The sequence below is a fragment of the Sprattus sprattus genome (assembly GCF_963457725.1).
Source record: "Sprattus sprattus genome assembly, chromosome: 2".
In the NCBI taxonomy this organism is placed as follows: domain Eukaryota; kingdom Metazoa; phylum Chordata; class Actinopteri; order Clupeiformes; family Clupeidae; genus Sprattus; species Sprattus sprattus.
Genome location: NC_137921.1, coordinates 46491396 through 46563173, shown reverse-complemented (window position 1 = coordinate 46563173; position 71778 = coordinate 46491396). Strand labels below are relative to the sequence as shown.

Here is a 71778-nt window from a genome sequence, read left to right as displayed (position 1 = left end):
GGAGAGCTGACCAAAACGTTGGCCATCACTGCTGTCTCTAGGTGGACAAATTGATTCCACCCACAGCCACCATTTCTATGGGGAAGAGACATCATTGATTGGCCATTTTATTTGGTGACTATACAGCTCTTACCTTTTGGCCAATCAGTACCACCTAGAGGTCCAGGAGGAATATTATTGCTGACACCAGTGGTAAGATACGCATCAAAGAAATAGACTACACAAATGCACACGTGCATTGATGGCCTATTATACCAATCAATGAATAAAGTATTGCAAGCATGTTATGTTATGTTATTTAATGATACCTGGTTTAGCTGTTGTATGTGTGCATAAGTGTGCTAATAATTTATAATAAAATGGGATTTGAAAGAGTACCTTAAAGTGGCATTATGCAGTAATTGTACTTCAGGGTTAGGGTTAGGATAAGCAGTTTTACATTAAAATAACAGCTTAAAAAAATTGGGGCGCTACAATGGAGAATCGCTTTCGTGCCATTGCCATAACAGGGTCCGTAGGATTATTACTGCGTTATGCAGGTTTGCCTGAAGCCGCCCGGTTTCTACTGTCTGCTGAACTAGTAAGCAGCTTATTTGCCATCTTGCTTTTGCTTGTGTTGCACTTGCTTGATGTTTGACTGTGTTAGGACAGTTGTTGACTAACTAGTCATAGTGACAAAGTAAGCAAATTTCAAGAGGTTTCGCTAGTTTTAGCAATTCGTTAGCGATTAGCAATTATTTTGTTATGCTGCTTTAAAAAATATAAAGACAAAGTCTTTAAAAAAACGTTTTTTTATGATTTACAGATAGACACAGGTTTATTTTAAAATAAGAAACACGCTCAGAAACATAAAACAGAGACCCGCCCCTTTCGATGTCATCTGCGAGTCCTACTACTGATAAACAGCAGTAAAGAATATGTTGACATTGATTTTGCAAATTAACCCTCATACCCTCACGGTGTACCCCCTCGCACATTGTTTTCCATGGGGTTAAAAATATCACAGAAATAGGTCATCATCAGTGTCCTCTTGCAATTAGCAAAAAAGGCGTGAAATTGAGAACAACAGCTGTGCCACTGCTTATGTGAGTGATGCGCCTGGCACAGGGAAGGGGACACAGCAATAAATAACCTAATTTCACCAAAGTCTCCCACCACTCTGCCCTCCCTGTCTGCACTGCACCCAAACCAGTTGTAGTCTCTGCGTATTTCAAGGATGTGAAGGGGCCCCGTTTTGCTCCAAGAATGTTGTATGTGACACAGAAAGCAGCAGTCTGTTCTGTACATAAGGGGTCACCTCCCGCAAGTGGATTTACAGCTAATTGACACGTTTCAGTACAGATGCCTGCTTATGTGTTTTAAAGGGCCGTCTGGGATACATACACACACTATATAATTTACATACCCTAAAATTCCCTCTGTACATGAGAGCACTGGGGGGATTTTTTCAGGCTAATTGACCAAGAACTGCTCAGTCTGGTGACAGCGTGGAGCGGCTATTCACCAATTTATGCTGCCCCAAAATAATGCACATTTTAAAGAGGTGATTTTGGACAGGGTTCATGAAAAAGCCTGCTAATGAGATGCATTTGGGCCACACTTTATTCAGTGCAGCTGAAAGGGCTAGTGTGCTGCTTAGTCACAGCCATAGTAGCCTGTTGTTTAATTGTTGGCACTTCACCCTCGGATCGTATTTTTCAACAGAGCGGGACTTGAGTTTCAGTGTGTCGATCATGTTTGGAGATCATTTCTTCGACACAGGAGACCGGAGTCCCAACATGTCGATCATGTTTGGAGTGTAAGCAATTTGATCGTTTTCGCCCCCGCAAGTGGTGGTGTTGGCAGGATCCATGTGGAAAACAGGATGCCTTTACTCTCCTATTTTATTTTTACCCTCTCATGATGGGGAACGCATAGCTTCTCCTGGAAATAGAGGGGCTTTCAGAGCTTTCAGAGCTTCTCACGGACGGAGGAAAATATGAATAATAAGAAAATACACAAACATCATACAGTGCTGGCACCTTTTGCCATGGCACCTTTGCCCTCCCCCCCCCCCCCCACACACACACAACCACAACCACACGCACACACACAGACAGGAACACACACACACTGTCTGAAAGGATTGCACGCAGCCTCTCAGAAGAGTCATGAAAGAAGAAAGGGCCACAAACAAACTCAAAATGAGGGATAAATTAGATTCAGATGGAAAGTGGTGTTGGGTTGTTGCGATAAGGCCAAGCCCGCATCTTATTTTCCACTCGGAGAACAACAGCAGGATGCTCAGGTCAGACGGAGGCTGTGGCCCAGGAGATGCCATTTGGTCTCATCCGTCAGGCCTCCGCATAATTATTTTTGGGCTTACGTCGATTGAATATCTGATTCAGCTAATGAATTCAGGAGGATTAATTTCCCTGCAACAATGCATCAATTGTTTCCAGTAAAAGGGAATCTGGTTGTGGCAGGGGCCGGTATGATGGTTTGTGTTTTTTGCAGTTTTTTCCCCCTACTCCCTTCCTTTATGTCTAGTAAACTGATCGTGGTCTTGTGCGTAGTAATGCTCGCGGTGGAAGGGATTCATTGATCGGCAGTCCCCTGCACGTCCCAGAGATACCCGAGACAGCGCTGACTGATATCAGTGTGGGGCGGAGGCTGAGGGCCCCTTGTCTTTCAGGGGAGCAATTTATTGCGGCCAGGTTGGAGGAACTCTCGATTTGCAAAGTGAGTTTTATGCGCCGCCATTGGGATGGGCTGGGCTGCGGGCCTGGAGCCCGAAACCTCAGCGGTCGAGGGTGGCGTGGTCCGTGTCAGTCTCAATTTGCCTTTGAGCGCTGGGGCCTCATCAGCCATGACAGGGGCACTGGTGGGGAGACAGAGGAGCATAACCCTTGATAATTAAAGGGTAGGAGGGTCAACCAGCACCATGTAACACGGTATCGTCACAGGCTTTCATCAGGGTTATGAATCTGTCCAAATAATATGTATTACAAGTAGTGATGTACACAAAAATATAATTTAGTGGATGATGATGGAAAATGTATTATTAACAAGTTGAAGTTTATTAACATAAAGCTTTGGGAGGTCTCAGTATATTAAAAAAACTCAAAGGCAATCACATAGGGTATGCAAATCAGTCTTAGTATGCCAGTTTTGAGGACATGCTTCAATAAAATATCTCTAGTTCTAGTTAAACTTTGTACCCGTTGTACATATGTGGAATCTTCTATACCTTAGGCAGAACTTTGTGCATTGCTTTTAATTGAAATATTTATAATATTATGCATAACAACAAGGAAGGATCTTCATACCACACATGTTGGGCACCAAGGGATTATTTCAGAAGAACAGACGACAAAAAAGCTTCACACACATTTCGGCCAAGTCTTCACCGAAGAGTGTGAAACGTAGGAGTGTGAGATTGGCACAAATCTGTTTCTCTCTCTCTCTCTCTCTCACTTTCACTCTGTCTTTAACTGAACCAAAAGCTGTCGTCACTCTACAGTGCTGATCTGAGTCGTGCGTCTCTTTACCCATCCCCAAAAAACTCCCTCCTCAGATGGATTCGTAGGGCCCTCCATCTCACTGGGGAAGCGCTGGTACCATTTAGAACTCTGGGTGTGAGGCCACACACAATCTAATAGAAACCAGAGGGTGCCTGCCGGAGACGAGGAGAAAGAGAAGAGTTCCTGTGGCCTTTGGCAGGCCGATTCCCATCTCATCTTTAATAGAAATTGAAGCAGGGATGGAGGAAAGTAAGAAGTAGAAGTGGAAAAAAATCCAAATCTGATCTCTTTTTTGAATCTTCCAGAGAGATGAGCTCTGGGTATAAAGGAGAGAAAGAGAAAAAAAAAAACATTGGAAAGACCAGAGAAGTATTTGCAAGATTTCTCCCGCTCTAATTAAGGGCCAGCAGAATTAATAAGGGAAAGCTGGGAAGCTCCAGGGGCAGAGCCCCTCCTTGGGGGAGGATCTGAGCATCGCCTGCCTCTAGCATTCAGGCCTCCTGCTATCAACGCACGCCTACAAACTAGATTCTACAAGACAAAAAAAAAACCTAACAGTGACTCATGTGAGAAGTGTAATAGTTAGCAAACGAGTGGCCTTTGTGTTTGCAAATGCATTTGTTTGGCTAGGTTCTGATGTAATTCCAACAATTATAAACAAATAGGGCTTCTGGAGAAGAATTAGAACGCATCACTGACTGTTGAAGTTGGAGGGGAGTGTTGGGGTGTTCACACCAGTACTGTAATAATAATGGTGCTGTCAGTCTGACTTAAGAGAAGCACTGACCTTCAACGCTGGTGGCTGTAAGGCATCCAGAGGACTTCTAAGAGTCGGAGAATGTTTTAATGGCACACCCAAACCGCCTGTTACCTCATCAGAACGACACTAGGAGGAAAAAGCATCGAGCTCCGAATGGCACATGGTCAGTGGGTGATGAAGCCAGCTCTGGTAAAATGACCAGGATTCTGTGTGTTTGTGTGTGTGTGTGTGTGTGTGTGTGTGTGTGTGTGTGTGTGTGTGTGTGTGTGTGTGTGTGTGTGTTTGTTACATACAGTAAGGAACTACTCCTGCTAGTTACCTGCAATGAGTGAATTTGGCCAGTCAGACAGAGCTGAGTCAACCATGGATGAGAGGGGGAGAGAGAGAGAGGAGAGAGAAAAGAGAGTTTTTTTTTTTTTTTAGAACAGATCATTAAGTTTAATGAGCGAGAGACCTTGCAGGGACGCATGCCACACCACAATGAAACCGTAATCCCTCATTTTGAAGAGAGGCCACAACGCCCCTGAAAACAACATGGTTGCCAGAAACTTCCAGTCCTGGTCATTTAAAAAAAAAAAAAAACTACCTAGTTCTGCAAGCTTTCTCTCTCCCCCTCTCTGGCAATATGGTCTCTTTTTCCTCCTTCATTTATTCTCGTTTCCTCCCTACAGGCAAGTCACAAATTCCCGCCCCGCTTTCATTTATTTTCACTGCCTGATTTTCACATTGCGGAGTTCATAAAAGTCGTATGGGACTAGACAATGTTTTGGCTCCGAGCTCTTCCCTTTGGAAAGGCACCGCGTTCTCTGGCTTGCCCAGCCAAGTCGCTGACAGCGAGGTGCCAGATTAGGTCCTTGAGCGGAGAGTTTGCTAGCTTCGGCTCATTAGCCCAATCCAAACAGACGCGCTCTGTGCCATCCCATTCTGCGCGCTAGCTAGCTCCTCTGTCCACGCATGATAGAACTCCAAAAACCTGTCTGGGGCCCAGCGATTGAAAAATGGATACCTTAATGATCAAGAACAAGGGCTTCAAGGTAAGGATGCAGGCCAAAAAGCATGCAAACACATGCACACACACACACACACACACACACACACACACACACACACAAGCATGCAAACACACGCGCACACACATGTTTGTAAAGGCGGCAGTGTGTGTTATTTTCCGTGGCCTTCTCAGCCCAGGAAAATTACAAGCAAAGGGGTTTTCATGACCAGGAGCAGGAGATTTTTGCTTTATCCATCTCTCCATGTTAGTATTCCTCACAAGTCCATTTTCCCCCTTTTTTTTCTTTCTTTTTGATGGTCTGCGACGGTGCGTCAGCCGTTTGCTGGCACAGGGAACTCTACACCAAAACAAACAGCAGTCAGGTTACCGGACATCGATCTTCAGTCATTAGGCATGTAATGCGTGGCGCCACTGGATCACAGAGCGAGGGTTTATGAGGGAAACCCAACCTGGCCCCAGTGAGACAGCACCCCTTGACTCCACTCCACTCCACAGACAGATTGATTCTGGTCACAGCAGTGTTGTGTCACTGAAATCATGGCAAATCATAGCAGTGGCCCTTCCAAGGATACAATGCAGGGGAAAGTTTTTATCCATTTTCCAAATTGTTCATACATGTTTTGCAGCCTTTTTACATGGCCTCCTGAGTAGCTGTTTCGCTTTTCATTTGGTCTTCTGACAAATATCTCAGAAACGATTGCAAAGGCAACTCTGGTTATTATGTGTGCAGAACTAATAATTCAAATATCCCGGGTCATCATAAACATAACTCCTTTAAAGACTAACTGTAATTAAGTAATCATACTAAGATGCTTCCTTACTCTGTTCAAATACCAAATAACTATGTATAACTAAGCACAGACAACAATGCATGTCCAGTGACAATAGTATTATTCTCCATCCAGAATATAAAGCAGCATTCCGGCTGTGTCTTTCAGACAGAGCTGATTACCTGCAATGGTTCCCCTCCTAGACAGCTCGCCACTCTCTCCAAAAGGACAGGTGGAATCGCATGTGTCCAGCTGTCTACAAGAAATCACAAAGCGGGAGGGAGAAAAGCTCTCTTCTGCCATTACAGTGCTCAATTTGATGTTATTTTATCTTTCTGTCACTCTGTCTCTACTCTCTACTCCCTCTCTCTCTCTCTTCCTTTATACCTCTCTCAATCTCTCTCTTGACCAAAAGTGAAGCACTGTTTGACCCTTGGGCTAATCAACACAGCTTTCATCTGTCACACAGACGAGTGAGGCCTTGCCCAGAAAGAGTGAAAGAGAAAAAAAGGGAGGTGTAGTTCTGGGCATTGTCTCTGTCTAAAACGCAGTAATGGCTTCTCATGTCATGTGTTTCTCACTCAGCACTTGACAGCAGTCTGGTTCTCGCACTTTTCTTTTTCTTTTGCGCGTCCATTAGTGGATTGGAGAGCTGAAGGCATGCAGGCAGGACTCCACTCTCCAGTCATTTCACTCAGGGAGAAAAAAAAGAAACAAATCAGTGGAATTCAGACGACCATCTCTGCATGCGCTCCATATTCTCTCCAGGACTTCCGTGTATGCCACTCCATGTGGGACGAATAAAAGTGTTTTATGCACTTAGGTGGGTGTAGGAGGGAGAGAAAGCCGAGTGTGAATACAATTCCTATTTGAATTTGTTTTCCCTATCTGCAACATTGAAGAGCTTAATTCATTTCATATGCTATGGATGAATGTTTACATCAGGAATTCTGCACATTACTTCATGTAATCCACATTGCTACTTTAGAAAACAGCACATATTGATGTTCAATTACATCATAATCGGTATATATACCACATTCATTTGGGACATTTTTCGGCTGTACCTCATGAATACCCACCCATTTTATCGTACCCATGACCCTTTGTAAGTCCATGCCCAGCGATCAGGCCTGCCGTCAGGGCGGGTCAAATGGCAAAGGGGGGCCCTTGTAAAGGTCTATGTATAAAATAAATAGTGTATAGGAGAGGAGAGCTTTTTTGCCATGTGCAAATGGAACCAGCGTATTGCCAATCAGCAACTTGTGTGCAGGGAGGGGGTCCTTTGGAGATCGTGTTGTCCCCGGGCACGAACAAGACACACCGCGGGCCTGCCAGCGATTCACTACTCACAGCCAGCAGCTCAAGACCTAAAAACCTTGTGCCTGGCGAGACAAGGAGGGACATTTTTTTTTAATTAAGTCAAAAATTCTGAAATTGTAACGTATTCTATAAATACAAGCTCTGCCTTATCCTGTCCTTGCCTAAATTATTCCACAGGCCTTCTCCCAGAGGAGATGAGGTGAGCGAGGAGCCCGTGATCCAACTCTGCATTAGCGGGGCCACTTCATTGACAGTGGCTACTCGGGAAGGAGGAACTTGCTGGGGCAGTTTGCCGAGGCACTAATAGATGGAGATGACTTCCAGGCAGTCCACCCCCTTTCTCTCGCTCTCTCTCTCTTTCTCTCACTATCTCTCTCTTTCTCCTTCTCTCGCTTCCTCACTCCAAAAATCCAACCTCACCGCACAGCTTCTCCACAACTGGAATACTGATGATTAAGTCCACTTCTGGCCGTGAGAGTAGATTAAGTAGTGTATGACTGCATGGAGGAGGAAGAGGAGTGTGTGTGAGTGTGTGTGTGTGTGAGATAGCGTGTGTGTGTGTGTGTGTGTGTGTGTGTTAGGGGGTGCGAGGTATGAGGGGGTATGGGCAAAGCAGACAGCCTTGGAGAGGGGAGCCGCAATGAGATAATGATGTACCTGTCCTCAGCAATAACACTAATCATGTCTCACCTCCAGGCCATGGCTTTATAGGGTCAGAACAAATCCCTCTGCCATACATTAAGTCCCACCCCATTGTTTTAATGACTTTTTTTTCTCCCCAAAACACGCTGAGGGAGCACGAATACTCCACACTTTTTGGACTCACATGTTTTTCCTCTGCGCTCGCTCCTCATTGTCCCCCTGCATCTCCTCTTCCAAACCCTTTTTGGCCATCTGGTGAGAAAGGCACCGGCTTACACACACACACACACACACACACACACACACACACACACACACACACACACACACACACACACACACACACACACACACACACACACACACGCACACATACACACACACACACACACACACACACACACACACACATACCCACAAACACAGGACCCAACAAACACCTCTCTCTGTCTCTGTCTCTTCCCAAACCCCCTTCACCCCCCGATGACATATTATGGGCCTTTGGCCGACGGGGGCAAACAGTTATGCTCTGGTTGTGTAATTTCAACCCCCCGTCTGTCTCCTCAGCCCTTTTCCGTGAGTCTGAAATTACAGCCTCCCACACACGCAAAAACACACCTCTCCTTCCACGCTCTCCGCGCAAGCACGTCGGCAAATTAATGAAGCCGAAGCCAGACCCAGGCCAAATGTATAGGGGCACTCTTAACGAACATCTGCATCGAGGCGAAGGGTTCGGGGGCGGTGTGGGTCTCCAGTGGGAATAAGTCATAAAGGGGCCCATACAGTTATATTTATGTCCCCCCCCCCCCCCATTAGTGCAGCTTTAAATAATAAAGTAAAATAAATAGCATCCATTAAACTGATCACATTGTGCTAACTGAAATTGTGTTGATTATGCTAATGGTACATGAAATTAAGAAAAAGACCTTGATGCCAGTGGATTTAATTAATGAGCTTGGGGATAGGAGAAGCAGTGAGATGTAATTCACTGTGTATGTATGTGTGTGTGTGTGTGTGTGTGTGTGTGTGTGTGTGTGTGTGTGTGTGTGTGTGTGTGTGTGTGTCTCATTTGCTGTACTGTGGGTCCGAGTGGCGCGCTGATTGCATGAGTTATGCGCACAGATGTGCGGCGCACAGCATGTCCCTCCATTAGAAATGAACACCTCGTTATATAAACCAGCTAATTAAACATAATGCAGCTCCACGATGACTCATTAATGCGCAGCTCTCCTCTTGTTTCACCCTAACCTTGTTCTAGAAGAGACACAGAGACATTGTGTGTGTGTGTATGTGTGTGTGTGTGTGTGTGTGTGTGTGTGTGTGTGTGTGTTCGTGATGTGATGGAGAAAGTGGTAGCCCTGGACACACAACCCTGAAATAATTCCAAGGTCAAAGACATATTTTGGTTTCTGATTTCCTTTCTTTCTAACTGTCTTAAAGTCACGTTGAACATTATTCCAAGTGAAATGCTGCACGCCAAAACTGGCCACCTGTGGCCAATAAGATGCACTCTAGTGGAGAACATAAGACCAATCAGGGGGGATTTGGGAGAACAAAACCAGCAAACAGGACACACAGACAGAGGGACTGCAAGCTGATAAAATGAAATGAAGAGCAACAACAAATTTAGGCCACCCCTTTGAGGTACAATCACCCGACAACCCCAATGCCAACCCCAATATACACACACAACACACACACACACACACACACACACACACACACACACACACACACACACACACTCACACTCACACTCACACTCACACTCACACTCACACACACACACACACACACACACACACACACACACACACACACACACACACTCACACACACACACACACACACACACACACACACACACACACACACACACACACACACACACACACACACACACACACACACAACCCCCACCCACCCCTCCACTGGTAAGCCTCAATAATTCAGTGCTAATTAAAAAGACTCCCTTACACACAAGCGCTTTGAGCGAGGAGGACCCATCAATCCCAGCAGTGTGGACCCAGGCACTTGGCACAGCAGCTGGGGGGTGCCAAGCATGGAGAAAGGGCAGAGGAGGGAGGGATACCAACCCTCTCTGCTCCCCAAAAAAACACTCACCCTTTGGGCAAAGTCTCCTGGCACACACTCTCCTCTCACCAACCAGGCCACCATGTTTCCCCTGATTTGATGGGCTGCATTACCCTCCACCGCCCCCCAACCCCAACAAATCTGACTTTGCCAAGTCTAAGCTTGTCACTCTTTCATCTCTTTTCTACCCCTTCCCCCTTCTGTTTCTTCTATTCTTCACAGATCCACCCCTCCAGAGAGTGCAGGGGTCCAGTGCAGTGAAGCCCCCTCTGGAATAACACAGAACCCAATTCGATGTTTATGCTGTGTCTGTTTTACATATACATGTATGTTTAACCTATGATTCATGGGCTTCATTACTGTCCAACACCCGGGCCTAATACAAATATAGCCGCCCCACCTCGCTATCCACTACACATGTCACAGTAATTACAGCCGCATGATACGCCATGTTCAAATAAATAATCACTTCCCCCGACTTCCATTTCATGGGAAAATATTCCTCCAACCGACCGCTTCGCTCCTTGTTTTTTGCTTCACTCCCCTACTGTGAATCTACTCAGACAGTGGAAGGGGGAATGTTCTGGAAAGGGCTCTCTGTTTGTGGCATATTCAGACTCCAAGAGGCAGAGAGGCAGTCAGAGTGAGAGAAAGAAGAAGGGAGGAGAGATAAAGACAGAGTGAAAAAAGAAGAGAGTGGAGAGAGGGAAAGAGCGGAGAGAAAAATAAGAGAAAGAGCTTCTTTTTTTTTTGCAGCGTCGCTGAGAGTCTCGAAAGCTCTGACAGTGCTTTGACATGCGCAGCGTTAATTACTGTAATGGCGGTGCATCCTCATTAAGTCACTGTTTAGGTGGCCCACGGCCTGTCGCAGCCCAGCCCACTCGCCAGACCGGGCGCCACAGCCTTTCGTCGCCCTCCCTCCCTCGCTCTCTCTCCTACTCTCTCTCTTTAGCAACAGCCTCGTTAGTGCAGACAGCTGTTCCTCCAAGCCAAAGACGAGCCATCACACTCACACACACACACACACACACACACACACACACACACACACACACACACACACACACACACACACACACACACACACACACACACACACACACACACACACACACACGCACACACACACAAACACATACACACACACACAAACACAAACACAAACTGCAATGAGTAGGAGACCAAACAGGGGGCATGGGGGGTGGGGGGTGGTAGAGAAGGGCCATGCAAGTGCATGGCTCCACCGCAGGAGCTTGGCTTTTGTCATCAGAAATAGCAGCGGGCCACAAGGCAGGGAAATGTCAATGAGTAATCAGCGAGGGAGGGGGAGGAGAGGGGTATCCCCAGGACACAACGTTCTGAAGCACCCGCCATACAACCCCCCAACCCCCCCACACCCCATGCACACACACACACCACTCCTTGTTGTCCCTGGGCCAGAGCTGTCCCAGTGCTGGATCCATCGTTGTTATGACTGTTAGGCCAGTACACTGGGAAGTCTCCCAAAAGAACCATTCAGCCTCCATAAGACACACATCCAAGGCTATCGTCCTGTGAGAAACACTTACTGCACTGTCTGTTACACATGAATCCATTCCTCACCTGTGTGGGCACCCATCTACACACTATGCTGACACTAAAATAGATTAGCAACTACACTAATCAGCCTTCACCCTCCTGCCACAGAGTTAGTTTTGCACTCTTTATTCAAAGGAAACAGGTAGAGTGGGATAGAACCCATTAATGAACAGCTCTCCAACTCCCAAGATCATAGAAGAATGTGTGCATGCTGGAAATGGAGCTTCGGTCAATGTGGAGGATGTGAAGTTTCATCTATGGTACATTTTTTCTGAGAGGGCCCTGCCAGCTCCTGGTCCTGCCTTGTCCTGGAGCCGCAGTGGATTAAGCAAAGGGACGACTGGGCCACTAAAAGCACAGCTCCAAAGCTCTGTAAACAAAAGATGGCAAAGAGAGAACGCAGAGTAAAAGGATGGGTGCTTCTCTGCCAGTGTTGGCATGTGTGTGTGTGTGTGTGTGTGTATGGCGGGGGGGGGGGGGGTATGTGTGTGTAAGAGAGAGTAAGAGAGAGGGGGGGGGACCTCCCCCATCTCCAGTTTCCAAAAGAACCCTCGGGCATCAGGAGTCACAGAGTGTGCCCACTTATACCCCCCATGGAGCACAGAAAGGCCAGGGCTGGCAAGGGAGATGCCAGTGCACACACACACACACACACACTTACACACACGCACACACACACACACACACACACACACACACACACACACAGAGTGAGAGAGAGAGAGAGAGAGAGAGAGAGAGAGAGAGAGAGAGGCATCACCTCCTGCAAATGCCACTGTACAGCATTCCATATTCATACAATTCATTCCCCATGGTAGATGGATAAGGCAGTGAGAGAATTACAGCATATTACATTTTATGGATCCGATATAATAATCTAAACACTCACATCTAGCAATAGGCTCTCACACGGGAACACGATTTTGCAAATTATTAGGAAGCAAAACTTCCTCCTCTGACGCCCGCCCCCATGGATTTCACACGCTTTTACAGGCTGAAATGTCTGTTCAATTAGGAGTTTGTTAAAAGGGATTAACACCATCTCCTGCGCCTGACAATATTTAAATTGCCAGTTTATCCGTGTCAAAAGAGAGAAAGAATTGGGATGGCAGCGGTTACAATAAATGGAAATTAGAACGTCTACTTAGGGTACATCCCATTTCGCCTGAATGTGTTAACTATAAAAGCTTTCATTTCGCTATCATCCTCTAGATCTAGCTCCTATTGGTACGCTTTATTGGCTCCCTCAAGGTTGCTGCCAAAGAAAGCCTTTGAAAAACAAATTCCTGGGAATAAAAGGGTAAAGAAAAAGAAGATTAATTTATCATTAAGGCACACCCTAATTGAAGTCAATTCTGACCAAAATTCAATTCAATCTCTGCTCATTAAATTGAATGTGCCTCTGCCTTTTCTCTAGGCACTGCTTTCAGCTTGTGGAGGAGAACAAGGGACTAACTTCAAAATTATTAAACTGAAGGGAGTTTATTTGGCCTTAACACACCAGAGCCGCTTTGATTTTGCCACGGACTGGGAGGGGAGCAGCTGGGAGGGGGGGCATCAAATTGAAAGCAAGCCTCAGAAACAAAGTACACTGAAGGAAACGTGAGCTTAATAAAATCTATTAATGAAATTCTCGCAAACAATGGCCCCGTCGAAGTAATCTACAAACGCGCGCAACTTCGTTTGCATAATTGACAACTCACATTGCCCACTCCGCACCAGCAAACCCCTCCGGTCTCCCGCGCAATGTTCCCCTTTTCCTCTCCCTCTCGGCATTCTCCGGTAAAATGAATAATGAAGATAATAAAATATGTTGCTAAAATTGGGCACAATAACAGCAAAAATTTCATCAAGGCCCACGCGTTCTGATTAATCTGCTCTTGCAAATCAGTGCGGGGAGAGGGAGAAAGGAGGAGGGGGAGAGAGGGAAGCAGGAGGGGTGTGTAGGGGGTTGGGTGAGCGTGATTAACAACGCCGGAGACTGCTGCTGTGCCGGGCAACCTGCCCCGCTCTGTGTTGGAGGCTTGGGGGTTTGCGGCGAGCGCTCGCACCCCTTTGGCGCAGCTGCTGCTGCCGTTCGGAGTTGTCTGGCGGAATTGCCGCCTGGAGCAGCGCGAGCAACTTTTTTTTTTTTTTTTTTTTTTTACTTCCCTTCCCTAATTTGTATTGTCATTAACCCCTTGCGCCCCGGCCTGTGGCTTGAAGCCTCATTAGCTGCATGCGTTCATTATTCCATCTCTCTTCTCCTTCTCTCGCTACCAAACTCATTGAATGTGGAACTCTGTTTTTAAAAAAAAAAAACTGTTTTAAAGGAATATTCACTGAAAGCTAAGTTTCTTTAGTTTGGATGTCCACAGAATTGAGGCCCTGGTCCTCCTTACTCATTTTGGTATTTGAATTCTAACTATTAGGGTGATATGGAAAAATAGACGGACGACTCAACGGGTATGATCTAATTTAGTGACAAAATGATGGCATATCCCTCAATTTTTCTTCAACAGCTTTTTACAGTTGTGTGACTGTTTTGCTATTAATACAATCAGGAGGATTCTACTAATTTATTAACTCCACCACCAGCTTATGCTGTTGTACCTTGGCTTGCTTTATTTTCACAAATACTGTCACCAGTCCCAGCCAAAAGGCCTGCAATAGAGGAGCTTCACCTTACACAAATGGACAGATTCCATCATCTTCCTGATAAACAAAAGGCGAAAAAGAGAATGTGTCAGGGATGAAAAGAAACAGATGAAGCCACGTCAGATGATCTGTATGAGCCAGAGCGTGTGTGTGGGGGTGGTGGTGGTGGTGGTGAAATGACTCTCATTATAACATGTGCCTTTGGGGCAACTTGTCAGAGACTCCACACAGCCCCAACCCCTCTGCTCTTCTCTCCCTCCCTCTCTCCCTCTCTCCTTTTTTCATGTTGAAATGCTGTGAGGGTCCATTCGAGAGTAAGGGTATTTAAAAATAAAATAAAGAAATAATAATGTGCACAATGTTACCATATCAGAGAGCTTGTGCAAACGGGCACATTCCTGACATTTCATTCGATGAGCAAACAGAGTGCGGTAGCAGTAGGGGCCACAGGCTACACCCAGCGCCAGCGCATTAAAGTGGCGGCGTGTGTGTTAGTGTGTGCGCGTGAGCTCTCCGTTTTCCCTGGGAGAGATTTCTCATTAATGGGCCCACTCTCAATCAACATCCGCCATCTCTGTGATCATTTGGATAATAGTGGCCTTCATCTTTTAATGTTTACCCAGCTCTGAAAAGCAGGCATCGTCTAGATTTATACTCTGGCTGTTATCCCCCCTAATTGCGTTTGTATTTAATAGTCAATTAACTTGATTAAATTCATATTTGAAAAAATAAAAAATAAAAGACCAGGAGGAAGCGGGAGAGGAGGAGGAGGAGGAGGAGGAGGAGAAGAAAAAAAAAGAGAGATTCAACTTTGGTGACCAGAAAATAGGGATGGGCGGGGCTTGTGTTCTCTAAAGCCAATGAAAAAGCAGGGAGATGGAGACTGAACAGTGGAACAGTGCACATAAGTTAGAACCCTCATCTGTGCATAACTTGGTTTGAGGATGTGACTGTGAGACAACCAAAGACAGGGCCTTTTTCATTTAGTAGAGATGTGCAGCAAAAGCTAATGGCAGTCTAATTTACTTACTGCACCACACAACAATTGGCTTTTGCAGATTGTAAATATAGCTGCTTGTTTGTAATATGCACACGGTATGCACTGCGTAGATACTCGGATGCATTATAAATGAGTCTATTCTTATAAACAGTGGGTCACGTACAGGTTGTTACGGTACTATCTCGGTCCAAGTGCCCTCAGGGGAAAAAGAAGCAAATCTAAAAGACTAAATAGATATTGCACAAAGGTAATTACTGTAATCTAGTTCATGTTTTTAGGTCAGTCATTATCAGTTCCAAACAGTTGGGAGAGGAGGATATACACGCCCCCTTCACAAAACAGAAAAAGACAACGAATGAGAAAATAACAACAGATGGGCCATGGGAAAACTCTGTATGTGAGAGTTCTCAGTTGCCATTCGCCCAAGCTGGGCATCCACACGTACTGTGGAAAAGGGCGAGTCACTCTCTCGTTCTCTCTCTCTTCCCCCCTCTTCCCCTTTTCTCACACACTTTCTCTATCTCATTCTGCCCACTGATGGCAGTCTGCAGTTTGTCGAGACAAACTGGATGATCGTATCGTTGCCATGGATCCTCTACATCACCTACATGGGAGATATTAATAAAGATAGGACGGTGACAATTACACTCGCCTTTATCAAATTAAAGATGAAACAAATAGGTTCAGAGGGAGAAAAATGAACCTTCAGCCACATGAAACATATTCATAACGATAAGAGCCATGTCATGCTTATCAAGTCAAAGATAAAGGCCTGTGCTGGAATGTGTTCAGATAACGGAACAGAGGGATTGTAAGAAGCAGTTAAGTGAGGCAGGTGAAGTTTGAGAAACACCTAACTGTTGGTGCACAGCATCGCCAAGACAAAATGGTGTATTTTATGGAGCTGACTTAATAGACGTCATCCTTGTCCTCAGCAGAGCAAGCGGGATTTTTTTTCTTTAAGAAGAAGAAGGTAACTAACAGTCAACTTCCTACTTGCCCTTTTCAGCCTTAGGGCCTGAGTCCACTTGAAATAATGCATCTTAACTTAAAACAAACTTACATTATAAGACATACGACTGCCTTGCCCAATATACATAATTTAGGTTAATTAATTAAATGAGGTGTGGGGTTTGAGACTGTGTAGGAGAGCATCAGGAGAAAGGTAATCTCACACTCTATCTCTCTCCTTCCCTATCTCAGACATTCACACTTTGGTCCTAATCAGGGCCACATTCACTTCCATCATTTAAATATTAGCATCGTCCCCTCCCAACAGCTGTGAAGGCTGCCACTCTCTCCCACTGCAAAGCCCCTTGCATGAATGACACGTCCTCTTATTTAACCAAGATATTCCTCCCTCCCAACCCGCCCGGAAGCACCCTCGAAATATCACCCGTGACTTAATATTCCCGCGAGCAACCAACACTGATGCCTATCCCACCCCCCAACTCCACCCCTCCTCGCAAAAGTCCACACAATTAGCGGCCTGCGCATACCCGGAGCCATTAATTTGATTTTAACCTCCTCCGTCCAATTAGCAAAATGTAGGTTGGAGAAGAAATGGCAGACGCCTGGGCAAATTAATTATGTGTCCACCAAGCTGTTTGCCAGTGAGCACACAGAGCAGGGCTGCCATTGGAGGGCACGTTGTGAGCACCATATGGCTCATGTGAGAGGAGGACATCATGTGGTTGGTGTGTGTGTGTGTGTGTGTGTGTGTGTGTGTGTATGGGGGGCAGTTAAGGGGGTACAGGAGCAAATACACACACTTATATATATATATATATACGTGCACACACACACACACACACACACACACACACACACATTTACATACAAACGCACCCCTCACATTCCCAAGCACATGCCCAACCTTTGTGCCTTCTGTTAGAGTAAGAAGCCCTATACATTTAGTGGAATGAGGAATTTCTCTGTCTGTGAATCCTTTACTTATTATCATTACAACCTTTTTGGTTGTGTCTCCAGGAGAAATGTTTTGAAATACTCAATCTGTGTTTTCATCACAATGTTTTGATACTCTCAATAGGTTTAATTAATCTGCCGTGTTGAGGAACTGCGATAAAGTGGAGGGACAAAACATTTCAAACAGATCGTACCAAAATGCAGAATGAGAGTAAGGTGCTTCAGGGTCAGGTCAAGGCAGTCCTGCTAAAGTGGGCTCAGTGCTGTGATACGCATCTGCTTTATAATATCTCCCTCTAGAGGTCATGAGGAATAATTCTTTCCCCTCTGTTGGAGCACATCACTATCGCTTGACCCCAGTGTCACTGCGTAACGGTTAAAACATCAGTCAGCATTCATCAGACTTGATCCAGCAACAACTCTAATTGTATATCCTCTCGGACAGCAAGCTCATTGTGCTACCTGTACCATCTTGACATCAACTGATGCTTTTTTCCCCCCAGTGAGTAGCAGTGACAGTGTTTTATATGCAAACGGCCTCTCACAGCCCTCCCCTGCATCCATAAACATGCAGCATATCGTCCCCCAAGCCCTGTGTTCCTTCCTGACCTTGTGCTTTAGTCATGTACTCTCGCCCTCCGTGATCCGTGAGCTGGGCCGCAGCCGGTCACATGTGACGTCGCTCATGCATAGGAGGATGAGCTGGGCTGCAGCAGATGCGGTGGCAGCGCGGCACAGCAGGAGTGGCGTGGTGGTGGTGGCCGTGTCTCCCCGGCCTCGCCACGAGCACCTTATCCCTAAACACATGTTTGAGAAAGTCAAGTCATCTGCAGATCGGCACAACAAGGTCAAAGATTGGTCAAAAAGAAAGATAGGTGGAGAGAGATAGAGAGAGAGATATAGAAAACAACATTTATTATTGCACTTAATAACCGAAACTTGCAACATTTAAAGCATGACTAACTAACCGTCACAGTTAGTGTGGGGCTAAGATTCAATTAATAATGTAGCATCTTATATTATTATTTACAAACACAGGTTAGAGATTACATTTCATAACATACAGCATTCTTATAACTGTATTACATACTATATTCCAGTATTGCCTGTATAATTATACTGAGACACTAATACTGTTTCGGTATGGATCAACTGATAAAATAAAGGATAGTTTCCAAACTTCAAAAAACACCCATTTTACTGTAATAATCCAGTTCCATCAGTATCCCAAAAACTACTTAGTACAATGATAAATATTTCATGCTGAAAAAAACAGATGAGTCAAAAACTGAACAGTTATTGTGGCTCATATGAGAGCAATTAATCATCTTAGAAAATGGTACACTGTGTTGACAGAGAGACAGGCCGAGAGACCTTGAAAAAGTGACATGCTTCAGCTCAGTTAAAAGCGTGATACTGATAAATCAATGTTACATTACTCTGCAGTTTGATAATGGAGTATTGACTTTTTATAAGTGTGGACAGAACCACTTAATTGAAGACATTTCATCAGCCATATGTCATCAACTATACAGCACTTGCTTTGATTCTTCCAAACACCAGATGACTTAGTGGTCATTTCATGAAGGACTAGCAGAACGGTTTTAACTTTCCATCTGTGCTCCTGTTGGGTATATTTACCAAACACACAGGGAGCAGACTCTCCTAGATACTCACCCTCACCTGTTCGGTGACACTTGACTCTGGCCAGGACCTTATCAATACTCCATGACTCAAGACAGTCATTGTTGAATCGATATGGGCAGCTTTAATTGAAATGGAGACTGTGAAAACCGAGCAGGTGTTGACAGATCAACCGTGCTTTAGCCGGGCCTTATTTATGAATATTTCAGCTGAAAGTAGAGCTGTTTAGCCACACAGGTGTAATTGTTTTTGCTTTCTTTTAGTTATTCATTTTTTTTCACCGAATGAATGAACAAGCCGAACAAGCTGCAGCGAGGTCATCCACATACGCGTTTAATGACTCCTTGCATGTTTGTTGATGGGGAGATTAAGGCATTCCACATGTAGATATGTTAAAGAGTGTGAATGTGAAGCAGAGAACACAACACCTTCGGGACGAGTTCAGGTTCATGTGGAATGAATACGAATTTGGAATGCTAAAAGCCCCATTTTCAGAGGACTTTTTAAGACGCTGTTTAGTGCTGTTTGGGGCTGTGTTCGTGAGTCAGGGCTGGCAGACCTACAGACTGAGCAACACATGTGGAACTCTGTGAACCCCAAAGTGTACATTAATTCAGTAATTTAGCTATTCTGTGTGAAATGCATTTGAGCGTAGAACTATTGCATAATTATAAGCTAACTGTGCAAACACAAGACAGTCTTTTAAGCTTCGTCCTCAAAAACATTCAGCACTATTTTTTATAAAATTAATACAATATATTTCTGTCTTTGTATGTAATATACAGTAGTCTTTGTTCATTGACAAACAGTTAAACACATTAAAAGAAAGAGAATGATATATTTGCATCTGATTACTAAGCGTCCTCTGTCTGCTATATTAGGCCTGAGAACAGACGCTTCCCAAAGAGAGGCTCAGCTGAAATGTCAGAAAGACATCTGTTTTGGATATTCTCAACCAGGCATGAGTATTGGTCTAGCACTATATTTAGGTCTCAGGTGTCATCCAATCTAGTTTAAAACCACTCTTAAGTCCTTGTTCAGAGAGACACCCTGTGCAGCACAGACATGTGTTCATCTGCCTCTCTGCTTATGATGAAGACTTGAGAGTATGAAGAAGAAATAATGTAAGAAATGCAGAGTAAGAATGTCTGACTACACAGTAGAAATTAAAAAAACAAAGGGGATGTGACTTATTTTACAGTTAAACATTACAAGTCTTTCTAAAATCCAAGTTCAGTCAAGGGCTCTCCATGCCACCTCGTGGATACAAATGTTTTGATATGGGATCTGCCTGCTTTGCTCCCACACTAACTGCACACTTCAGCGAAAATTATGAAACCAGCTGGGCAACACTATGCACATCTTACAGTCAACAGTGCTTGGTTACCGATCAGTATGTGTAGGCATATGTCTGTCCCCTGTTAGACTTACCATTGAGGCCTGTGTTTCTCAGTGTAGCTTTTTCTCACCAACACTGTCCTGCTTCCCACTGCACAGCTTGACCTAAGCAACTTAAACACACAACCCAAACCAGGGTCCTCACACCTGGCAGTATTTCCAAATGTCTGTGAAAAGAATGAATGCAATACAGTTCTTCAGCTGGTGAACAAAGTGAACAACTGAAGTATAAGACAAGCTCTGTCTCCCTCTTCTGGTAGGGACCACTAACAGCACACATTGACACACTTTCAGACATGCATCAACTATAAACATTCTGGCCATGTGAACGTCAATTAAGGCCAGAGCAAAAAGGCATTCTTTAAGCTGGGGTCAGTTGTAGAACAATTTGTACCAGGAATATTTAAGTGGGAATATAAGCAGGACAAATGGAGTAAAAGAGAAAGCTCTGTGCTTTCTCAATTAAACTTCATTTGTGAGAAACAAAATGTCTGTCAGATAAAAGCCAAAGTTTTGGAATTCATCTTTCTTTTCTGTTTTTTTTTTTTTAACCTTTTCCCAAATATATCCACTCTTTTACTGTGGTAACCCATGTTTAAGCACCTGTTTAAGACAACAACAAGATACGTGGAACGTGGAATAATGAAAGCTGTGATTGAACCATTACAATAATATTACATTTGGTATATAACTAATGAAAAACATGGTCCCTGATTGACTTTGTTCAGTTTCACTTTGCACAGTGGTAGTGAAGTGTTTCATTGCATCCATTGTCTGTTCTTTCTGACTGGCATTGCATCTTTCTGTATTGTGTTGTATTGTATTAACAAACAATCTCAGAATAGCCAGTATCAAAATCCACATTCACAATTACCATTTCAAATGAACCTGACAAATAACAAACTTGCCATGAAAAGACCAAAAACAGCACAGTTGGCATGATAATCGCTAGCTAGCATACTTACTTATGTATCTTGGCAATATATTTGGTGATGTGCTGCAAAAGCTGCTCTTACATATTTACAGGGTTTCTGACCTGGAGCACAAGATGGAGAGGGTGGCTGGTAGGAATGACAGGTGTTATTACAGGTGTCTATTATCTGATGTAAAAAAAACTATCTATCACAACAAAATTCTAAAATTCTTAAAATGTTTAAAATCTGTATATTGTGCCTTTCATTTCTGTGAGTATACTGTATCTAATCCCTCAGTACATAAAGAATTTACATGAGACACAGCCATAAACTCCAAAGTCCCAGAAGAGCTAAACAATTCAAGTGTTCTTGTTGATTTACATACATGTTCTGATTGCAGTGTTACTGACAACAAATAAAATGCGTGTGGACCTCAAATGATCATGTTATTCTGAAGAATTTATGAAAGAAGATGTGGAATGGTCCACCATTTCTGCACAACCTATGCTTGCTATTTTTCTTACAGGTATTTCTATATATTATGTTGTTGCTTTAGGCAAACAAGCATTTATCATATTTCATCTGATCTAATTGTTTGTTTATTTGACTCTTTAAGGGGACAACATTTTGTGTATGGACCTTTTAGGCATTTTTGCCCTGCCACCAGAAGGTGGTGCCATTATACTTTCAAATGTAGGAGTTTTTCTCCAACAGAAAAGTCCTTTGTTCTTCCTACCTCAAACAGGATGTCTATCCCACATGAAGGCCCACCTCTCTGAACTCTAAAAGCCAACATTTCAGCTCTGGCTGCTTGTGAGAAACATCAATACCCCATCAATCACTGTCACTTCAGGACCATAAATGGCATTGGCCCCCAGTCTCCATCCCATAACCTGGGGTCACTGCTGGAAACAAAAACATACAGCTGGCTAATTATTAGCTTTCGAAAGACTGCCTAAAAGCTGTAGTTAGCCATTGGCGTTGGTAAGCAGGTGAGTGAGTGCGCTATCTACAGGTGTGTGGGGTGGCGTGAGATAATCTCCCCTCAGGCGGACATTCTGAAGGGGTGAGTCAGACAGCCAGGCTTCCCCCCTGGGTCTCTGCGTCACCGCTGGCAACTGTGGAAAGAAGAGGAGAGTCCGATGGCCACTACCAAAGGCATTCGCCTTGGATAGAATCATTTTAGGTGATGGTGTTTCTCTCTCTCTCGCTTTTTTTTTTTTTAAAATGCTGTGATAATCTATGAAATTGTTTCCTCAGGGAGGCCATGACAGTATCACAGCTGTACTTGTTCGGTTCAAAATCCCTGTTGACTACGCACTCATGACCTAGAGACCCTGATGATCACCTTCATCAAAAGTACAGTGACCCTTGGGGGATTCTTACAGGATTTGAAAAAGTTTTCCCATTTCACTTTGGGAATGTTGCTTAAACTTTGACCTTTCCTAAAGAGAGCAGGAATGCAGTCATATACCAAATATGGCAATACGGTTCTTGTTTCATAAAAGACACTGATGGCCTTTCAGACTGAACTTCAATATTGCACTATTTAGCTATCTAGATTTGTGTAACCTACCAAATGAAAAAGCCTTGGGAGATTATCACCTCTGATACAACAACATGCAGTCTGGCACAGGAAGCTTGATTGTTACCACAGGAAATGTGCGCCTGTGGCTCCTGAGCGCTGTGTGTTGCGGTGGAGAAAACCAACAATGGTGGTTACCGTGGTTTCACACAAAGAGGTTTTCACTTCCACGGTGCACACCAAAATCCCTCCCTCAGACTGATCAGTTTTGGTCAACGCACATTCCATGTTCAAATTCCAACCGTTTGTGGGCCAAACACTGAGACAGTTCTAGGAGTTAACCATTTCTTACCTCTATAGTTCATCAATGACTTCGGCATTGTTTGAAGCCTAACCATGCTGAAGTTTGTATAGACATTAGGGGGAAAAGTAAACAGGAAAAAGTGACTGTGGTGACAGTGTGACCTGTCGGAAAACGGACCTTCGTGTCAAGAGGGAACTGAGGCGGGCGGCTGACCTGAAGTACACTGACCTTTAAGTAAAAGCCTTTGTTACTGAGTGCAAACACAGGAGCACAAAGGCCAAAGCAACATCCACTCCAATTCCAAACAGCCACTTGTTCACTCTAACTCTTGGCCAAAGGACCATATGCATTCTGTTATCAAACACAAATAGGGGTATGCATTACTAAAGTAATATCACAACCATGCATTACTAAAGTAATAACTGACTAAATGGAATAATATCGTGGCTGGAAATTGTATGTAGCTGAACAGAAAGCATATATTTTTAAAGACACATTCGATTTGCCCATTTTTATAAAGGAAAGATCACATTTCCCTTGGAGTGCATGCCACACTCCGAAATGGTGACTTAACAAACCATGGACATCACATTCGTCCTAGGGCTTGGGACAATATGGAGTGTCTGCCTTGTCCTTAATCTGCAACAGCAGAACTGAGCCTTATCAACGTCTGACTCACGTTTCCAGCAGCGACCAGCCGGCCTGCTTAGGCCTCCAAAAATAAACACCCTCGGGAGTGGACAGAGAGCCTCGGTCCACTGATAGCTCATTAAGAGAGGGGCCCTGTCTACTTTGAGTCACTAGCTAATTTCCTTATACTCCACCACAGGGAAGGAGATCATGCAAACTAGGCAGACCTCAAAGCCAGCCTGGCTATGGCTAAAATGATTCATATCTCGAGGTTGGGAGACATTTTTGTCTTTTTGTTAGGGTGCTATGTATTAAATTGTAGCTGAAAACAAGGAAGCATCTAGGAGTGGTGCATTATATGCATTCAATTTTAAATATCACTGTTAAGATGAATGGGCTTCATTGTGCTTGTGAGAAAGGAAAACAAATGCCCGTTCAAATGAATAACGTGTCAAATAGGTCAACAGTGTCTTTAAATCTTTCATTAGTCGTGTGGATGGCCAGCCTTTAGAGATGGTTAAAAGTGGGGTTTGATTTACACAAAGTATCAAATTACCCTTAGCAATTCATGAGTGGGGTCAAGGCCCCCGCCCCCTTGGTGGTCCAGGAGATTGCTCTACTAAAACACAAAGGTCAAAAAAGTCTCCCAGCTATAAATTTCCTATTGACATGAATGCCGACAATGTTACTATACTTTACAGGCTACTGTACGCGTAGTCTGTAGCCTATGTATAGAAAAGAGAAAAAGCATACTAATGCAAACAACATGATTTTATACTTTGTTAAACTCATAGTCTGCAACCTCATTAAAACATATTTAGGGTCTTACCCACATGTCGCGCACACAATCATCTCAAAGTTGCAGTTGTAAAAGTTATGACAGAATATGACATATTCAAAACAGACTATTGTATTCTACTCACCGTTATGATGTATTGTTATTTGTATTGTTCATATAAAAATAATAATAATTATTATTACTTTATGTAACCTGTTTTCCTAATTCCACTGGCCTACATTTCAGTTTTTCTACCACACGATGTGAACTGAATAAACAACACATATGAACCCTATATTTGGCACCATACGCTCACTGCTCCTCCTGGGAAAGTGTCTGCCGCATGCTTGCATAGGGTTTATGATCACATGACTGAAAGTGGATGAATTGACTCTTGCTGAGAGAAAGAGCTTTCCAGAGCTGGGCGCTGCGTGTCTCGGGCGGAGTTCCCCGCGAAGACATTTATATCACCAGCCCTCCTTACGAAAGCCTTGCTTGTGGACTGTTTGGAAAATAACTTTTATCTTAACGAGGGTTTGGTCTTTATTGTTTAATGTGTTTACATTACTTTTATAAAAAGGGATTACTGTGAAAGTATTGTCATGGAAAATCTCAGGATTCCCAGCTGAGCCATGGACACGTCGCAGGAGAGCTGATGGTTCCGTTTTTATCACTAAAAGAGGAGCTTAAAGGACTAGTTGGAGAGAAGTTGCAAAGCTGCCACTCTCCTTTGTGACTCACCTCCCATCCACTCTCCCGAGTTTGATTCAAAGTTAGAAGGCAAGATGGCGGCCGATTCCGTGCAGGTAAGAAAGCTAATTCCTTGAAATAAACAGAGTTTAACTGTTTTTAACACAGACATTCGTGCGGACAGAAGTTATATGAAGCTTATCTGACGGCTGCGTCAGAGGTTTTGTGAATATTTGTGCGCTATTTTAGAGACGGGATAACCGATACTTCCAGCGCGCAGTTGGGAAGGGTTAACTGGGACGGGGGGATATCTACTTGGGCCTAGGAAATAACCAAACAGCGACCAACTGTTGCTTCACCGCGTTTACGCGAACAGGCGGAAGAATATAGGGCCTATAGTCTACAATTTACATCTGTACCCAAAGTTAAACATGTTTTGTTTTAGCGATTGATCCTGTTTTTAAATAACCAAACTGAAATTGAACTCGCTTGGTTAGCTCTTCTGATGTTACAAAAACAAAACGTAAAGCTTTCGTGCCTAGGTTTGACTGAATGGTATTTCTGTGTTAGTTTGCTACTTGTAGTGTTGCAGAAAAATTAGTTTTTTTAGTATTGGTGTAAAAATGAACGCATCCAGTGTACTCCGTTTACTTCTTGGGTTGTTTTTGACAGGGCTGTCATGTCACCACGTTTCATGAACGAGGCGATACTTTGTTACTAGCTGAGATTGTTTTCCCCTCTTACTCATGTCGAGGAAACGTATTTGGTAACATTTCAAAAGATATTGATTGTGGTTGTCAAACTTCGCCGATACATCGTTCATATGCGTGTTGTTTTGCTTTGTTGTAAATCAACTGGGCGTTGGTATATTTTTCACCCTCTCTGTCAAAGTGATAATTTACATTACATCTGTTCACATAACGTTGCTTATGGAAATGTAGGGCGGAGATGTGTTCAGTGACGCTTTAGTTGTGTACATATTTTGACCTTGGCGAGAGGAAATCGATGGTCAAGTGGCGTTTCCCTACTTTGCTAGGGCAAACTCCTACTGGAATTGGCTAGCAGTGTACCCCCTGCATTCGCACTATATTCCTGTTGAATTGGCCTGATATTTCACATTTTTATGAAGGATAAATGCACCTATTGTATCATGTTATGTTATAATATAACATTGTAGATGTAGTCACGAAATAGCCTGTTTTCCATTTTATTTTGCAAGAGAGAAGAGGCATTTTCCAACTACTCAGAATTCTAACAACATGTAAGGAAGCAGTCTCATATTTTTTTTCCAAGACATAAACTGCCCCATAACATTTTTCAAATCATCCATGTTGTGTAGTCTAAAACTGGCATAAGGTCTACCGCTACACCTGCGCTGGAGTTGTAAACACACATTCAGATAAAGTCCACTACTATTCACACACTAGCACCCAGTTTTGAGTGGGGAGGTTATTAGAGCAGGGGCAAGCATTTCAAACCAGAAGGTGCTATTAGTATTTTGTATCACTCATTTGGTAGTAACTGGTGCTTCTGGTGTATTCCATTTCATATTGGGCTCAAACATTGACTTGCCCTTTTTTGTATAGTTGAACTTGTTTGTTGTCACTCTAGCTATTATGGCTTGATGTGATTTCTGCTCATCTAATCACAGTGCACAGCATGACATTTTCAAATTGTGGCCTTCCCTCTCTTCATTCACAACTCATATCTGGTATTTTTTGTTTTCGATTTATGGTGTAGATCAAACAGTTGGTGCGGGGGGGTGGGGGGGTGGAGGGGGACTTTAAGAGGCACAAAAAACCTCCTCTCCTTTTAGAAACTGGTTAACTCCAGCCAAAATAGCAACAGAACCGGTCATTAGCAAATTACATGAAATGCTTCTATACAGCGATGAATTCGAAAGCTTGTGTCATTTCATTGACTGGTGAGGAGTAATTGCTGTGTTGCAGTGGGTCCCCCACCCCCTACCCCCTTCATTCTAATTACAGTGTCATGTTGGGGATAGTCCAGACCCCGGCACGTTAGCTGATACTCTTAGCGGAGGACACAGGGTTTGTGTATGCCTTCTTCCCCCTGGTGCTCTTTTCAGCAGTGGTCCTTTATCTGCGGTGGGATCACCTGGGTTACTTACAGAGCATGGTTCATTGACTTAAGGTGGCCAGACCCTGAGGGTGGGAAGCAGGCTGGTGTGGGATGGTTTGCGCTGGGAGGCAATACGAGTTCAAGGACAAGGAAATGGCTTGTTAGCTTCTTAGAAATTACATGGCCAGTCACTGACATGGGAAGGCTGACCATTTGTGCTGGATTTGTTGAGGTTCAAGAAGCTCTGGATTAACACTAGCTGAATCAACATGGCTGAAAGAATGTTGGCTAAAAGGACTGGTACAAAATCATTCATTCATTTGTGATCATCTATCATTTTGGGCCAGCTTGGCCTCATGTGGAGGCTCACCTCTGCCTTACACTTCTTTTTCGATTGGGTTTCTTTTCTGCACTTTCCCCCCCTTATTATCATTTAGAAAAAATAGAGTTCATTTCAAGGCAGGAAAGCTGATCAACAGCTCACTGCCTAAACCTGACCCTATTTTTTAGAACTACGAGGCTGCATCTTTTTTTGGGCTACTACAGTTCAATGACGTACTACCCCTGAGAGGGGAAATGATTGTCCCCAGATGGCTGATGTAGTCGTCTTAATCCCATGCTTGTGGAACACATACTTAAGGGCGTCACATCATGCACTCAGTGCTCGTTTGGGGCAGGAGGGGCCTACTTTGTTGATACTGCATGCGATGCAAATTATGGCACTTGTAGTACTTTTATCTGTATGTATGAAGGAAAAAGTCTTGTAAAGAGTGTAGGGCTTTAACCCCTGAAGTTCATTCATGCTGTGCTCTTTGCTGTTAGCAGCTCATGTGTACTGTGTTTCAGTTCACTTGTGTTCAGGGTTGTCACCAAACAGAAACAGCTACTTAAGGCAGCAATATGTTTTTGTCTAGAAGTAGCGAGCTCCCTAGCCAAAAAACAACAGACTTGCCAAGCAAACAACACCAACACAGTTGGCACTGATAAAAGCTGATATATTTTGGCAGTATATTCGTTGACCTAGTGCTGTAAAAACTGTTCTTACATGGATCACAAAACTCCACAGTAAATAGCCTAGGCGGTTAGTATGAACCTCAGGTGTGTGTTTCTCTCCTTGATATGTTGATATGTTGTTTTGTTTGCTTGCCTTGTCTTGTCCTGTTTGGTTGCTTTGTAAAGCGTCTTTGAGTATTTAGAAAAGCGCTATAGAAAACTGAATTATTATTATTATTATTTGATATGACCATGTGCCATCAAAATTTTGAGCAGTAAGAAATGTGCATAATTTCTTCCCGGTACACAAACTATATGGCATCTGGTATTAAAACATGAAACTGAATTGTCCTACAATGCAACATCATAATCTCTCTTTCTCTCTGTGTAATAGCTATCTGGCTGATTTTCTGTCACCACCACAGACATTTGTCACCGTGTCACATTCACTTCGTCACCAGAGTACTACTAGGTGAAGGTCTGCTCTTGAGGGTAGCCGTCCTCTGGCAGGCTGTGGGTTTTATGGGAGTACGTGGCCACCTGTTATCCCTTGTGTGGGAATTAGCCGGTTATGCAATCTCTGCTCTATCCGCTCCACTCTGCTCCTGGATCTGCATGCTGTCCAGGCCTTGTTGCTGGGTGGAGTTGACAGGACTTTTGGGGTGTCTGGTTTGGGAGGGAAGCCCTGGCTAACACTACCAAGGCTTTTCCCCCCCCGCCCTCATCTGTGCTCGGCTCTCTCTACAGAGGAGTGTGAGTCATAATTGTCTCAGCTTGCTAAGAGTGCTAGCTAACTGCTCCTGAGGTAGTGAATGTATGTTTGTAGGCATTGTTATCTGTCTCCAGGGACCTGTTGAGTCACATTTGACTTTTAAGGCAAGACTAACATTCTGAATGAATGAAGTAGGATGCAGATTAGTGTGAGTGGGATTTACATTAGCTTGAAACTGCAGTAAGATGCCTCTTGTGGAGGTTTCCTGTTTGCAAATATAAATCAGACTATATGGACATTTTGGTCAAATATTTGAGTACACAGGAGAGATGCATTGTTTTCTAGGCAGCTAATTAGCAATGGCTAAGAGCAAAGAGTTTCAACTTTCAAAAAGTTGTTGATTTAGAGCTTTAAACTGTGTGTCACTCTCCTTTGAGGCTTATACAATGCCTCTTTCCACCTCCCTCCCTGTGAGTTTACTTGCACAACATAGTACACCTTCCATTCCCGAATCAGGAAAGTGATGAGATGGGAGAAGGCTTAAGACGCCCTGCAGAGCTTGACGTACACAACACACAATGTTCAGGCACATGGACGGACACTCGGCACACACTTGCAGAGCTTACAAATGTGCAACATTTCCTCAGTACAACTGTTGTGAAAGTAATAGCATGGCAACAGCAGGACCAGGGTTGCTAAGAGGTTGAGTAAAAAAAAGCATTGTGTGAGTGTGAACAGTTACAGAAATAAATATCCCCTGGATCTTCAACAGCTCAAATGGCAGCCTTTCAAAAACTCCCAAGGTAACATACTTGTTTTCGAAAATTCCCTGCACTTGCGGCTTCAAGTCTCAACCAACTCCACCCAAATCATTTGTCTAACCCTCACCGAACAGGAGCATCACTTGGGATTTTCAGCCAGAAATCGAATTTGTTTATGTCAGATAATTGGATGAAGCTGAAAACCAGGTACTGCTATATGTCTGAGCTCTTTGGCTGGTTTTATTTTAGGAGTTTTGAAACCTGCCAGGTTCTCTCATCACCAATGTCCTTAACCAGGCCACGAGCCAGAACAGGGGCTTAGCAGGATTTGTGCTCTCTGAACTCTTGTGGTCATTCTGACATTCATGGAACAGCCACTGAGCACAACCGATACACACATTTTCACGAGAGGTCTGGGACATGGTGGTTTGTATGGGACTCTGCAGACTCATAGTGAGAGAGTGATCCTAAATCTGACCTTCCGGAAGCCTAGGAGGCGGTTGACTCTTTTAAAGAAGAGCTGGAAAACGACAGAAAATGCGCGACTCTGTTTGTGCAGCTGGAGTGGTGGACGTGTTGGTAAGCAATCTGACGTATACGCCTTTGTGTTCATGCTCTGCCGACATGCCCTGGGCCCATTGTTTATGTTTTAAAATAGTTTGGTCTTGGAAGTGGAAGTTTCTATTGTATGGGATTGTATGTTCCAAAACTCCTGGTCAGATTTGGAACGTGTATGGAATACTTATAGAACTATTTCCAACTTCGTGTCCCCTATCTTATACGTAATTACAACATTCAGAACCTCTGAAATGCTACACTTGGCATGTCCATGTTGTCTGAACACCTAGTATTTCTGAACACATAACAAATGTTCCTGTTATTTTTAGTGTGCTGTGGTCGTGCGGAGCTGAGTTTTCTAGTTGGTGTTTTACTCCTCTAGTCAGAACCCTGTCTGTGCCGCACCCGATTGATAGCAGAGGCTGGAGATGCCAAGCGGAGTGTTTGCTGTATGCCTGTAAATCAAGCCCAGGGTACTCTGTTTAAAAGGGGCTCTTTATGTGTTGGGGAGGTTGTTTGCGCACTCCCAGTTCAAGGAAACTACATGTTTGTGAGAACTGTGCAGAGGCAAGAGTTTAAGAAAAGAATGGTTATTGACCAGGGTTCTGGTGTCTTATCAAGGCTGACAAGCTAAAGCTATAATGATGCCTATGTGCTCTTAAACATGTTTTCATTACATTTGATTATTATTTATAGGTCTTTACAGAAAAAAAGTGAAAAAATGTCCTTCCGGATCAGAGCTGTGGTGGCCTGTAAGGTCCACAGATGTTACTTTCACTGAACAAAACTGTCTGTTAGCATGGCAATACACACCTTAGTCGTGAGGCCCTCAGTTTGTGTGGTGGGCGCACACGCTCTTTGGCCATGACGTGTGGATGGAGGCAGCATTCCTTGGTATTGTCTGGCCACTGATGGCTATTGTTAAGGTCAGCCGGTGTGTTTGTGTGCTCGAGGTAGAGCTTGGTGTGGCATTGACCGAGGCCCCCCTGTGCCTTCCCAGCGAACAGATTAGCTGTCCAACTTTTATGCCATTACATAATCGCTCTGTGGCTCCAGACACACGCAAGGCTGCCTTGTCAAGGGCGAAGCCGTCTAGAACCCCTAGAGGGGTCAAGAGACCTACATAGACTTTAGCCATGTTGCTAACTCTTGAGGTCTTACAGATCTACTTTTTGGATGGTAATTATTTTGCTATGGTCGCAAAAATGTTTTGATTGATATGAATGTACACTGATTAGTGTACTTGGTTTCTACCGTTATTGACATCAAATGCACCTAAATGCACTGACCAAAGACTTTAGTTGTTAGCGTTGCCGGTATATTTTCAGTTGCAGTTGTTTTGTAGATCATTTGGCTCTGTTTATATGCAATGTAACATAAAGTGTATCATGTAAAAAAAAATCCATGTTTAATGACCTTGTTTAAGTTAATTTAGGAATGTATTTAAATTCGATCAGTTCAAAATGTTTCCATATAGTGTAGTATAGAATTGCTACGTCTAGTATGTGACCGTTTTCCTTTGGCATGAATTTGAAGTTGTATGTAAAATGCTCTTAAAGTGGAAAAAGGCAACATTGTACATGGAGACCTATTTAGTTTATGTCTTAATTGATGGCTATTCATGGACTTTGTGAAAGCTTGGCTTGTTTTCAAACATTTAAAATGGATGACTTGTAGATTGTAAATATTCACCTATTTTTCATGGTATGTTTATGTGTACTGCAGTTATTCAGTTCATGAACCCATGCATGTCTTGTGTTTGAACATCTACAGGGGGATACTAGGGGGCCAATGGTGTCAGAGCGCCTTGGCCTGGGCCACAACCTGGACCTTTCTGACACTATGGTGCAGCAGAAGCTCGACGAGATCAAGGACCAGATCAAGCGCGAGATACGCAAGGAACTGAAGATCAAGGAGGGTGCCGAGAACCTGCGCAAGGTCACCACCGACAAGAAGAGCCTGGCTTACGTGGACAACATGCTAAAGAAGTCCAGCAAAAAGGTTGAGGAGCTCCACCAGGAGCTGCAGGAGCTGAATGCCCACATTGTGGTGAAGGACCCAGAAGAGCTTTTAGGTAAGGCTGCATGGGGTATTACTGCCGAGGTTTCAGTCGATGATGATGTGTTCAGGTCGCAGGTTTCAGTCACAGCAACATGATCTGCTGTGGGTCTGCTGAGGGTGTCCACAAAATCTGTAGATTGTAGTGATGTCAGTAAATGTAAGTTTTGTTTTCTATAGGTAGAAAAGCCTGAACCCTGATGAGTGGAAGTATTTCTCTGTATGATTAAACAGGTTGACTGCAGGCTTTTTCCAAGTTTGGTTTGTGAGGATGAAGGCAAAGCTGAAGTTAAAAAGGAGAAGTTTTTTTTGTCACTTTTCTCTGTAGTTTTTACCTTGGGCATGAGGTGTTTTAAAAGCACAAAAACAGGAAATACTTTATCTTCCTGCTCACGTGTCCAGTGTTATGACACTGACGGTGTCAATTGCACAGTGATCATAACCGTCCAATCTTTTTGGACAACAGCATAGCTTCTGACCTAAAGAATACTACTGTAAAACAGGCAGAGGAGAGGAGAGGCTGATGTCATCAGGCTAAAGGCCAGTGAGCAACTGCATAAGTTGACAAGGAAAAGGGCTGGAGCTGTCATTTGGTGTGTGTGTGTGTGGGTGTGGAAGAGAAGAAAAGAAAATGGTCCTTGAGTTTGTTTGTGGGCATTTAAAGGAGCGCTGACTGGGTGGGGGAGACGGCTGTGTCTGCTAGAAGTAATGAGGGCGTGAGTAAGGAGGATACCTTTGGGAGTTGCAATCAGTGCCAGAGTGTTATCCACCCTTATATGTTTGTTCACGTGTGTGTGTTTCTGGTTTATATGCCATGGACACCTTGTGTGTACATCAGTTGGTGTAAATAAATGGACAGCTATTGAGTATGAACATGCACAGCTGGTTTGTGTGTGTGTGTCCCTATAATATGTGTGTGTGAGAGAGATATATTAGCATCTCAGATGGACTGTGTCTCTGTCTACTCAGTAACTGTGTGTGTTTCTGTGGATGTAATTACAGATATGTCGGTGTGTCTGACTTTCCAAGCTAGGGTAGCAGTCACACTGCAAAGGAGGGCTGCTGTAATTGGCTGATCATACCCAGCAGTATCCCACTCTTCCTCAACAGGCTGTTTACCAAGAAGAGGAAAGAGAAATGAGGAAAAGAGTGTGAGGGAAGGCAAAGAAAAGAGGGGGAGGGCCTGAGTGAGGAGGAAGAGAGAGGAAGTTAACAATGTAGAGAGGTAAGCGAGCGAGTGAGTGAGCTGGAAATGGGGTGGGAGAGAGGGAGCGAGACGGGCAGAGAGAGAGGAATTAAAGTAAGGATTGGGGTTGTTGGCTGGCTGAGAAGATGTCTCGCAGTCACAAGGCCTGGCTGGCACAGCGGGTAAATCCTGCCTGGGATGTCAGCTGTGTTAGTCAGCCCAGCCTGACCTGAACCCTGATGAGGAAGTGATGGCATTGATGTGACCAAAGCCTCTCCTCCCTCCCCCATCCCTCGCCTGTGACCTGTCACGAAAACTTGATTGCAACTGATTGGCCATGTTCGCCTCCGCGTCACTACCTACGCAACTCAACATGGACAAATGGTTTCCTTTCACCTTCTCTTCAGAAATGTTATTTTTGTCAAAAGTAAAGACTCTCGTTAGATTATTTTGATGTTGAGTTGCATGCTGCAGCAGGCACCCTTTTACACTACAGATTTGATTGATATTCTATGTATGGAAATGTATGCTATGTATACAGCCGTCTACCTTATCGTATCAACTACATTTCCATCAAATGTAACTACTGTAGAGAAGGATTCTGAGTGTCTCTACACGTACAGAGATACTTGACATTAATTTTGTAAGCAAATAGGTAGGCTAAAGAACTGGATATAGATGTTTTTAATTGTGACTCCACTCAGAAGCACATCCTTTAAATATTAATAACAGAGGTCGTTGGATATTCCTGTTATCTGGGAATTTCGCAATGGTGCTATCAAGAGTCCTGTCCATACATACATACATGCAAGTATTTCTGGTGGTTTAACCCTTACTCACACACTTTAGAAAGCTGTAGGGTGATGGTGTGCTTCTGCATGGGCGTTGTCTGGATGTAGTTAATCTCTCTGCCCACCACAGGGCAAACGGGGTACTTTATGGCACACCTGCCCTTTGAACAGCACACGCTTAATTGGGAACTTGTACTAGCATTTACTTCTCCTAACAGGCCAGCAGACATGAAACCAAAGCCTCGTCAGGCCAGCATCTCCCAAGCAAACACCCAGAGGAAGTATGGGCCAGTGTCATCAGTGCAGTGGCACTCTGGCATCCTGAGAGAAATGCTAACATTTTGGGATTTTTTTTGTGTGAATGATAACACTGACTCATCTAACGCACAATTCTTATTTTCTGAAAACTGACCAAAAAACCTGATGGAATGACCGTTATGTATTTCATATTTGTTAAAGTTTGCTTCCTGTTTTTACTTCTGCGACCTGGACACCCTACACGCGCTGTGCTCTGTTGTTTGCTGGTTTGACCGCCGACTGCCTTTCATTTTACAACCCCGAGCTAAATCCCAAGCTGTCAGTCTCCTCGCTGAAAACAGATTATTAACGGGCGTAATGATGGTTTGGCCTAGAGCTCACATCTTCAAGCAAAAAAACACAGCCAAGTGAGCTGCATATAGCCCTGTGTCTTAAACTGAAGGCTCCAGATTTTTGCCCTACATTTATGTGTGTGTTTTTTTTTGTTTTTTCATCACCCAGATTACAGGAAGAAGGTCTAAAGTGTTTAGATTTCAGGGAGGTCTCTTGAAGATAACAAAGATGGGCCTCGCTCCATTTATAGTTCACTAAATCTGACTCCGATCTCCTGAGGGTGATTGCGACCAAGTGTGTGAAAGGAAGAAAGAAGAGGGTCCATACATGGCCACTGATGACAAGCAAGGTGCTAAAACGGATGGTGAAACTGTTGTCGTTGTTTTTTTGGGTGAAATTGTTGTTTTGGTTTTGATGATCATTTCCATTGCGTAGTTAGACACGGTGACATGGCCTCAAGGGTTAGCTTGTAAAAGTAGCTGAAAAAGAAAGAAGGGAGACTGACTGACGTTTTCAAATTTAAGAGGGGTCCTAATTGAAGTCTTTTTTTTTTTTTTTTTTAAATAGCCTTTTGTGGTTAAGGGTTATGAATGATTCATTGCCCTTGTGACATCGTGTGCGTGTGTGTGTGTGTGTGTGTGTGTTTTGCTGGTGCTGGTGTTCCTGTCCTGACACGAGGAGATGATCTCATCCCTCAGTACCGCAGCCCTGCAGAACGTGCTGCTGACTGAAGGTGCGCTGGAAGCCCCTTGAGGGTCGAAAGAGCACACACACACACACACACACACACACACACACACACACACTCTCTCTCCCTCTCTCTTCTCCCTGCACACTTTCTGTTGCTCGCGTGTGTCTCCTGGACTCACTCAGAGATGTATGACTTCAATACTCCCAGTCCATCTGTGTGTGAACCTCAGTACACTTCATCTAAGTGGGTTCATGGGATTGCAGTGGTTGAATAATAAGTAAGTTGTTCTGTTCCACTGTTAATAAGAGTCCATTATTGTGATTTCTGTCGCAGGCATTTTGGTGAGTTAAAGGCTCCCCTTTATATTTAATCATAATTACATGGGCGTGGTGTGTGTTTTCTGCCATTGCATCATGGGGAGAGTTTTGGCCATGACAGGGAGATCAGTGCTGCTGTGTTGGATAATGGAAGTCAGAACAGACATAGGAAGACATACAGGGCACCACTACTTCTGTGTAGTCCTGTACCCCCATTGCCCTTTTTTGTATGGCATGTGTCATGAACCCCACTGCCAAGAGATGCACTTTGCTCTATCCATTCCCACATCACCCTGCCTGGAGCTCCGAGTAGTTCCCATGCTGTGTGGCTCCTGCTGTACTGTGCTGTGTGCTGTCATGCTCTGCCCAGTTTGTTTGGCTCGCGGATGTTGCTGTTTCCCCAGCCCGTGCGCGAGTCTTTCCACCCCGACTGGGGCGGTTCTCCCACAGAGAGCGCCTTTCACAAACCGGCTCTGGCTGCCGCCTGTGAAGTTGCACGTGCAGGTCCTGCCTGCACACGTCTAACCCCCCCCCATACACACACACACACACCCCAAGTTTAACACCACGTTATTAAAGCTGTCACTTATTGTGTTTTGTTGCGCAACCCTCCTTTTTTTTTTTACCCCATCCAACAATGGAAGTGTCACCCTGAGGAAAGCCCTCTTCTATCTGTTGAGGCCCAGAAGGCGTTCCTTGGGAGTGGAGGGCTGAACCCAAGCCTCCGGTTTAACCATTTAATGGCTCTGTGGTTTGGTGGGGTTTTGGCAGCATAACTGTCCAGAATGTTCTCAGGTCCCTGTCTCTCTCGCTCTGTTTCTTCCTTTAACTAGTGCATCTCCAGAGTGAAAGGCCGCAGTGGGGTCCTGATAAAAGTTTCTTTGTTTAATGTCAAAAGTGTATTTTCTTCTGTTTTGGCGTTCCCAGCAAGAACAGACAGCTCATGTTGCCTGGGTTTTCTTTAACACAGGGACTTAGTGTTGCGAGTCTGCTGTTAGTTTGCAGATTTCTACCATTCTTGCTTTCTTGCATTTGCTGTTTCTCTCTGTTTTTGATTAGTTCTCTGTGTAATGACCTCGCCATTGCTCCTGATTATGTAGCACCAAACAAAGCCTATGATGGCAGTAAAGGAGGTAAAAGAGAGCCTTGTCTTTTTGCCATTGCCTTGTGAACTTCTTTTACATCTTCATGAGCTACGTCTGCACATCGCAATTACTCCTTTCATTAATGTCCGAATGTGTTACTTTTGCTATGGCTGGTGGTTTTTGAGGTGCGTAACCGTGCTCTCGTCTCTTTCTTGTAATTTCAGAATTCCCCATGACTCCAGACACCCCGAGCAGTGAGGTCCGGTCCAGCCACAACAGTAGCCGCCTAGCCGCCCTCAAGAGGCAGAACGACATTGAGCTCAAAGTCAAACAGGGGGCTGAGAATATGATCCAGATGTACTCCAATGGCTCCTCCAAGGTAGTCTGCCTGTCTTTGTGTATATATTAGTGTGTCTGTCTATGTATGTGTGTGTACGTTTATTTTGTGTATGTGTCTCTGTGTCTGGCTGTGTGTGTGTCTGTGTCGTCTGTGTCGTCGTTTTGTGTATGTGCGTGTACGTGTGTTTTGTGTATGTGTCTGTGTCTGGCTGTGTGTGTGCGTGTACGTGTATTTTGTGTATGTGTCTGTGTCTGGCTGTGTGTGTTTGTTTATTTTGTGTATGTGTCTCTGTCGTGTGTGTGTGTGTGTGTGTGTGTGTGTGTGTGTGTGTGTGTCCCTGTGTCTGTCTGTATGTGCAGTATGTGTTTGTGCACACGCTTGCGTCTATGTTTATGCCTGTTATGAGTGGGAAATGGCAGTGATCGTCTTCAGAGGCAGCATGATTTACATGGAGCGAAATGTCTGCAGCGAAAAAGGAAAAGCAGCTCTTGAAACCATTCTGAGCACAGGATTATAAACACAGAGAGCAGACATGGGGGGGGGAGGGAGGGAGAGAGAGAGAGAGAGCCTACTATCTAAAATAGCAACCTTAAATGTTAAGAATTCAGTCCAACTCAGGAGCCCATCTGTGGGAAGACAAGTCCTTTGAAGTGAAGGGGAGATTGAATGAAGCAAAACAGTGGAGGAAAAAGAAACAGATTGTTTAAGTTCCATCCCAAAGAAATGGAAAGAGAGGGTAGAGAAAATATCCAATAAATTAAACTAAACTTGGGAAAGGGCGGAGGGACATGGGCATGTTGAAAAGTTAGCAAGTCATCAATCTGAGCCCAGAATACTGTGCTGAACATGTCTGGTGTGATGAGCGTCATTAACCCTGTTGGGCTCCATGGTTTTTCTATTAAAGAAATTCAGGATGATTTAACATGCGTCCTTCACCCATACCGGTCACAATGTTTGTAGCGAGGTCATACCCCGTGTGTGTATATTTAGCCCTTGTTGTTGTTGTTGTTGTTGTTGTTGTTGTTTGGTGAATGTAGCAAATTGATTCTAGTTCTCTAAATGAAGGCCACTATGAGACAAATAATATGTGAAGAATTTTCCCAGAGCAAAACGCAGCCTTGACCTGTTGCTTCCTGTGACTACGACAGCAACCCCCACTCCCTCCAACTGCAACAAAGCTCAGAGAGAGAGAGAGAGAGAGAGAGAGAGAGAGTGTGTGTGAGTGAGATGGAGACAGAGAGTGAAAGAGAGAGAGAAGGAGGGAGGGAGAGACATAGAGAATGAAAGCGGCAGTGGGAGTGAGTCCACAGGCTCAGGCAGTGGTCTAAAATTAGCCTCTCAGCTTGAACTCAGGACAGAGGAAGTGGAAGAGGACAGGTGATCAGTTAAATCTGTTTACACTCGTTTTTGCTTCTGGCTCTCTCTCCTTTCTCTCTCTGGCTCTCTCTCTCCTTTATTTATCTCCTTTTTCTCTCTCTCCCTCCCTCCATGTCTTTGTTTCTCTCTTTCTCCTTAGTGCAAAGCTGCTAGTGAGGCATGACCAGGGATTAGAATAGTTGCCACTGCCCCAGACTCTGCACCAGATATTGCACCAGATCAGTCAGTGTATCCTTTTTGAAGGATTAGGATTGGGATCAGGGTTAGCAAAACCAGATTAACTTCCCCACGGCATGAGGAAATGTCAGTCAGTAGGCTGTCAGCGACTCTGTTTCAGTTTTTTGTTATTGTTGTTGTTGTGTTTAAATTAGCTCAGTTTAGTTTTTTTGTGCTCGACACATAAGGGCTTTGTCACTGGTTTTGCCTGCTATCAACAGAGCGTCATTGGTTAAGGAAGTGATATAAGTCAGGAATGTCTGTCTGTCATGCATGGCTCCTGAGCGGCAGGAAGAAGGCTCAGGCAACAGGAAGCTCTGTACCTGACTCTGACGGGAGCTAAGCGACCCGTAGCCATTTAAGTCACAGTTGCAGTCCCGCGCTGTTGACAACACACCCTTTCACTCACCACAAGTATCCCCTTACTCCTCCCGTTGCCCTGCGGTTTGGGGTTTCTGAATGGAGGCTGTGGGCGCGGGAGCCGGAGCATGCGGGCTGTTCTCAGACTCTCCTGTTGGCCCGCCGCGCCGCTATTCTAGGTTAGGCGAGTCACATGCTCGGTGAGTTCCTGCAGCGCATCCTGCAGGAAGCGCCTCCCAGCTGGTGTCCGCAGATGAAGCCGTGGGCTCAGGAAAGGGCTCGCTCATGCCCCAATCCCCACTCCCGGCTCCGCTTCGGCCCGTGTGGCTGACTGACCAGTTCACAGTCAAAACAGAGATTGGAAGATTGGGCCGGACGTGAAATTGGGCACTTTTGCCATCAAATTCCATAAGCACTCAGTGGCATTGTTCAGCAATGCGGTACCTTGTTTGGAATGTTGACCTTAGTCATGGGTTGCTTCCAAGATATGGGTATTTCAGTGCACTCGTGAATAGGAGACGAAGGAATAATTTTTAGTGTCTTTCCCATCCAGGGACCGTGGGACACCAGTGAAATGCTTTGCTAGCTAAAATGCATTGCCATTGTTTTGAGATGGCTAATTCTCAAGACATTTTGTCACTTTAAACCCCATAATCAGACACTAATTAAGCAATAATTAGGACGACTTGATGTGGAAGCGTCTGGTTTGTCAAAGTATTTAAATGTGCTTCACAGTGGTGTTTTGGATATAATGTGTAACTGATTCATAATTATATGAACTCTTACAGAAATGTTTATATGAGATTAATAGTGAACCAAATTGGAAATGTTTGAAGAACAAATATAAAATGTAGTATTAGAACATTGTTGCCTTACTGAATTACGTCAGTGAGGTTTAGTGTCTCTTCCTGTTGTTTTATTTTGACTGCAATTTATCAAATCTACATGTCTGAGGCATGAGTGTTAACAGAGAATTGATCTGGCTGCCCCAAAGTACTGCATACATGCTCTGTAAAAAATAAACCAAATGGTTTATGCCTTTAGGTGGCTGTGAATGTTTTAACTGACAGAGGGTTTTTGCAAATGCCTACTATCAAATACATTTCATGGACACGCATATTATAATTTCTAACATATTTGACAAAGGTTCAGTATGTATGATAAGAGATTAAATCGGGTAATATTGTAATGAAATAATATTTTTTTGAAATAATATTCTGTTTTACTGTTATTCTTAGGATCGCAAGCTGTTAGCGGCAGCCCAACAAATGCTCCAGGACAGCAAGACGAAGATCGAGTTCATCCGCATGCAGATCCTTAAAGCCACCCAGGCCAGTGAAATGGGCTTTGAGAGTAATGATGGTATGTAGCAGTCTACTTGGTTCATTTGTACAGTCCTGTTCTAATGTTGTTGGGGATCAAGAGCTTTGTTGAAACATGAAATGACAGTATACACTTCAATGCTTTGCTCATAAGGATCATTATTCACCATGCCAATTATCAGAATTATTTGTTTTTCAATACGATCATGCAATAGGCTGAGTTTTTCTGGAAATGCTTGCATTCTTGACTATAATAAAATAGTCTCTCACAACAGATCAGACAATCAGAATATTGATATATTTAATATTGTGTGACACTGCAGAATACGATTGAATGCGTTATTGCATAAAGCATTGTATTATGCAGTGTCTATTCCTTAAAAGACAATGTCTTCTCAGAGATTCCCGTGCAATTATCATAACTGTGACCGCTATGCTTACCTTGGGCTTTGACCGGTCAAGGCCACCGTCATTGTCGGGCCAGGCTCTTTCCCAGCTAGGATTTTATAATGTATTGTTTGTAGAGATGTTTTGCCGTGATTGCTTCATGTAAAACCACAGTGCGTACACATGGCTACCTAGCGGCTTCTTTTATAACCTCTGTGGTTTCATATTGACTCTCAACACCTCACACACTTGTGTAAAGGAGAAAGTCTATGAGGACTTCTGTGTCTTTAAGTGTGACCTGACGTCCTATCTGTCATGTGACCCTTATACAGTTCCTAGCACCAAACCCATCATCAGTCCTCTGGACCTGCGGCTGGAGGAGTTGCGACATCATTTCCGGATAGAGTCGGCCCTGGCAGAGGGTGCCCGCAACGTCATGAAGCTGTTAGATAAGGTGGCAGAGAAGAAGGGCCATTCTGAGGTGAGAGGTCATATCAAGTACATGCTCTTTCCCAACAGCAAAACATGAACTCGCTTCTCTGTGCTTCATTAAAAAGGTGGATTCACAAAGAATAAGAGAGAAATTTTCCAGGAACAGTTGAACATGTTTATTTCTATTAGATAGTTTACTTAGTGGACACAGGTGCACTACATTGCTGAGGCTATTAATGGGTACATACAGAAATCATGCAAATAAAGAATTTAGTGTTTCCCACACATAGACTTTACTTAGGCGGGCCGCCCAGGTATATTAATGGTAGCCAAAGTATATTTGAACCATTTTAACATTTTCTTTTTAAAATGTATTTATTTTGATCTGTCTGAGAGCCATGATTGATTAAGGACATTCTCCTCTCGCTCTACCCCTCCCGTACCTCCTCATAAGGGTCTACTGACAATCACACATGCTCTGCAGACAGACAGACAGACAGACAGACAGACAGACAGACAGACAGACAGACAGACAGACAGACAGACAGACAGACAGACAGACAGACAGACAGACAGACAGACAGACAGACAGACAGACAGACAGACAGACAGACAGACAGACAGACAGACAGACAGACAGACAGACAGACAGACAGACAGACAGACAGACAGACAGACAGACAGACAGACAGACAGACAGACAGACAGACAGACAGACAGACAGACAGACAGACAGACAGACAGACAGACAGACAGACAGACAGACAGACAGACAGACAGACAGACTCTACGTTAGAAGATGCAGACATAGTAGATGTTTTACGAGCACGGACCAAATAAAGCAACTGCATTTCTCCTGATATATACTTGTTCTCTAGCTTCGAATTCTATGAAGGAAAGCGGCAGCTGCTTTGGTCGCTACAACCCAAGTGTATTCAGCACACACAACTCGGCCATTGTGTCGTCCTTCAGCAGATATGATAAGGGAATACGGCATGAAGAACAGTGTACAGCACCCCAGGTTTCTTGGACAACATTAGCACTAAGCGATGAATGACTATAAATAAATGCACAAGCCAAACAATATTTAATTTGACGTGCAATTACAATTGCACTCAACAGTGAGACACCATGCCGAGATCAAACAACTAAGTTCAAGCTTGTTCTGTTCTTGTCGATCAGTGGAGCTGCTTGTACAAGTAGTGAAAGGTGAAAACCGGCAGCAGCAGGTCCCATTGTGGTAGAGGCAGGTGTTGGTGGCCGCCAGCTACTACCACAAGTATATTTCAGGCCTGTGGGAAACACTGAAAGAAGAGTTCATTCTTCTTGTCCAGATTGTGAAATTCAGATCTATTTCCTAAGAAAACTCCCCTGTTAGTGTCCAACTAATAACCTGCAGAAAGCAAAACAAAGCTTTGTTCATGTGAGAGAGAAGATTTTTATTTTTATGCTGGGTCTTCCTTTGACCCTTGGGATAATGAAGATGAATATCACACGAGCGTGTCATGAAACTGTTGCCCTCTGAGCAGGCTGCACTGTAAAGCCACCGGCAGACTTTGGTCACGACGCTGTGTGAAATCTTACAGGCAGGCTCGTGAAGGCGGGTGCCGACGTCGCAAGCCCACATGGAATGTTCTAGAGGTGGTGCAGCATACTGCAACTCTGTATCCCATAGGTCCACCGCAACCTGCCAGCTCTCTCTGTCTCGGTTGCAGAGTGCAAACTGTCGGTGCCTTGAAATGGCTGCGCCATGTGCGAGTTAACACACAGCAATGTGCAGAGGGTGCCAGAGCAGTCACTGCAGTGAGACACAGCTTTGTGGGGCTGTCTCTGCTGCTCGAAGGATATCAGTGGATCCAGGTGTGAGCTGGCGAAGGTGTCAGTGCTGCCGGCGGCCTGTGGTTTTAGTTACACCTTTGACCATCCCCTCATGCACACCGGTAGTTGAAGAGATAAAAACCTATCTCAGACAGTAGTCTACTGTAAGTCTGTTTGCTTCTCTTCAGGCCTATGAAACTGGCCGCCTTTAGCTACTGTGCTTCCTAATCTGTGTAATTGCCTATTAGTTTGACTGAAATGGCCATTGTGAACCATAACCTTAATATTAACATGGAATTGACCGCTTATGTATGCCAGGTATGAGAGTATCACTAACTGTATTAAGTACTAACTGTACTAAGTGTTAGGTATAAGTAGTGAGTTAAATCTCTTTTTCCCTCTCATCTTTCTTTCTCTCCTCCTTCCTTTCCTTTCCCCTGTCTTCCTCAGGCCCAGGCGGTGCTAAATGAGTCCAGTCAGAAGCTGGACCTGCTGAAGTACTCACTGGAACAGCGGCTAAGCGAGCTGCCCAAGAACCACCCCAAGATCAGTGAGGTCAAGGAGGAGCTGGCTATGGTGGCGTCCCCTCCTCTCAGCCCGCGCCAGAGCATCATCTCCACATACACCCAGTACAGCACGGTGGCCAAACCGGCTGCTCTCACTGGTACGACTCGCCAATGGACAACGGACATGCACACACATGCACATCCTGTCACACACACACATACACATGGTTTTGAATAGCCATTTTATATCAACATTTTGAAAAGCAGGGAGATGGAGATGAGGAGACATTCTTAGTTGTAAATTCTTGATCCAGTGATTCATTGAGTTGTTTTATATATGCCCTAAAGAGCATTAATACCTGTATATAATATGTTATTCATACTACAGTAAGACCGATACATCACAATCATTCAAAATCAATAATGATGTCTTGGAATATGTGTGGGTGTGCATAACAGGTACTTTGGATGTGAGGCTCATGGGCTGTCAGGACCTGCTAGAGAACGTTCCGGGCCGTGCCAAGGGGGGGACGATGACGCTGCCCGGCTGGAGCCCCAGCGAAACCCGCTCCTCCTTCATGAGCCGCAGCAACAAAAACCGTGGCGGCAGCGGGCGCAACCTATCCAAGTCCGACGAGCTGACCAGTTGAGTGACCGCCCATCTCTCTCTCTCATTCCTTTCAGTATTCTTTCACATCATTCTGTCTTTCCCGCATGTCTAACGTTGCGTATATCTTACTTTGTGACTGGGTTTTAAAACAAATTAAATACCTTTTCATAGGAGTCATCAGAGGGGGGATTTTGTGTTGGGAAAGTGATGACGACAGTAAGAGCTGAAATGCACTTAGCTGAAGCTGCGCTTTAGCATCTCCTCAGCGTGTGTCCTGGCTTTTCTTAGGAACTGATCCCACTTATTGCCAAGAACAGAGCTGCTGTGGGGGTAGTTAAACTAAACTGTGTGTGTGTGTCTCTTATCCAGATGAGATCAGTGCTGTTCTGAAGTTGGATAACACAGTGGTGGGCCAGACCAGCTGGAAGCCGGTCAGTAACCAGGCCTGGGACCAAAAGTTCACCCTGGACCTGGACAGGGTAGGCATATAACACACACACACACACACACACACACACACACACACACACACACACACACTTTGCTGTGTGCATATTGACTCCATTGTACTTTATCTATCTATCTCTCTCTCACTCCCTCTTAAAAACTCTTGACTGTTCCTCTCACACATAATTAACACACAAGGTCCATTATCCAGTGTGTAGCGAACAGTCTCTCCCTGTCACACACACACACACACACACACACACACGCACTACTCTTTCCCTTTGTTCCCTTTGACCCACGAAAAGCACACCACACACTCCCCCTATACTTTAACTCACACATTCAGTGGAACAACCCCGGGTCCTTCTCCACAATTAACTTTGGCAGTATTAATCCAGGCTTGGGCTCACCTCTCTTACAACCCCCCTTCTGAAGGCAATTTAAAAAAGGAGAACCGCCGTTGACGCTCCTAATCTGTTTGTTCTCCAACTCCCACCCACCCCCACTTGAGGTTTTAAATCCTCCCGGTCGGATGGCTCTTTTAGTTACCTGAGCGCATGGACTGTAAAAGTAAACTCCCCTTTCCTGAGGGCGAATGTCGCCGAGTGTTGGAAAAATAGGTGCCATCCCCAGCCCTCCCCTCAGCCTCCCACTGGGGCCTCTGCTTTGATGATGAGCGGGCAGGCAGGAGACAGGGGTAGGGTTTAAAGCACGGGGGGAATGGGAGGTGGGAGTGCAAGGAGGAGAAAACAGCATGGTAACTTTCCATTAAGGTGTCTGCTTCTTGGGCGTGGGGGATGAAGTCCCGGCTTTTGGAGGGGAGAAAAGACGTGAGGATGAGTTCAGTGAGTTGCCTTGAAGTCGTTTCAACAGAATGAGCTCATTGCACCACAGGGCTTCTCTCTATCTTTCTCTCTCTCACTCTGTCTGTCTGTGTCTGTGTGTGTGTGTGTTGACACTGCCAATTATCTCTGAGTGTCTGTCCAGATCTTCTTTCAGCCCGTGTGTGTGTGTGTGTGTGTGTGTTACACATTTATTTACTCTGATTAGCTCTTATCAGTGGATAGAGTCTGTTAGTGTTAGCGTTTAAACTAAGTGGAGTTGTGTAATGATGAATGACTGTCCTCTCACATGCTGCCATGGGTCTAGAGCCAAAGTGTAAAGTCATGGCTTACCCCCTTAAAAAGATCTTGTTATTTTGGTCCACATCCCAACACCTCTGCTGGCCTGGTACTTAGACGCACACTACAGCAATAGGTATCAAACGGAGTGTAATTTATAAAGGCCTGTATGAGTCATGTCTACTTGCGACAGGAGTAGGGAAACCTGAATTATGTCTTGTATTTGGCATGGTAGCATTCAGCTGCTTTCACCCTTGTATCTGTTTGGCTTTGTTTGAATGTTAGTCATTGCATCCGGTAAACAGTCACAGTTTGGCATTCACAATAAGAGTTATGCTAACTGACCCATCCCTTTACCGGCAGATGCCAACACCACAACTGAGCAGCACCTTACCATACCGCCATGAGAGCTTGTATTATTAACTCTATATCTTTTTTTTCAGAAGAATTTAATTTTCAATGTCCACAAACTGTTGGCAAAGGATAATACAAACTGCCATGAGGAGTTTATTGGTATCTGATGGCCTAGAAGTGATTTTAACACAAGAAAATGTCAGAAAAGTGTACGCTGAGAGATTCTTTATTTTCTTTACATTTTTCATTAGCAGAATTCACAATGGCCTGCATGTCAAACTGTAGATGTTTTCTTGCTGGAAATCGAGAGATAATCAATATTCTAAGAGTAGCAGTGGAAAATACTACCACTTATGTGCCTGTCATGACCGGTGCATTCATGGTTCTCATTAGTTCCTTACTTCTTATTTTTCATTAAATGGAGACTTAAATGCATGTCCTGTTATTGTGTACCGGTTATCTGACTGGGTGGTGTGTTTGTGTGTTTGCACAGTCCCGTGAGCTGGAAATCGCGGTGTACTGGCGTGACTGGCGTACCCTGTGTGCCGTGAAGTTCTTGCGGCTGGAGGACTTCCTGGACAACGAACGCCATGGCATGTGCCTGTACCTGGAGCCGCAGGGCACACTGTTTGCTGAGGTGAGCGGCATTCTGGGGATGACCCTAGATCAGCGCTCCTGCTAACTCAGACCCTAGATCAGCGCTGATGTTAACTCTGACCCTAGATCAGCGCTCATGCTAACTCTGACCCTAGACAGGCGCTCATGCTAACTCTGACCCTAGATCAGCGCTCATGCTTACTCTGACCCTAGATCAAGGCTCATGCTTACTCTGACCCTAGATCAGCACTCATGCTAACTCTGACCCTAGATTAGCGCTCATGCTAACTCTGACCCTAGATCAGCACTCATACTAACTCCGACCCTAGATCAGCACTCATGCAACTCTTCTGTTAATCATGTGTAGCGCTAAGCAGAGTATGGCACTAACAATGGCAAGTTTATGAGCCCAAAAGGAGTCATTCAGTATTGCATTTGCTGCTGCATGTTAATCTTCCCTGGACAAAGGCATTTACTTTAAATGTGTGGGGCAGTTGTTGAACTTGCTCCTTTGTGTCAGTAATCCACGCTATGCCCTTCTGCTTCTCCTCTTATGTTTAGTCAAAGTGTTCCATGTGATCCCAAACATCCATCCATGCATGAACAGGCCAGTGTTTTAGTCTGTGAGATCAGCCTGTAATGATTCCTCTGTTTTGCTTCGTTTGATAGGTTACCTTTTTCAACCCAGTTATTGAGAGAAGACCTAAACTACAAAGACAAAAGAAAATCTTCTCCAAGCAGCAAGGTGAGATGTATAGTCTGGTGAAGTGTGTTCTGAAATTCAAACTTTGCTGGCTTACAGGATGTCTTAATCAGTCCAGCTTTTTAAAACCATCAAAACACACATTAAAGACTGACTGATCTCTCTCTCTTTCTTTCTTTCTTCCTCTTTCCCTCCTTCCGCTATGCAGGAAAAACGTTCCTACGTGCTCCGCAGATGAATATAAACATCGCCACGTGGGGTCGGCTGGTAAGGAGGGCCATCCCCTCGGTGAATAACTCCTACAGTCCCCAGGTGCCTGAGCTGTCAGAGCTGGTCCCTGAGAGCACCTCCACTGGCTCCACTGGCTCCGCAGACTCACCCACACTTTCCAGGTACACTCCCCCCCCCCCCCCCCCCCCCCCCCCCAAAGTAAACAGATAAACAACGGATTAAATCCCTTTGCAAAATGAATAGAATGTTGAAAAGAAAGGTTTAACATAACTAATAACTACCCACCTACTTCATCTACAGCAACACTACAGTGACCAAACTTGACTTTGACAAAGAGGACAACCCTCTACACAAGCGCCACTCGATCGCTGTGGACATGGGTGAAACGCTGGTTGAGGGCAAGCTTTCTGATGGCAAGGCAGTGCAGGTACCAAGGCAGTTTGTCATGTCATTTCTATGCATTACATTCAAGTTACGTCTATGTTTACCATTGCATTGAAGGTAATTTAATATTTTAAAGGACATTACTTTTTGTTTTGCTTTAATTCAAGTAGTTTAATTTGAGTAATGTAACTGATACATGTATGTTTCATGTTTAGAAGTTCATTTATTTATGTGTAAATCACAGGGGTGAATATTCGTCAAACCTAACAAAAAGACCACGTGTCCAGTGTAATCTTTGTCTCATTGGTCCTAACTGAGTCGGACTGCCCCCCCCCCCCCCCCCCCCCCTCACACAGGATGCGCTGGCAACCTTTGACTTCCTGAATGACCGGCGGAACAGCATGGTGGTGGTGCCCCTGGTCCACGACAGTCTGGTGCAGGACGAGACTCCCCAGCCTGAGCTGGAGCTCACCTCCGTCCAGCCCCCAGCAGAGATCAAGTACGCAAACACACCTCTGACAAGTGGCTGCTTAATACATGTCCCAGCAACACGCAATATGTGTGACTAAAGGATGATTGAAATGACCTGAAACAGATTGAATGTCATTTATATAGTAATATATGGAATGGTGGGATAAAGGAGGGGGTGGAGAGAGGGGATTTATATGCAGAAGTGTATTTAACAAGCCATAGACTCAGTACTCAGTCTGTGTCCCTCTCTGTCTGTCCATCTTTGAAATCTGATCTGTTTACTAGGCATGGGAATATGGACAAGTGTTAGTTCTTGCTCTTATGTTGTCTTCAGCTGAGCACTGTGTTCCCCCCTCTCTCTAGGGAAGAGGAGGAATTCCAGTTCAGCCTAAACGACTTCAAATGTGTAGCAGTCCTTGGCCGTGGACACTTTGGGAAGGTACACAACACTTTCTGCAAACCATGCTCACCTGCCAATCAGCTGCAAGCCATGTTTGTGATGCAGGATAATGAATTCTTCTTCCTGTTCCGACCTCATGGTGACTCCTCCCTCTCGTTCCAGGTCTTATTGGCTGAGTACAAGAGCACCGGAGAAATGTTTGCCATCAAAGCTCTGAAGAAAGGCGACATTGTGGCTCGCGATGAGGTGGACAGGTATGCAGAGTGGAGCTTGAGAAATATGTTCATACAAAGGCAACACCTCTTCAGTCACTAACTGATCGTCAACATAATACTGAATAATTAAGACAATATGATTTATAATATACAGTATATGTAACTCTTATAGTAAAAAAATCAATAAAAAATCAATGTTAATATATAAGAAAATTATTACTATTTCTTTAAACAATAGTTTTTTCTGAGGTGTCGCTGGCGATGCACCAGTCAAAAGTGGACACGCACTGTTTCTGTGCATTTTGTTAGTAAGAAACATTCAGTGGATTGAACTGCTTCTGTTAAATCCCTGCACTGTAAATGTGATGGTCATTTTGCCTCCTGCATCCTCCCCTCCCCTCCCACCCCTGTTTAGTCTTATGTGCGAGAAGCGTATCTTTGAGACGGTGAACAGCGTGCGGCATCCGTTCCTGGTCAACTTGTTCGCCTGCTTTCAGACCCGCGAGCATGTGTGCTTCGTCATGGAGTACGCTGCCGGTGGCGACCTCATGATGCACATCCACGCCGACGTTTTCTCTGAGCCCCGTGCCGTGTAAGCGCACACACACACACACACACACACACGCTGTCTACTGGTGCTCTTTGCATTTTGTGTCACTGTGACCCTTGGGTGTCATTGAATCTAAAAGGGTAACATTTTTCCTTTTTAGCTTCTATGCTGCTTGTGTAGTCCTGGGATTGCAGTTTCTTCATGATCATAAGATCGTCTACAGGTAATTTAATTTCCTTGTCACGTTTGGTCACATTTTAATCGGAGAGCTTCATCATAGCTTTCATTGTGAAAAAATATTTGACACCCCTAACGCTGCTTGTGTGTGTGCTTCTGTAGAGACCTGAAGTTGGATAATCTCCTGCTGGATACTGAAGGCTATGTGAAGATCGCTGACTTTGGCTTGTGCAAAGAAGGTTAGAGACGACTAAGTTCTAAACCAAAAAAACATATCCAAGATGCACTCTTTTTAATTTAAGGGTCTTTCCATGTCAAATCACCTAGAGGTCCCCACATAACCCCCTCAGTTTCTCCCAGTTTTTTATCATGTATACCTGTACTCCAGATATGAGCACAGGCACAGTTTTAGAGCTCAATACAAAAAAATAACAAAATTATGTAAATTTAAATTAAGGTAACCTCACACAAACTTTCATACTTGCATTGTCTAAAGTCTACTGTAGCATTTTCAGACACTGATATCTTTAACACCATAGTCACCTACTGTGACCAACCTCCTCCACCTGTAGAATTTTGAGTGTTGTACAAGAGCAAATAATAGCTACTGAATGAATACTGACACCTGCCCCTCTCAACAGGTGATTTGTGGAACTCCCACAGAAACTGTGTAAATGTAGCCCAACACTGAACAAATATGGATTACTCAGTTATTTCGGTTTCTCTCCATTCAACTCCCTGAGGGAGGCTATTATTAGTCACTATTAGTCATTGCCGTGGCTTTGTGTGACTGTTCTGCTCGGCTGGTTTGTTCTCAGGCATGGGGTTCCGTGACCGCACCAGCACGTTCTGCGGCACGCCCGAGTTCCTGGCTCCAGAAGTGCTGACCGAGACATCGTACACGCGGGCAGTCGACTGGTGGGGCCTGGGCGTGCTCATCTTTGAGATGCTGGTCGGAGAGGTGAGGCGCTAATGTTAGCATTAGCAATGTGCAGTGTTGGGAGTAACTCGTTACTAAGTAACGCGTTACTGTAATTCCACTACTTTTAGCGGTAACGAGCATGTAACTAAGTATTTGTTTAAATCGAGTAATGCAGTTACTGAAATCTAAATGAGTTCGTTACCCGCGTTACTATCTTTTGTGGAAAATTAACACTTGCAGACAAGAAGACAAGATAGACCTACTTTAGCTTCTTCTGATCTGACGTCGCAGGACCAATGCGACCGCACATGAAAGACACTGCTACCCAGATCCATGACCGCTTACACACACAAACACACACACATTGCACCTGCATACAATCACACACACACAAAGACAAGTACACAAGGCTGTACATACGCAAGGCTGTACATACGCAACTGTTTCTCCCATTTTCCAGGACTGCTAACACACACACACACACATTGCACTTGCATACAATCACGCACGCACTCACACACGGATATATAACCGCAATTATTTCTCCCATTCTCCACGGCCGCTAACACACATTCATTGCACTTGTAGGCCTATACAATCGCGCATACATATGGAAAGAAGGCTAGGACACCGATCGTGGTTTCCAACATTTATTGTTTAACCAGAAAACGCGTGGAATCTATTACCAACTGTATAGGGTGTTCGTGTCCTCAGTCATCTTGGCTGTCGGGGCACCGGCGAAAGAAGCGCCACCGGGACCAGTGGGAACTTATAAACAGTTCCTACCTTGATCAGGGTGGGGATTGCCAGCGATTAGGATGTATTAGAAAGATATTATTCTAATTATATATTTAGCATATTGTGAATACTGTGTGGGTGTATCAGGGTATTTTGTGAACTGAACCACTAATTGATTATTTTGTATCCCCCTACTTTTTATATGGTGTTAATACTGTAAGCCAATCACTTTAACTAATGTAGTTAAAAAAAAACACTGTTAAATGACTGAGACAGTTATTTTGTGTTAAGTTAAGTGTTAAAAGGGACTTTTGTACTACTGCTTGATTTGAAGGCATGTTGCCCTGTTGTTTAAAATAATTAGGTAAAAAATATATATGTTTATTGGGTTTGACTGTTCAGTACTGTTCATATTCATTATATTAAACGCAGATATAAAAGTTACTTTCCCTAGTAACTAATTACTTTTGATATACAGTAACTGGGAAGTAATTCAATTACCTTTATAAGAATTAACTAGTAACTGTAACTAAGTACTAATTTTCAGTAACTTGCCCAACACTGGCAAAAACAGCAAACTGCTTTTTCAGCAGTGCTGATGCACCGCTAAGAGGACGTCTAATAAGTATAAGTAGTTCTGTTGACTGAAGTTTGTGTGTGTCTGTTCCTTCAGTCGCCGTTCCCAGGGGACGATGAAGAGGAGGTGTTTGACAGCATTGTCAACGATGAAGTTCGCTACCCACGATTCCTTTCCACAGAGGCCATCTCCATCATGAGAAGGGTGTGTAGACAATTGGCTGACTAGACCGTACAGTTGATTTGTTATTCTTAAGCTTGTATGCAGTGTCTGATTTGGGAATGTTTCTGTCCACAGTTGTTGAGGAGGAACCCAGAGAGGCGTCTGGGAGCTGGAGAGAAAGATGCAGAAGAAGTTAAAAAGCACCCCTTCTTTAGAGTACGTGCTCCCATGACACGTCACGACACTTTTCTCTTTCAGATTCTTAACCTTTACAGATCAGTGCAGTTCAGCTAATTGCACTGGATCTTAAGTCGTGGCTAAAACCTTACTAAGGCCTTACTAGTTAAGGTACCTAGCATGCTGTCTTACCTTGCTTCTCTCTCATCTCCACCAGAATGTCGACTGGAACGGCCTCCTGTCCAAGAAGGTCCGACCGCCTTTCATTCCTACAATAAAGGGTCGCGAGGACGTCAGCAACTTCGACGACGAGTTCACCTCTGAGGCGCCCATCCTGACGCCGCCCCGTGAGCCCAGGGTCCTCACAACCAACGAGCAGGAGATGTTTGGTGATTTCGACTACATCGCTGACTGGTGTTAGCTTCCTCTCCTTTTTCAATTACAAAAACAAAACAAAACAAGAAGTTAATTCCACACTAAACGTCAACACTGCCCCTGCCCTCTGTTGTCATGCTCAACACTGTGAACCCCTCTCACTGAACAAGCAAGACTCGCCAGCTGCAAGAAGCGGTCATGGTCGTCCACAAGCTAATTTTCTTGTCCTCTTGTCTCTGTGCCATTGAAGGGACTGACGTTTTTAAACGAAGGAAGCTTTTAAACAAAAATAAATCAACCGAGAAATCTGTACCCACAAATATGAGTAGATGTAGATGAAAAATGTCATCTGAGGTGTATGCCCTATATGGTATCCATTTTGTCTTGTCGGAGCACTGGGATTGTTTAAAATGGACTCCTTTTGTATAAGATCTCAAACTGGATGACTCATGCTTTTGTGTCATCTTTCCTCCCTCTCCTGTTGGTATGCTGAGCTGTGTCAAAGTAATACTGTTTATTTTTTGTCACTTACGGAAAAGAAAATCCTCCACCTTTTTTCATTCATGTATAAAATCACGTTGTTGATAATTAGTCAGCCCCGAAGGCAGATAAATGTGCCTGTTAATGGAAGAGGCTGAGTGTATCTGAGCAGTTATTGGACTGTAGTCTAGCCTGGTGGGGGGGGGACCGTTTAAGTGCTTCCTTTCTCCATGTATGGACGCAAAAGTGACCCCGTGCACGTCTAGGACAATCATTGGTCAGCTGTCCCCATTCACAACACTACATCTTCACATCTTTTTGTATTTATATAATTTTCATTTTTTTTTTAATTCTCTCGTTTTCCTCACTCTTCTCCCCATAATGCCTTAAATTCTGTCATAGATGAAGGTCTTACAAAAACACTAATAGTCAGGTACTTCAAAAAACCTACCAAAGCTAGCTGCCAAATACTCCTCCCTCTCAAGGTCTTCAGATCATCAACAAGATGTTGGCCAAGATGGTCATGTTGATGGATGAGTGTGTTTGAAACTTTTAAGAAGTTGTTTCACAATGAAAGAGAAGAAAGGAAAAAATAACTGCATTGAGTTATCATCTATTTTGTTTTCTTTCCAGACTCTTCCAGACCCCTGTTAACAATCATGTACTCTTTAAGAAAAGTGTAAGTTATAGTTTTATACTGTATTTTTAGAATAATAGCCTTTTGAATCTGCTGTATGGTATGACATGTTTCTGTTTTTAATATATGGATGTATGGACATCAAAAAAGAGAGGGCAGCTCGTACTTGAGAGCGAATCTGAACTTCTCAAAACGGAATGTAAAAATGTATATTCATCACAATGAAAACAAAGTGTATATTTTTTGTTTTGTTTGGCATGCATGTATGCCAAAGCAGGCTGTATTTTAAATAGTGTTTTTTAAAAAGACATTTGTATTCTGGCTCTTTTTAAATATCGCCCAAGCTCTGTCTGTTTTGTGATGCCATGCGAAGAGGGACTGGCCCTGGCCGTCTTGCAGACTTGGAAGTTATCCTCCCTGGTCCCATGACATTGTAGCACTTGGGCATTGAAGTATGGAGGCCTGGGATGCAGACTGTTTAGTGATGCTGGCTGGTTGCCCCCCCCCCCCCCCCCATTGGGCACGTGTACTGATAGTGCAGTGGGTGGGCCTGGGGACGTCTGAGGTAGGATCCCCCAACTACGCCAGCCTGTTCCACCTAGTGGATCACCAAAAACACTCTAAACACACATTTTAATACAAAATTCAGCTTGATCCTGGTCTCCCCCCTACCTGCCCCCCCCCCCCCCCCCTCCAAAGGAGCTTCTGTGAGGAATGTATGCGCTGAATAAACGGATGGACATCCTGTGTTTTAGAGGCTGTTTTCATTGGGCTTACCTTTTTTATGAGCACGCCCGAATGGGAAGCCTGAACTGAGAGGTAGGCTCTTTGAGGGATCAGCGAGACGTTAGAAGGACCAGATTAGGAGAGGTAAAGGGTCTGAGCTTAAAGGTCATGGAGGAGAGGGAGAGTGGGGTGCTTGCCTTGACTTGGTGAGGCTGGCTTTAACAACAAAGACCAGTTTAAAAAAAAAATTCCAACCAGCCAAACTTGAAAAACCAGATGAGGAAAGGCAAATGTGTCACTGTTTCGGGTTCTCCCACGCTTCTACTGTACACTGTTTGAAAATGACAGTTGGGGTAAAAGAACATGTATGTGCATGAAAAGTTTCAAAATCCCCCCACCCCCACACGTATACTGCATCCCTTGAATTGCGAGACATTTCAATGCACTGGATACATTTCAAAGCAGCTTGGTTACCTGTTTACGGCTCTTGACAAAAAAGACTGCTTCCCCAATAAAACCAACAAAAGCTTGTTGAACTGGTCTTGCAACTCAGGTGGTGGTTTTAAACAGATGTGGTTTTGAGTGTGGATTGAGGCCAAACCAAAGTGCAGGTAGGGTTAGAATTAGAACAGCTGAACACCAGATATGGGATGAAGTCTAGAAACTTTGAACCCTCCTTTAACCAGTTGGACGCCCTCCTGGAAAATGTGCTGTTATTAGAAAAAATGGGTCACTGTACATACCCGGCAATGTAACTGCTGCTAAAACCTCAAGCATGGGTCAGGACTTAAATATTTACCCTTTTCATTGATTCATTTGGAACTCAAACAGCGTGCTCATAGACCACCTCTGGACGGTCTGCGCGTCTCTCAGGTGTTTATTTCAACCACACTTCATCTCTTGATTCCAGTCAACATGTTCAGCCAGCTAGCTAGTCACACCAAACAGAACCAGGTGTTTGTAAGGAATTGGCAGCCACCGCTTAAATCAAATAGCCCAGGGTTAGGTGTAGTCAGGCTATACCCAACATCAGCTGTCTTGAGGGGCCAGCAATGGTCAGCCAACCAGGCCTGATTGGGGAAGGGTGGCTGTATGTCTCAGAGGGAGTCTCCATGGTAACTCTGGCTGACTGGCTCTCTAGGGGAAACGGGGGACACATTTCCCACACAGGAAGAGGAAAGGGAAACTGCGAAGGAGGCCTGTGAGGAGAAGACTCCGCCCTGCTGTGCCCAGCCTTCTGGGAGCACCAGCGAGCGACACCCTCTATCCGGCTGCAGGAAGACAGGGAGAGAGAGAAAGAGGAGGGGCCACAAGGTCCAAATAGTGGGCACCAGAGAGATAAAAACAGAGAGGAGGAATACACAGGGCATCTGAAATGAGTCTAATTCAGGGCTGATAATACCCCCCCCCCCCCCCCCCCCCCCTTTTAAAGCACTCAACATTCCCAGTTTTCACTGCTTACATGTTGGAGTGGCATTGGCCTTGCAGACCAGACTAGGTGTCAAGTCCCCTTGAATTGATATACCGGTGCGGTCTTGAGGGAGGGCAGTTAACCCAATGATGCCCCCGACAAAATTCAACCTTTTCTTCCTTTATATTTCGCATATTTCACCGCACACACTGGAAGATCAAGGGTCCTGTTAAATATTATTTAGAAAATGGCTGCAATTTTCATGAGGAAACCAAAATATTGTTTTCCCAGTCCGAGAGTCAGTGTTTCTTGGAGATCAAACACAACCTGAAAGGACACATTGCCAAACTTAGACATCAACAAGGTGATAAACAAGCCTTTGAAGAGCTCTTCATTTAGAGTTTGCTTCCATCTAGTGGCAGGTGTCTTCCTTTAAACTGAACACCAACATGACCAAAAATCTTTATATTAAGTTTGCTTACTTACAATCACCACGAGCATGCTATATTATTATTATCAGAGAAAACATTTAATTTGAACTTTTTCATTTATGGTTTTTACACCATATTCTCTAAAAGTATACACTATCACGATGCAATTGACATTTTTACTAACCTCCCTCCAATTTTTGCATAGATGGAATATTTCTATTTGAGTCACTGTGACAAAAATGAGCACTTATAGAGCAGTCAAACCAGAAGCCGAGCCATTACCCCAGGGCTCCGGTTAATCCCACATCCACCAGCTTGCTGTTTTAAAGTGTGTGTTTGCATTAAAGCAAAAGTGTGTGTCTTTTGTGTGTGTGTTTCTTAAAGTGTGTGTTTGCATTATTACCTCCGCCAAAGTTATATTTTCGTTAAGTGTTTGGTGTTGTTGTCTGTCTGTCTGTCTGCAAAATTATGCAAAATCTACCAGGTGGATTTTCATAAACCTTGGTGGAGGGGTGCAGCATTGGCCAAGGAAGAACCCATTAAAGTTGGAGCGGATCCAGATCAAGCGGTGGAACCAGTTAATGGCTGTGTTACCACAGGGGTGGTGCTTGAGCTCAAGCAACCAGGGAAACACAGACAGAAATTGCACACAGGTATTTATTCAAAATCCCAAGTTAGTATTCAAAGTTAGGAGACATTTTTATGTATTGAAAGAACAACATTTTAATATTTTAAATTGAATTAACCATTTTCATTCACATCTTCAGCAAAACCAGCCGCTATGTTGCTACATCAAGTCTTACAGCACCAGAAAACATCAAATAAAATGTTCATTAATGACAAGAGAGAGAGAGAGAGAATATAAAACTAAATTTTGTGTTTTTTGTGTTTAAGGCCTTGATTCAAGTTTGTCTGGTTTGCGCTATGAATATGTCATATGCACTATAAATATGTGGCCAATACTTTGTTCAACTCCATGTGTTGTGTTAAAGATTAATGCAAACATACTTTGCAAACATAATCTGATTCAGGTCAAGTCAACACGCTGTGTGAACGCAGTAGATTGTCAGTCCCGGTCCTTCCCAGCATGGCATCTACTTGTTCCAGCTCCTCAGGATGGCCTCTGCTGCATCCAGTGTGCTGTCTTGCTGCAGTGGACATGTAACAATGCGCAAATCTCAGAAGACTAGCTTAAAATAGACAACCTGTAAATAACCTGTTGCATACAAATGATGTGACATTTCATGCTAACTCCCAGAAGACCACAGCAACTAGGGATGGCCAGCTGTTTTGGAGGTTTACTAAAGGTCTTATAGTCAGCCTACGATGAAGTTTGTCGTAGCTGATTGCAGGCCCTTGGAGAGCTCAAAGAATTTTCATTCAATGACAGAACCTATTTATTTGATCGCTATGATATTTTTAGATCATCATTCCAGCTCAATCAGTGGCTTTAGAAATTAACAGATGAGAGACATTAGAGAACAAAGAATCCAGTAGTGGAATTACATTTGACATTATTATTTGGGGATGTCTGGACATACGATGAAGACAATTCAGTCACATTGTCACCTTCTTTATGCAGATTTATGAAGAAATTTTAAGAGATTTGTCAAGAATCAGTTACCTTGATGAAGCACAAGCGTATATATTTCTCAAACTGCTTTATGGAGTCATCTCCACAGAAGGCAGTTACTGGAATGGCTGCCAGTTTCTGGGGGGTGGGGGAGGGTTGACAAAACAGAGGACGGAAATAGTTACACACTGACATGCTCCAGTGGTGATAGCCTGGCCTGTGTCTCTGCTGAATGTCTTCTCAAGGATTATTTCACTGTTACAGTAGCTGCTGACTGTAAGACTGATGACAATGGAGTGTTTGGGTGTAGCTTGGGAACTGAAACAAACTAAAAAAACTCAAATGGCTGTTTTCGCTGCCTCTTACCTTCTCTTTGATCATCCACTTGACGAACTTGTAGTCGTATGCCTCATCGCCCCCCATGTGCGACAGGTCCTGATCTTGAGGCAAACACATGGAAAGTGGGAGTGGTTACGGTCGTCATAGCTACATTACTAACATCAACATCTGGCTTGTTAGGTGGTGGCTTACTAATATAGTTTGGAATCTTCCCCAGCATCGCTCAAATTCAAAAACTATATCTGGATAGTTGCATCATAAAACATCATAGCTCAAAATATAAATTTAACATTGAACTGATTTTATTCATATTTTACACAAAAGAAACACTATATGTGAACACATCTAAAAAAAAATCTAAACTCTACAGTTGGGTATTTCAGAAATGAGGTCTAAAAAGCAGCTCACTGAGCGCGGTCACGTCCACGATCATGAAGTAGCCGCCTTCTGGAACCACAGGGGTCATGCCGATGGAGCGCAGGATACCGGCCATGCGGTCCCTCTTCCCCTCCAGCTCATCAGCCAGCGAGGAGAAGTAGCAGTCGGGCTGGCCCATGCGCTGGTAGTCTATCATCAGGCCCTGTGCTACTGCCTCCTACAGGAGAACAAGGGCAGCGAGGGTGTCATGCACGTCTAAATGTGACCGCTAACTTTGGATGAGCATTGTAATGGGTCCGAGCAAAGTCACCGTGTGCGGGCGGGTCTGGCCAAAACTCTGAGGCAGACAATGTTTGACAAAAATGATTTTGTATTTCATTTTTTATTTAATGAGGCTTGAAACACAAGACCAAAACTCATTACTGCTGCTTTAACAGGAAACTTATTAATTATTCCTAGACATACAACCTAACTGAACCTCAAGAAAAGAAGTATAAGCCATGGGATAACCCATTATGTACTTGCCTGTAGTGGAGTGGGACAGGTGTACATGGTGTTCTGCATGACAGTTTGCAGGTGCTTGATCAGGTGTTCTGGTCCAATAGACCAGCCAAGCTGCGGGAGAACAGGAAGACAAATAGCATCCACTTTAACCCATTCCTATGAAAGACTAGGGATGCTGGGCAGACAGGAAGGAACATTTGTTCAGGTTTAAATTCCTCCTTTCAAAATAGAATACATTAAATGCTCATAGGTGCCCTGCATGTAACTATCCTGCCACTTCAGGAAATTAGTTTATGAGGTGCATATAGTCCTAAGGCAAACAAGGTAATAATTTGTATTACATAAGAGATTCTCTAAACATAGTCACAAATGGTCCCATACCAAAAGGAAACCATGCAATTCCTGTCTTCTTGTTAGAAGGTAAATGACAAGGATGAGGCAACTTGTTCGTACACCTGGAATACGTCCATTGTGTTTGTCTTTAATCAGGAACTTGCGTAACTACGTAAACAGTCAGCCTCTCCTCCAATCAAACTAAAGCCTGATGTCACCTTATCTACGCCCCCTGAACTGGACCACAAAAGTCCTGTTGTGGCTGATCATTATTTTGAACACTGTGATGGACACTACACTTTGTGTGGTACCCCCAAGTGTTCAACTTAATTAATCTGCTGTTGTGTTGAATGGTTGATGCCTGTCCAATCAGGCGAGAACACCAACATATTATTGGTGCTGTTGTCAGGATAGTGCCAATGATATCTTGGTGGCCCTCGTGAAGACAGTATTACTATTTATAAACAATTGCATCCACATTTATCCGGTGTCCGCTCCCAAGGTAAGATACCTACAATATTCTGGTGCCCATGTGAGGCTTGTACCCATTGCACCAACACAGCTGATACGCACCTTCCAGCCAGTCACGCTGAAGGTCTTCCCTGCACTGCTGATGGTCACCGTCCGGTCCCACATACCCGGCAGAGTGGCTGACAAAGCAAACCACAGTAAGTATAACAGTGTGGCCTTCTCATCTCATCACAACACACTTACTTTGACTTCAACTGTTTTCACTCACTCATGTCATTATTACTCATAACCCTTGCATTGAACCTCTCTAAGCAGTCCTTTGAAAATGCATTGATATAAACTCCTCAAAAAAAGTTCGGAAACTTTTCTTCAGTCGATTATCCCTCCCTATAGGTCCCTGACAGTATGAAATGAATAAAGTGTAAAAATGGTCAATATGTTTTTTTTTTCTTAATACTGTGGGAGAATCATCAAATCCACCAAGTAACTCAAAACAAGAGTGAATACCAACAGAAGAATATTGCAGGGGGTTTTGGCAAAAAAAATTGGGCCACTACCCACACGGTTAGCTGTGTTGCTCATTCCACGATTGCAAGATCCTTACAAGTTGTACCTCGTTGCAAAGGTGACTAATCAGGCCTTCCAACGATACACAATACAATATCAATTGGTATTATTAAAGGGGAGGGAAAATCGACTGAAGAAACGTTTCCAAACTTTTGTTTAGGATTTTGGCAAAAAAAAGTGGGCCGCTACCCACACGGTTAGCTGTGTTGCTCATTCCACGAATGCACGATCCTTACAAGTTGTACCTCGTTGTAAAGGTGACTAATCAGGCTTTCCAACGATATACAAAACAATACCAATTGGTTTTATTAAAGGGGAGGGATAATCGACTGAAGAAATGTTTCCGAACTTTTTTTGAGGAGTTTATATGCATGTAAGGATGCATTTTATGTAACTAAACAAACTAAATGTATGCAACTCTGCCTAGTGAATGGAATTTAAAGCATTTAATAATGAATTAGGTTTTAAAGACAAGTTCATTGCATGCCTTACATTTACACTAGTGACACAAGTTGACATTGCGACAATGTAGCAATACTGAATATAAATGCCAAGAGGGTAATGGTTCAAGCATGCAGGAATCCTTCCCCCTCTCGCGAGGTAACATAAATGCTTCTCACACATACTAGCAGATGAATCCAGCCAGTACCTATTTTGATATGCTCGTGGCCTTTGTAGATGAGCCACTCATACACCTCGTCGCTGAAGCACAGGGTGTCGTGTTTGATGCAAAGGTCTGCGATGGCCTGGAGCTCAGCTCTGCTGAAAATCTGGCAGAGGGGATGGTGCATTGTCAGTCAAACATCTTTTGTCAGCTGAAAGTCACCAGAAAACGGGGGACTGCCTGGGGCCCAGACTAGAGCCAAAATGACGCTTAAAACGTGAAAGCAAAGGCCTAATGTAAACAAAGGATGTGAATGATTTTGGGAATCAGAATATTAAGATTGAATACAATTCCAAAAGTGAATTATGTGAACTGTGAACAGCAAAAAAAGATTCAGTTAATCTTGCTTTAGTAATATGTCATATAATGAGCTCATACTGTATTTCGCAAAGCAAATCATTCCTTAAAGGTGCATGCAGACCTATCCAATCTATCTATTCACATCTCAGTTGACATATCCTCACCTTGCCGATGGGATTGTTTGGCGTGTTGATGATAATGGCCTTTGTGTTTGAGTTGAATTTGCTGGCAAGTTCATCCTGGTCCAGAACCCAGTCTGCACTGGTGATGTCTCCTTTCTTGCCAGGCTTCTGCGTATGGAAACAACCAGGTCAGAGAATGTAAATTCAGAGACTCTAGCTAAGGGTTGGGTGCATTTAAAAGAGCTGAGGAAGTTCATTCACGAGACAAACCTACCAGTCTGAGGGGGATCAATACTGGCTTTGCTCCTGCCATTCGTACCATTGGAACATAGCAATCAAAAAAAGGCTCAATAATGATGACCTGAAGAGAGGGAAATCATGCGAGTGTGCATTTCAATAAACACATTCCTGCAGTCTTCTTTTTTAATTACACTACTCATTACATTCTTGTGACTATAAGGGATGCTCTAAAATAACATATCTCCTACTGTCTGTACTTAGTGTACGCAACATGATGCAGTTGTGTTAATTAATCAATCATGAAACTTTCAGGACATAGGCATCACCAATTAGGTGAACTCTCACAGTAAACAAGTCTGGTTATAGTTAGAAAGAACTGCTCATTTTAGCTTTGAAAGAATAACCTGCAGATGCTGTCTTACTGCATACAGTATCTCTCTGCTTGAGATCAAGAGTAGCTCCACCTTGACTAAGGAACTGAAATGACACTTAGTTCACAGCAAAATACATTTGGAACATTTCTAAAGACCTGGTCCTACCTCATCTTTCTCCTCTATCAGAGCCTGCATGCAACTGAATAGGGACCCGTAACCCCCAACTGTGACCAGGATCTCTTTAAAGGGATCAATCTGCCGATCGTACACTTTCCCATATACTTGGGACAGGGCCTTCACCAAAGACGGATGACCCTGTTTACACAGTCAAACAGATGAAAGCAGTAAAGTTACACACCCAATCGACATATAAAAATGATGATGATGATGATGATGCAAATTTCAGGAGCAGAAATTCAGGAATATTAGCATGGTTATTGTAAATGGTTAATCACTGTTGTTACCAGGCCTTCCTGTCTGCCTTTACACCGTTTTCCAGCTAGAACCATCCCCCTACCAGCCCCCCCCCTAACTGTAACCTTTTCCGTTTCTACAACTATACGAGGAACCTGTATTCTGTGTGTGTGAGCCTTTAGCTTGCCTCTATCCAAATTTGCCAAAATTGAAATGTAATACTCCAGTATCCCTATTCCAATCAGAATGTTAGGAAAGCACACCCTTAGGGACAGGGCCTTCAACATGTAAGAGACAGAGAAGCACAAGATTGGACTGGACACAACAGAACACAATGGAGAAATTAAGCAGATATGTTTGTGGACAGCTATGGCTACCACTTACTTAATTCAGCAGGTTTTACATCATGTAGCTTTAAAATGAATGACAAGACATTCAGTCAAGTACTGCCATACAAAGGTGTGATATCTGTATATGAAGAACTTTAAGAGTAATCTTACAAAGCCCCTTGTGTACTGGTTCAGTCTGTCCACAGCTGCAGCCTGGGCAAGCCCTTCTTTGACATATGAGGGAGGTGGAATATCAGGGTAGCCCTGTCCAAGGTTGACGATTGTCGGGTCTGCTGCCACGGATGTGAAGGCAACCCTGCATAATGTTTAAGTCAAACACAGTTTTGTGTCAAAGGTAAAATCATATTCTGTAATAAGCACACAAAGGTACATGCTTGTTCATACTTACCACACATTCTTGTCCAGACCCTCAATTCTCTTGGCATGTTTATGCCTGGAGAATGCCATGGTCACCTAAACAAATAAGACACGAATCAGTCTCTAATTAAAAAAAAAATACAGAACAATAAGGTCACATAGGTAGTATATAGACTCTATGGAGCCTAAACAAGAGACCACCACCTCACAAGCTTCAGCTATTAGGTATGCCATTTCCTTCTCAACAAAAATAAATTAAACATATTGCACAATTATGGATAGTTGCGCCTTGCATGAAATGTTGGTGGTGCTGTTGAAAAAACAGTGCCTTGTCTAGCTACGTTTAAATCTCTTCTTGACTGGTAGTTGCAACTGCCTTTAATCAGATAACAAAAAAACTGTTAACGTTTTTTTTTTTTTCAATAAACGGGAAGCCAAGACGTCATCACAGCAGGAGAGCAGATAACTAGGGGCGACTAGCCGTCAAATGTGATCTAAAATTACACTCAAAGTAATGGACCACAATATCTATGGTAGTGAAACATTGCTCCACTGACGTTCATCTTTTCACCTCGGGTGAGGTTGGCGCTGTTTCACAGACTAGTAGTTGAATTCAAGAAAACAGCTCACGTCTAGATAGGTATTTTTTATGGATATCAACATTTCTGTTTCAAAGCAAGAAAAAAAAACCTCATTGTTGTCATTTTTGTTTTTGTTTTCCCTTGTCCTTTTTGGTGAAACACCGTTTCACCTGTAGTCTTAGAGAAGCCTCCTTTGATATAGAGGCAAGGTCAGATCCAGATATTGACTTACTTGTGTGGATGAGAGGAGTCTGGCAGGGTTAACTCTGAATAGTGGACAAGCAGAGAGGTAGCATCGACATGCAAGGTGTGTGATGTTCATATCTGCCGAACAAAATGTAAAAAACATTGAGATAAACTATTCTTCATACCGGTTCCTTGGGGTGAAACAAACTGCATGAGAAACATCTGCTACATCAGGCTTTCGGGACGCAGATACTTCAAGTCTGTTGTCAAGTCAGACGTGTGTAAGTCGAATGTCATGCAAAATCATTTAAAGATTTTTGAACATAACTATTCACTATGCATTTTCAAAAAGGATAACTCGCTAATGCCGGCTCACATTAGCTACAAGAAACTGCCCAAACCTTATTTGATATCTTATCTAACGTCCAATGGTAACCTGTCCATCCAAAAAGCATGACAATAACAGACCATTTATCCGATGCATTCATTCGCGAAACTGCAATCCCAGACATTTGAGTTTTCACTTAAATGTTACCTGCAACCTGCAAAACTGAATGAGTGCCAATCGAATGCAGGCAGCGAGCGTTGTTTAGAAAGAGTCCACATGACGTAATTATACTTCCGCCCCTTAGGTTAGCCAATCATGTTAGACTAATTGTTTTATCCACTTTCATCACCTCACAATAAATACCGTTATTTTTCGCTATTTATTGGAAAAAAGCTATAACTGAGCATGATCTAGAGCCGAGATACTGAAACGTATGTAACACAATAAGACCATGTAAAGTCTTTAGCCCTTCCTGCTCTATCAAAGCCCATCTTAGTGTTGTATTGTGTTGGTGTGAGTGCACCAATCAACTCTTTGACGGACCCTCCGCCTTCTGAAAACCGTCCAGCTCACAAAAGAGACTATTCACTTACATTTAAGAAAATGCTTGCAGAATCAGATAACTTCTAGTTTGTAAACTAGGATGTTGTGGAATCTAGAAGACGCACGTCCCACGTGCACATCCGACTCCCAACCCGGAAAGAGAAAGCGGCACTCAGCTTCGTCAGACGCACGTCCACCGTAAAGCTTAGGAAAAAAGCACTTATCAGACAGCGATTGTGTGTCCTCATCAACATAAAGACAGCTACTTTTCGGTCAAAGTCGCTCAATGTTACGACTGGGTGCAAGTCGTTTGATACAATGTGAATAGGCCAATGAGTGCTTTGTATGGCAGTGCACATAAAAGACATTAATGTCTATGGCGCACATCCCCCAACCATTTTGTTGCCATACATTACGGTCTGTCTATGGTTACGCCAGATGGCGCCAAATACAAGATGAAAACAACTACAGAATTTGTTAAACACTAGGATGGAGCGAGTGGCCCTAGGGTTTGTCAATTTGCCATAACCTACAATTGTAATTTATATTAACGTTCATTTTACCTGTAGGCCCTACCCTCTACCAAAACATGATTCAATCCGAATCTGTGTCTAATCCGAATCGTTGCAGACAACTGAAACCTAATTTGGGGGTATTTTTAGGTTAAGATTAATTCTAACCAAGACAAATCCATATTTTTCACCTGTTTGAAACCGTTAAGGGTAGTTTAGTCTAACTTAGCCAAATTACATGTTTTTGGTAAAAGTTACTGAGAAAGACTGACGCATCCATTCCGTGTGAGGTAAGATTTCATCAACGTTTAAGATAACTGTTGCACCTTTAGCTGTTGAACTAACGTTAATCCTGGCTAGCTCCTTACATGTAAGTGTGCTTCTAGATTAATTATGTAAACTTAAAACTAAATTGTTAACAAATGGTAGTGTGGGTCCTTAATCTTCACACTAAAATGTTTTACATGCTTTCTATTTGAATGTTGTCCATTGGTAGTACTGCTAATACATAGCCGAAGTTACAGAAGTGTTCCTTTCCCTTGCTAATGCTAGCAATGAGGCAGGGTGGGCTGGAGAGAAATTCTTCTAAAACAGGATTTTTCTAATGCTTGCCGTTTCAATCGACCTCAGTTTGTGGTGTGTACTGTTTGCAACAGCATTGCTTACCTCAAAAAAGCAAACAAATTGCCCAGGTTTACCATCCTGGCCAACAAAAAAACTTTTATGAATTGTTTATTTTTACCATGGAACAAATCAAGTAATCAGAGGCTTGAATGGAAGTGTCACAGATGTATTGAAATAAAATGAGTTGCCCCAGACTATCCCACTCAGAGGTTCTGTGACATGACATGTCTGTAATGTTTTTCGGATGTCTGGCCCTAAAAATGATTACATGAGGAAATTAGATTTATCCCCCTGGACAGATAAGTCCACTGTTTGTAACAAATTTAAAATGCAATTAAACTTGTTTATATTTAGCAAATTATGCCATGGCAGACATCCCCTTGCAAAAGTGCTATGGGAGGCCAAAGCTGAAAAATTTAGAAATGTGATAATTTGATTAAAATGTACTGTATTTCAGAGTGCTGGGGAGGTGTAGACTGTTAACACTAAGCAAACACAACCTTTAATTTGGTTAAGTACACACGTTGCTATGGCCTATTAGTCTCCACATTCCTGGTTTAATAGCATTCCAAAAGCATGTGGATTAAAACAGCAAAAAATAGTATTAGTCAGTCTCGTTTGCCTTGATAGTGAGATCCTGGGATGTACAAAGGTGCAGTTGAATTTAACTGAAAGATAGAGATTTTTTTGCCTAATTTTAAAACTAACGACACTGATTTGCAGAAATTCAACTGCTCATGATTAACATCCAGTTTAGCCGAATCATTTCACTCAATTTATATTGATAATCCACATATTTCCCCTGTTAAAAGTTATTACTAAGTTAAATGGCCAACTTTTAATTAATGGTGCTCATTTGCCGAGTTCACGACGCTCCTGATTTATTTATGACCTCAGTAACACATTAAATATGAATCCTGAAGGATGAGTTTTCTTAGATTATCTCAGCATTAAAGCCCTTTTGGGTCTAATTATCTAAATTAAAGTGAATTTATAATGCTTTATTTTTTTTCTGCGCTCTCTTTGCCAATCTCCTTGGGCTTGAAGTCAGCTCTGAATTGTACGAGAGGGAAAAACAGACTCCACAGAGAGCATGCAGAGATGAGCACAATGAGGAGCCTTGGGCTTTTCTCTGTCTTGTTCTTGTCTTTGGTCTCAAGAAGATTAAGAACATTTTCCTGTCCCCTTCGGTAGTTTCTTTCTCATTAACACTTTATATTTTGATAAATATTGAACAATTATGGCTTAATAGTGCCAGCTTATAAATGTAAGGGTTTGTAGATGTGTTATTTACATGTTTTGATGGGGCCTGCAGGCCTATTGGCCTCAATCTGCACTTTCTAGTCACTCTCATTCACAGTTGATGTAATCCACTCAACAAAGAAAGATTATTTAGTCTAATGATCATCAATAAGATGTATATGGGAAAACAGTGTTTTTGCACGGGACTGTCACAAATTATAGGCCTAATTTTTATTATTTATGTATTGTTGGTTAATTGACTGAATGCACATCTTAGAGTAAGCACATAACAACAGTTTTCCACAGTATTCACAGTATTCTATCAAATCAGTTCAGCAAAATCAGACCAAATTAAACGTTGTCTATAAGAATGTGATAGGACCTGTGTATACTAATCATGAGTTATTCAACACCATCTAATGCTATAATTTAATTTCCATGAAACATTCAGAACCACATTGCAATATTTTATTCATGTCAAATACTGTAGTTCCAGATTCTTGTCTACTTCAGTAATGTAAATTGAATTAATAAAATGCCTTTAGCCCAGGCTTATCCCTAAATCACATTAAATTAGAAAATATGGTGGGATCATTTTTGTCAGTGTATTTGAACAGTCTCACGCTCAATATAATTGTTTCCTGGTTTATACCCTGTGAGTGCAATTTATGCATTGCGCTTCAAGTTCAGGGGTTTAATTTGGGGCCTGGCTTGCATTTTTGTGCTTTGACTAACGTGTATAGTTTATTTTTAGAATGTTTAAAACAACGTACAGACACACATTTGCATTGCTTTCACTTTGAAAGACATTTTTCAGATATCATAGAAAGACTTTCACTTGTTAAAATGAACTCAGCACTTTAAATGTAACTGACACTTCATCTAGTGAGTAAATAAGCCAACATGTATACAAATAGTAGGTGTGTTTATGAGGGGCATAAATGTGTAACTGCTCACTTTCTTATTTCTTTGCTTCTCCTCAGGTGAGAACAATGCTCTCAGAGGGTGAGCTGAAGGACCTGACCAATGGCCAGTCCCTGTATCGTGTGCTGCAGCCTTGGTGGGATGTGTTGTGTCACTATCTCTCGATCATGATGCTCACGATGGCCACACTGGGGTGCACTCTTCAGGTCACTCTCCGTAGATTCATATGTGTGGCCTGTCAGATGACCTCAGATGGCATCTGTGAAAATGCGTATAATTCCAAACAAACATCTACTACATTTAATTCCAGCATTCCAAAGTTTTATATACCACCATCCCCCCCTGGGTTCTTCAGGCTCGACCTACAGCAGTATTCCTTCATAGATGCAGTGTGTTACGAACATCAGCTCCACTGGTTTGCTAAGTTCTTTCCTTATGTGGTCATGCTGCAGACCATGGTCCTAGTGATAATCAGCAACTTCTGGTTCAAGTACCCCAGCACCAGCGCTAGACTCATGCACTTTGTCTCAATCCTCCACAAGTGTTGTGACTCACCATGGACCACTCGTGCACTCTCTGAGACTGTGGTGGAGCAGGGTGGGGGTGCCCAGCCCTCTGCAAGTATAATCGAGCCTGTGGAGAAGGTGTCCACCACCAGTGAAGACAGGAAGCCTATTGGGATGGAGCCGATCAGTGTTCTAGACAAAAAAGAAGGAGAGCAGGCTAAAGCCATATTTGAGAAGGTCAAGAAATTGAAGGTACATGTGGAAGACACAGACATTATTTACCACCTTTACATGAAGCAGATTGTTTTGAAAATGGTGGTTCTAGCAGTGTGGCTGGTATACATTCCTCGCGCTGCCTCATACTTCACATTTGACGTGGACTGTACAGTGGACCTGAGAGCAGTTGTACCCTATCATATGTTCCGTTGTGTTCACTCACTTGCTACTATATTCTGGCTACTTTCCCTAGTCTACACAATGTTGATCATTTTGTACAGTCTGGCCTGCTTCTACAGCTTCTGGTGGATGATCCGGAATTCACTGCGCCACTACTCATTCGATTTGGTCCGGGAAGAGAGCATCTACAGTGATATCCCTGATGTTAAGAATGACTTTGCATTCATTCTCCATCTGCTTGACCAGTACAACCCCCTCTTCTCCAAAAGGTTCTCTGTCTTCCTGTCTGAGGTTAGTGAGAAAAAGCTGAGGCAGCTAAATCTGAACAACTTATGGGCCCTAGAGAAGCTGCACCAGAAAGTGGTGAGGAACACAAAGGACCAGTTGGAGCTCCACCTCATGCTGCTCAGTGGAATCCCGGATGCTGTATTTGAGCTCCACGACTTGGAGGTGCTGAAGCTGCAACTGATACCGGAGGCTAGGTTCCCGAAGAAACTCACCCAGCTGACTTATCTGACAGAGCTCTGGTTAGACCATACCACAGCCACCGTAGATCCTATGGCCCTCTCCTTCCTCTCACAGAACTTGAAGATCTTGAAACTAAAGTTCACTGAAGTTCAGAAAGCACCAACTTGGATCTTCAACTTGTGGAACTTGGCTGAGCTCTACCTCTATGGTAATCTGTTCTCAGAAGAGAACTCAGCCTTTGTGAACAGCCTCCCAAAGCTGAAGAATTTAAAGGTTCTCTTCCTCAAATGCAGTGTCTCGATGATGCCAAAGGTGATCGCAGGCTCACTGACCTCACTTCAAACCCTTATCGTGGATAATGAGGGCACACAGCTCTCGGCCCTTCAGAGTTTCAAAACAATGCAGAACCTAACCTGCCTGAAGCTCATTCACTGCGACCTTCAGCGCATTCCGAGCTCCATCTTTAGCCTCACCAACCTTCAGGAGATAGATATGGAGGGAAACGACCTCAAAACTATAGAAGAGGTTCTGAGTTTCCAGCACCTTCCAAGGCTTTTTACACTTAAGATGAAGCACAACAGCATCACTTACATCCCTGTGCACATTGGCGTTTTGGAATCGTTGGAGCAACTGCACCTCAGTCACAATCACGTCAAAACCATCCCCTTTCAGCTCTTCTTGTGCACAAGATTGTATTATCTAGACCTAAGTCACAACTCCCTGACTGTCATTCCCCATGGAATACAGGACCTGAAGAGACTGCAGTATCTGAACATCTCCAACAACAATGTAAGTGATCTATTCATTCAAATCAGAATTTTTAAAACTTGTGAAAATAAAATGTATTATGTAGTAGGCAAACAAACATCAGTACCCTTTTTTCCCTTCCACTTTCATGTAGATTGATGTTATACCAGAAGAAATGTTTCACTGCAGAACGCTTCTATCTCTTCTGCTGGACCACAACAGTCTATCCATTATTCCATCACAGGTGAGTCAGCTCACCAACTTATCCCTGTTAGATCTACGGGGAAACCAGCTTGAGAGCCTACCTACTGAGCTGGAGGACTGCCTGTGTCTCCGGCCTGGGGGACTCCTGGTGGAGGAGGGCCTGTTTAACTCCCTGCCTCCCAGCATCAAGGAAGGTTTCCAGAGGCCTGAAAAGGAGCACTCCCTCAAGGCTTCTGAATCCGATGTAGTTGTCAACGCCAACTGTAACTTGGTTATCTGTAACACAGGACATGGAGACAGTGGACTGACATACTCTGTGTGATAGGTCTGAACAAGATCTGGTTTGAAGTGAAGTGAAAGTGAAAAAAAAAAAGTGAAAGTCCTCTCTATTTGCAAGCAATATGTTTCTGTGAGTTGGTCAATGAATGCATTAAATGACTGTTGTATGTACATTTTTCATTCAAATCATTAAAACCAGGATTAAGAAGTGGTGTGGAATGAGTGAAAAAGAGGTGCAAACGTTTTAAATGGACGTAGGTGCCATTCTAGATATTATCAATAATTATTTTTAACCCAGTTTGGGTTTGTTGGCAGAATTGATGCTGTTAGTAGGTCTATCACACTAGATTTTGACTCAAATGAATGTTATACCTAAAGTTCTACCAAGATTTTGCAATATTTTAGTCAATTTTGTTAGACGGGTATGTGCTCTCCTTACAGCCTATATTTGCAAGCAGGATGTAGTTGCACTAATTTTAGTATTGCTGAGAGAAGAGAATGCGCACCCGCTGTAGTGAATGACATAAGGAAGTGGGTATGTTTAGCTGTCCCGGCCACAGAGACGAGGAGGATGTGCTGCCAGAGGTGATGTATCAAACACAAATAGAAGGGTTCAAGGTCAGAAAAAAAGTTAAAAAAATATAT

The 71778-nt window shown here is 43.6% G+C and overlaps 3 protein-coding genes across 5 annotated transcripts; 2 read left to right on the top strand and 1 right to left on the bottom strand.

Annotated features, from left to right (window-relative positions):
- Positions 1 to 24874: 24874 nt before the first annotated feature.
- On the top strand, positions 24875 to 54659 carry pkn2b (protein kinase N2b). Its single transcript, XM_080857481.1, has 22 exons — positions 24875 to 25244; positions 32008 to 32308; positions 37178 to 37332; positions 40485 to 40608; positions 41288 to 41436; positions 43656 to 43869; positions 44171 to 44356; positions 44691 to 44800; positions 46737 to 46880; positions 47510 to 47585; positions 47752 to 47935; positions 48075 to 48201; positions 48515 to 48657; positions 48993 to 49068; positions 49192 to 49283; positions 49660 to 49836; positions 49955 to 50017; positions 50134 to 50210; positions 50790 to 50932; positions 52305 to 52412; positions 52506 to 52586; positions 52765 to 54659. The coding sequence occupies exons 1-22, from the start codon at positions 25224 to 25226 to the stop codon at positions 52966 to 52968; spliced, it is 2955 nt and encodes a 984-aa protein (XP_080713607.1). The 5' UTR covers positions 24875 to 25223; the 3' UTR covers positions 52969 to 54659.
- Positions 54660 to 57250: 2591 nt separating this feature from the next.
- On the bottom strand, positions 57251 to 65379 carry LOC308360319 (kynurenine--oxoglutarate transaminase 3-like). 3 transcript variants are annotated; one of them, XM_080832147.1, is made up of 14 exons: positions 65282 to 65379; positions 64407 to 64498; positions 63625 to 63689; positions 63387 to 63531; positions 62638 to 62787; positions 62133 to 62219; positions 61901 to 62026; positions 61422 to 61542; positions 60308 to 60384; positions 59423 to 59512; positions 58928 to 59114; positions 58547 to 58620; positions 58232 to 58318; positions 57251 to 57755 (listed from the first exon to the last, which is right to left on the bottom strand). In XM_080832147.1, the coding sequence occupies exons 2-14, from the start codon at positions 64494 to 64496 to the stop codon at positions 57702 to 57704; spliced, it is 1353 nt and encodes a 450-aa protein (XP_080688273.1). In that variant the 5' UTR covers positions 64497 to 64498; positions 65282 to 65379; the 3' UTR covers positions 57251 to 57701. The 3 variants fall into 3 exon arrangements, with proteins under 3 accessions (XP_080688273.1, XP_080688272.1, XP_080688274.1); XM_080832146.1 differs by lacking the exon at positions 65282 to 65379 and adding an exon at positions 64896 to 64941; XM_080832148.1 differs by lacking the exon at positions 65282 to 65379 and adding an exon at positions 64762 to 64880.
- Positions 65380 to 68601: 3222 nt separating this feature from the next.
- LOC308382718 (volume-regulated anion channel subunit LRRC8A-like) lies at positions 68602 to 71176 on the top strand (the record flags this gene model as incomplete). The annotated part of the gene is made up of 2 exons (XM_080860247.1): positions 68602 to 70692; positions 70895 to 71176. The coding sequence occupies 2 exons, from the start codon at positions 68602 to 68604 to the stop codon at positions 71174 to 71176; spliced, it is 2373 nt and encodes a 790-aa protein (XP_080716373.1).
- Between the last annotated feature and the right edge of the window lie 602 nt (positions 71177 to 71778).

Bases quoted from the DNA above. Each gene is read 5' to 3' on its own strand.
- pkn2b (XM_080857481.1), top strand. From the start codon at position 25,224: ATGGCGGCCGATTCCGTGCAG. The intron at 48,658-48,992 runs GTACGCAAACAC...CCCTCTCTCTAG, and splicing joins CAGCCCCCAGCAGAGATCAA to GGAAGAGGAGGAATTCCAGT. The intron at 49,837-49,954 runs GTAAGCGCACAC...TTTCCTTTTTAG, and splicing joins TTCTCTGAGCCCCGTGCCGT to CTTCTATGCTGCTTGTGTAG.
- LOC308360319 (XM_080832147.1), bottom strand. From the start codon at position 64,496: ATGAACATCACACACCTTGCATGTCGATGCTACCTCTCTGCTTGTCCA. The intron at 62,788-63,386 runs GTAAGATTACTC...CTGTGTAAACAG, and splicing joins ACCAGTACACAAGGGGCTTT to GGTCATCCGTCTTTGGTGAA. The intron at 59,115-59,422 runs GCAAGTACATAA...GTTCTCCTGTAG, and splicing joins CCTGTCCCACTCCACTACAG to GAGGCAGTAGCACAGGGCCT.